Here is a 52888-nt window from a genome sequence, read left to right as displayed (position 1 = left end):
TTGTTGCCTCTGATTAATGCCCTTCTTCTCTGGTCTGTGAGTTTTGGTGGGTGGCCCTGTCTTGGCAGGTTTGTTGTGGTGCATTATTCTTTCAATTTTTTAATAATGGATTTAATGGTGCTCCGTGGGATGTTCAAAGTTTCAGATATTTTTTTGTAACCCAACCCTGATCTGTACTTCTCCACAACTTTGTCCCTGACCTGTTTGGCGATCTCCTTGGTCTTCATGGTGCCGCTTGCTTGGTGGTGCCCCTTGCTTAGCGATGTTGTAGACTTTGGGGCCTTTCAGAACAGGTGTTATATACTGAGATCTTGTGACACTTAGATTGCACACAGGTGGACTTTATTTAATTAATTATGTGACTTCTGAAGGTAATTGGTTTCACCAGATCTTATTTAGGGTCTTCATAGCAAAGGGGGTGAAAACATATGCACGCAAGCACTTTTTCGTTTTACATTTTTTTAGAATTTTTTGAAAAATGTTATTTTTTTCATTTCACTTCACCAATTTGGACTATTTTGTGTATCTCCATTACATGAAATCCAAATAAAAATCCATTTCAATTACAGGTTGTCATGCAAGAAAATAGGAACAACGCCAAGGGGGGTGAATACTTTTGCAAGGCACTGTACAAGCCTGTTTTTGCTTCATCATTGTGGGGTATTGTGTGTAGATTGAGGGGGAAAAAAACAATTTTATACTTTTTAGAAAAAGGCTGTAAGGTAACAAAATGTGGAAGAGTCAAGGGGTCTAAATACTTTCCGAATGCACTTTACATACTGTTTTACTCATTATGTATAATACTGTATTCTAGTCAATTCTAGTCAAGAATTGCAGCAAACTTGATTTAAAATGGCAACATTTTCTCTATACAACAAGGGAGGCTGCTAAAATGTTTTGCTTGCAAGCCACATGATGCGTTCTGTTTTTTTGTGGGCCCCCATCCCCATCAAAGTTGCCCATTCCTGATTTAGCTTTACACGACTCCCAATAAACATAGCATATAGGCATAAATAAAACAATGAGCTAGATGTTTCACCGGATCTATTAATCTAAAGCATCCGGTTGGCATTTCCACTCACCACCAACTATGGTGATGAGAGGAAGCCCAGTGGCCGGCAGTGGGAGAAGATGGAGTGATATTGATTTTGGCAGACATTCTACACATTTTCTCATCAAACATTTCATCTTAATACAGTTTTCTGTTCCCAAAACTATAATTGTTACAAACAGAGTGGACTAAGTTTGGTAGACTCAACCCTTTTCCAAAGAAAAAAATGGCTTTGTTTAGGAGGAGTGCAAGGGTGAATTGAGTTATTGCCCACGCACTTCACAGAGTAGGTGTTCCCTACAGGAAATATGTAAATACATGCTAAAACACCGCAAATATGACCTCGCTAGCTCGTGCTTGGCTCTGCCCACCTCCTTGCTTGTTCTGCCCACTATGATTAATTAGCTCCCATTGGAAACAACAGACTGGTCTATCCTGGGTTATAGAAATCTTTGATGTTGGTCAAATCAAATCAAATTAAATGTTATTTGTCACATGCTCCGAATACAACAGCTGAAGATCTTACCGTGAAATGCTTACTTACAAGCCCTTAACCAACAATGCAGTTCAAGAAATAGAGTTAAGAAAATATTTACCAAATAATCTCAAGTAAAAAAATAAATAGAAAAATAATAACACAATAAAATAACAATAACGAGGCTTTATACAGGGGGTGCAAGTACCGAGTGGATGTGCGGGGTACAGGTTAGTTGAGGTAATTTGTACATGTAGGTAGGGGTAAAGTGACTATGCATAGAAAATAAAAAGCGAGTAGCAGCAGTGTAAAAACAAAGGGGGAGGGTCAATGTAAGTAGTCCGGGTGGCCATTTGATTAATTGTTAATTGTCCAGCAGTCTTATGGTATGGGGGTAGAAGCTGTTAAGGATCCTATTTTGGACCTAGACTTGGCGCTCCGGTACTGCTTGCAGTGCGTTAGCAGAGAGAACAGTCTATGACTTGGGTGACTGGAGTCTTTGACAATTTTTTGGGCCTTCCTCTGACACCGCCTAGTGTATAGGTCCTGGATGGCAGGAAGCTTGGCTCCGGTGATGTGCAAAATGTCTGGACCCAGGTACAAGTTGTCATTAGTCACAGATCTAGTATCAGTAAATCTGACTTTATTTTAGTGTGGGACAATTTCCTCATTCTCTATTGATTGGTTGTTATTGGGTTAAATATGACATTTTGTGATTGAATATATGCAATACGATACGATATATTGTCAAAAAGAATATTAGATTTTTTTCTCACATCACTATTGTTGTGTTGTTGTCTTGCAGCACATACTCTCCCAGTGTCTGGGGCAATTTCCTCTTTCTCTACTGATTGGTTGTTATTGGTTTAAATATGACACTTTGTGATTCAATATACAGTATGCCTATCAAATATACAGTTTTTCAATTCAGTGTATAGATGTACAAGTTGCCTTGGGGAGAGACCATCTTTTCACCACAAACATTAAGAAAATCTCGAGACAACAAGACATGATAATACCCATTATTGCACTCATCGAAGATCACTAAGGCTCTTGTTTGATGTTTCATGGAAATTAAAATCACTTCTAATGATGTAGAACTTTGGCAATCAATAATTTTCTTGTGGCTGATCCATACTAGTATAGACTGGAGGAAAATAGTCTATAAGAAAGCTAAATTAAATTAAAATGTACATTAGGAGCACTGGCCTAACAGTGTCCAAATCCAACAAAACAACATAATTATTAATGGGGCAAGAATAACAATTATTGGCTACAATACCTTTGTCTTTATTGAAGGCTATGACTCTTAATGATAAAATAAATGTGTGTGTGTGTGATGTGCAACAGGTTACTTAAAGAGTGTTGAGGGGTAGAGAAGGTATTCATTTAAATGTAAATCAATTCCAGACAAGGAATGCTACATGCTTTGTGTTTTCTTCACTCTCATAAGAACTTTTTCTCCAAAGTTAAGAGTTAACTATTTTCACATACAAACAACCACCTTTGAGAGACAATGAAACACCCAAGCACGCACGCGCACACACACACACGCACACACACACACACACACACACACACACACACACACACACACACACACCAGTCAAGAAAGTTTAAAAAAGTCCCCTATCCCAGTATTTTCCAAGTAGTACCCTTCTCCCACACTCACAAGTATTTCCTCATTTGGGTTTTATGTCCAAAGCATTTTGCCTATAGCCCTCTTTGTTTGCTGAGACCACATATTGTGTCCATAATCAAATAAACACAGCTGCCAATAGCGCTGAGATGGCCACAATATACACACCCTGCCTTGTGGGACAAACACACATAAACTCACAACCATCCCTCACAGAAACCTCTTTTATAAGAGCCAAAACACTGGATAATCAAGATCATAAGTTCTTCTAAGAGGACTTCTAGAAATAGAAACAGAGGTATGTATGAGATAAATGTTGAAAGTGATTGAGAGTGAGTTGTTGATAAGTGGGTTATATGGGAAAGTTTCAAAGCTTAACCACGAGATTGAAAGTTAAAGATTGATTGAGAGCGTGAGTGAGTGAAACAAACACCAAGCACTAAGCTGCAACAACAGCAAGTGTGAGTATGTATGTGTGATCCAGAGCGGGTGTAAGTGTCATCACCACACACACCAATTCCAGGCAACCAGGCATAGTGGGTTTCGATCTTTTCTCTGTTCTTTCCTGCCTTCTTTACTTCCTTCTCTCCTTCCTCCTTTCCTTCCTTCCTTCCCTCCCTCCTTCCTTCACACCTCACGGCACAACACCTCTCCCCTTTTTTAGTTATATTGATATGTAGGCTACATGTTCCATTTTTAAATTGATGTAGTTCTGTCCTTGAGCTGTTCATGTCTATTGACATTCTGTATTAGGTCATGTTTCAGGTTTTGTGTTGACCCCAGGAAGCGTAGCTGGTGCTTTCGCAACACCTAATGGGGATCCTAACAAAATACTAAAAATACCTTCCTTCCATTAGCAGTTGAAACCTTATATTAGGAGGAGTTTTGTTATTCTTTAGAAGCACTATGACATCAAAGGTAGTTGGCAGGACAACCTCCCACTCCACAGTGAAAAATTACCATCACCCCAGGCTAGCTCAATCTTTTTGGACCAGCCTCCATCCTACTGCGAGTGTGTGTATGCATGCATGTGTGTTTGAATGCCAGAGAGAGAGAGAGAGAGAGAGAGAGAGAGAGAGAGAGACCAGTACTAGGCAGAAGGCATGAGAGTCAAGAGCATGCAGTTATACAGGAGCCACAACGGAGACTGAGACATCGGCTCCGACAAGCCTGTAACAAAGACCAGCAGGAGAAACAAACGACGTTGGGACGCATAGACTGTCTTCACACAGCTGCAGGTGTGTACACACTCCTCTTTCCTGTAGCTTATCTTGTCCTGATTGTCTTTTCTTCAACTACGTGAAACAGCAAATTCCAGTTACGGTATTGTTTAGAGGAGAGATAACAACACGTTTGTGGATCGTATCTGTCATCCTCAAGAGTAACATAGTTCTGAAAATGGGTTCTATTACCATTATGTAACTAATTTATTTAGAAGAAATGTCATTACAAAGGGCTTGTATTTTAATGGAAGCCTCCCAGAACTATTCACCACAATTAGTTGTTCATCTATTTTAATACACTCCCGCTGTTTATTAACGCTTTATTCGCTGTTGTTAAAGGTTTATTAACTGTTATCAATAGTTTATTAACTTACAAATGTGAGCCATTATTAGACAAACTTTGGGTAAGGAGAAAAGACTGAGTAAACATCCCCCCCTGGGTCTGCCTGTGACTGAAACAGACACACTTCAGTCACAGCAGAACATCCAGTGACCCACTGGCACTGGAGGACAGTCACCCCAAAGACTATCCTCTGCCAGCCTACTGCAGGACAGTCACCGCAAGTTTGACCTGTCTGGATGCAAACCGCCCCATCAATATAAATGAGCTATCGGTCTGGCTTTACCTGAGGGGGGAAATGTACTTTGGAAACTTTGTTTTGCTTTTTATAAGTCAATGAAAAATGTAATGCTCTGAATGTGGCTGACTTGATGAAGAGTAGCAGGCCTAGGGTGTTAGCAACAGAGACATACTATACAGCAGTAATAACACACTATTAGATTAATAATCCTGCTATATTGATCCTTTTCTGTAACCACTGTCACTTATCTAAATTGGGGTTTGGGACTAACTTTTAAGAAGGGTTAATCGCTGAAGCCTAATTATTGATAGTGATGATGAAAAGGGGTTTTGATAAAAGAGAGAAAGAGAGAGGGAGAGAGTGAGCATGGTTCATGTTCACGTCCCAAGTCTCTGACTTATTATGGCTTTAAAGTTCTAATATATCCCTTTCTTAATCTCTCCTCCAATTTTCCTCAAACCTATTCTCCATCTGTAAGTATGTTTTGGGGTGCTTTTGATTTGATTTGCCTGAAAACCTGACACAAAGGAAATTCATGGATTTCCAGTGCTGGACTGGTAATGATAAATAACACTTAATCAATAGTACAGACGTAAATAAAGAACATCTGATGTTGCCCTCTGCTTGACGTCAGACAGTAATACAATGGTTCTCTCTTTTGACAGTGAACAATTTTGCCACCACATTGGTTTTGGTTTAGGTAAATGCTACTGGACCCCTCCCATTAAGTATGGTTGGGATGGAACCCTTCAAATGCACCTCAGAACATTTCCGAGAAGACCGCAGGCAGAAATGATTGCGTGCCCCCACTACTTTTTCCATCCAAGACATATTGAGTCCTTGCTTCCTCAGTATGTTTGAATCCAGAGGATTTGTTTTTATGGGTAGCCTATTGATGTGAAGTAGGTCATATTTTGCACCTGTCAAAAGTGTTGGATGGATGAGGGTTCTATTTCAAATACCTGATGTTTCGATGTCTCACTATGGGATATGCTTGGGCGTGGCCACAAGCTCGAAGTAACCAATCAAACAGCATCTGTTGGAGAGAAGTAGTCACACGCTCACCTGGAATACATTTCAATTAACAGGTGTGCCTTCTTAAAAGTTAATCTGTGGGAATTGTTTTCCTTCTTTATGTGTTTGAGCCAATCAGTTGTGTTGTGAAAAGGCAGTGGTGGTATACAGAAGATAGCCTTATTTGGTAAAATAACAAGTCCATATTATGGCAAGAACAGATCAAATAATTAAAGAAACATGGCAGTCCGTCATTACTTTAAGACATGAAGGTCAGTGAATTTGAAAAATTTCAAGAACTTTGAAAGTGTCTTGGGCAGGCCAGTCACCAGTAAGGTGAATTCACTGTCATGTTCATAGAACCATTCCTAGACAATCCAAGCCTAGACAATCATACTTTTCAGACGGATACATTTGAGGGAGTGGGATACATACTCATCCTTCCTGGAGAGGAACAAACAGGGGATTGACCTGACCACCACTCCACATGGACCTGACCTGTCTGCCTCTCTTTGCCAATCTGCTCCTCTGGAACAGCATGGCACACCGTTCCGGGAGGCTCTGAGGTCAATAGCCAGCATGGACCACGGGGGGACAGGCCGCTCCGCCAACGGCCTCTATGCCAGCGACACAAGTTAGCATTCCCCCTCCATCTAGCCAAAGCACCTCTCCTTCGCCTTTCTGCCAATTAACAACAGCGTAAAATCGTTACTCTCATCCAGGGCTTGGACCAGGCCAGTCATCAACCATCAGCTCTCACTCATTTCAGGCTGCCACCAATTTAGGGTCTGGGACAGTAGGGGACAAGCCCAACAAGGCCACAGTTAGCTCATCAGCAGTCATGGTTGTATCCTTCACGCAACCAGATTAGGGAGCCAACATCATGGAACTGCTAATAGCCTCAGCCTATGGAATTCCAAGACCCAAACTGCCATACTTTGAGAGTGGAAAGGAGAGTTATTACATCCTCTTGGAAATGGCATTGGAGAGCCTACTGGGTATTCACAGTCATCTGTCAGAAAGTTACAAATAACAAGTACTGATGGATCACTGATGGATCACAAATCCAAAATGCACTCCGCAAAATCATACATGGCTGCTCTCCAGGCTCTGAAAGCGAGATATGGTGAGCCACGCCAGCTTGTCCAGAGTGTAATTGACAACATCCTGAACGTGCCTCCATGGCAGCATGATTGCAGGTGAAGATGAGGGCGAAGAGCATTGCTCACCAGGCCTCAATCTCAGCCACAGCCTCTGGTTAAGGAAGGAGTTTGAACGCAAGGAGGGTCATAAAAGGCTGAATTCCACTACCATGTACTTAAATAGTGAAGCCGGGGAGGAACCCGGAAGGGAGGAACCTGGGAAGAAGATCGCTCTCAAATTCCAGCACAATTGCCCCTATTGCAATAGTAAGGGGAACTTCCTGGGCTCATGACCCAAGGTACAAAATCTCACTCGACCCCAATTGAAGGCCTGGATAACTTCAGGTGAGCGATGCTACAAGTGTACCCGTAGACATAAATCGGAGAGCTGCACATTGCTGAAACCCTGCAACAGCTGTAAGAAGATCCATCTCACAGTATTGCATGAAGTAATTCCCCAAACACCGAAGGAGCAGAGTATGCTCATAGTAGGAGCAACAAAGGAGCTCTACTGTACCTCGACCAGCCAAGGGTCATGTTGAAGGTGGTAAAGGTCACTCTGCAAAGCGAAGGGAGGAGCATGGATACAATCAATGTTCTAGATGATGGGTCTGAACAAACAATCATTCTCCCAGCTGCTGCCTGGCAGCTGAACCTGAAGGGGACCCCCGAGACCATTAACCTCAGAACGGTGCGGCATAATATTATCCAAGTGAAGGGCTCTTGCTGTGACATTTTGCATTTCACCTTCAGGACATAGGGACATGGCCTACAATATCACAAATGCCTTCACGGCAGATGGCCTTCCTGCTGGATGAGTGTTCTGCAGAAGCAATATCCTCATCTCAGAGGACTGCTTCTTCACAACATGGCCAGGGTTGCGCCACTCATCCTGATCGGGTCAGACTACCCACACTTGTCAATCTACTTCTCTCCACCCAAGCTGTAGAGTCACAGTAACTCATATTAACCAGAAGCAGTCTAGCTCCATCTCCCTGTGCAGCTACTGACCTCCTTCGGAATATTCAGATGCTCTGAAAGATAGACACCTTCCCCAACCGGAAGCTAAAGGAGGTCACCCGCTCAAAATATGACTCCTCCTATGCATTAGACCTCCTGGAGAAGCACACCACCACTGCAATGGATGGTGTACAGAGGTACGCAACCCCACTACTATGGGTGCCCAACCATACCATCATCCTCTGTTAAACACAACACAGGCTGTACTCCCACTACTCCGTGGGACGGAGCGGTGAGTGGTGAAGAACCCTGAGCTTGCAGAAGTTTATAACTGGGAAATTCATGACCTTGTGAAGGCAGGATATGTCACAAAAGTGACAGCTCATGAAGAGGGAAACCCACTCAGCAAAGCCTGGTAGTATCTCCCTCACCATGTTATCCAGCAACACAGTGGGAAGTATTGACTTGTCTTCAACTGTTCTTTCCAAGGCGCTGGTCAAAGGATCAACATTAGGTCCTTCCGTACACGGTGTCCTCGCACTCCTCAGCCATCAAGTACTCCCATTTGGCACCAAATGCAGTCCTTGCTGGGCCATATATGCTCTGCACACGCCTGGGAGCACCCAGACAGTGACCCAGAAGTCTGGGATTCAGTGGAGAATGCCTTCTATGTGGATAACTGCTTACAGAGCCTCCCATCCACTGCTGAAACGAAAGCACTCCTCGACAAAGTCCAGAATCTCCTATCCAAAGGGGCTTTTGAGGTCTGACAGTGGGCTAGCAACACAGCAGAGGTATTCTGCACCTCCTGCCACAAGCCAGGTCAAATAGTAGTGAACTATGATTTTCGCAGTCTGGGGCTAACCTACAAGAGCCCACTCTAGGACTAAGATGGAGCTGCATACTAGATACCCTTGGGTACAAGCACCACCAAAGTCTTAGTCCAGGACCTGTGGCAGACCAAGAGGGATTGGGGTGACCCAATCCACCCAGCAGAGCTAGTGGAATGATGGATCTGTTGGGAAACAGATTTGCCAGAGTTCTCCAGATGCCAAAGTGTTATGTTTGCACCCTGTGCTGACCAACTTGGATCAAGCCGGGCACTTCATGTGTCAGAGTGGGCTTCTGGAGCAGTTCCATTCTTGGAGTGTTGGATGATGCTGGCCAAACCCATGTCTCCTTTGTCATAGCCAGGTCCAGGGTTGCACCCAAGTAGCAGTTGTCAATGCCTAGGTTGGAACTCAGCGCTGCCCTTTCCGGAGCCCAATTGGCCTCTACCTTGCAAGCTGGGCTCTTGCCAATTCAAGGGGTCATCTACTGGGCTGATTCGACCACGGTACTGACCTGGCTCAAGTCAGTCCTGCAGGTAAAAGGTGTTCATCAGAACTTGCATTGCGGAAATCCAAGATCTAACGGAAGTCAATGATTGGAGGTGTGTTGACAGAGAAAATAACCTTGCTGATGACATCACTCGTGGTAAAACTCCAGGAACCGGCTCAACCCCATCGCTGGAGCTTGGGACCACCATTCTTGTCCCAACTGGAGAACGAGTGGCCGACAGCCCCGGTGCCTGCGGCCCCTCCACAACCAACTGAAGTTCATGCTACAACATCTCCACGGAGCCAACAATAGCTCTCCCTGACGCAGCACAATCCCAAACACCTCAGATGTGGTGGCTTTCATACCCACCTACCTCACTGCAGAGACACTCCTCCTACAGCATGCACAAGCAGTCAGCTTCCCTGAGGAGCTAAAATCTCTGAAAGCAGATAAGGAAGTGGCTAAGGACAGCCGTCTTCTCTCTTCTGCCCCAGAGAATGACCAAATATTCGGAATGATCAGAGGGAGGCTGCACCAAGCAGAAGTCTTGGATCCCGATGCTATCCATACAATTATCCTTGACACCCTCTTAACAACCTCCTCATCAAGAGTTATGATAAGAAGCTTCTCCACCCAGGGCCAGTAAGAATCTATGGGGCGATGTGGCAGAAATACTGGATACTTGGAGGACGAGGAGCAATTCACAAGCACCAATACGCCTGCATGGCAGATTTGCCACTGCTCGCTTGCGCCTCCTCAAACCCCCCTTCTGTTCAACAGGAGTAGATTGTTTTGGGCCCATTACAATCAAGCTAGATCGTTGAGTGGAGAAGCACTGGGGCATTCTGTTTAAGTGCTTGAAAACTAGATGTATCCACCTGAAACTACTGGAGAGTTTGGATGCTGAAGTCTTCCTCATGGCCCTACGGCGGTTTAGCACCCGACAGGGGAAACCCTACAAGATCCTGGCTGACAGAGGCACAAACTTCAAGACAGGAGAGGCCAAGTTGGAGTAAACCTTCCAAGCAATGTAACCAACCCTCCAGGATCAACTGATGGAGCCAACAAATCTCCTTCAAATTCAACCCCCGAGAAGCTCTTTTTGGAGGAACACGGGAGCGAGAGATCAAATTGGTTAAGACGGCCTTACAAGCCGTCCTGGGTGACCAAACTGTCACTGAAACCGTCTTGCGGACCGTCCTGATAGAGGTTGAAGGAATACTGAACTACAAACGGTCGTGTTAGATCAGTGGAGATCCAGGTAAAGAACCAGACATATATCCAACCTGTTGTCCAAATAATTCCTCTCCCTGAGATGACAGAGGATGTGGAGGGATGAGCCTTTTGAGGAGTGTGGAATTTAACAGAATTCTGGGACGGCTGTGGAAAAGGCTCATGGAGTTGGTGAAATCTCCCTTTAATTCATAGTCACTTGCCCAGCTTGACCAGAGCGCTTTAATTAGGTCAGGTTGAAATGTATGACAGATCTCAACTCATTAAAAGGAGGAAATCTCCACTGCCTGACCTCGCTGCTTTCTCTCCCCCAACTCAATCTAATCCAGACATTGTGTGCATCCACAAATCAACATAAATCCACAGAATCTGTTATCTTTCATCTGAACTATCTGTTACTCTCGGGAGAGCGGGACATCAGTTATCGTTTATAGTTATTACCACGGAGCGCAGCTTGGAGCGCTTCAAACCTATTGTGTTATATCAATGGACAATGATCAAGGCCCTACAGATCATCACGGGACAATTATGCCACTGAAATATGGTTAAAATGTAACAAAATTACATGTAGATATGAAGACAAACCTGGAAGTATGAAATGTAATTATTATTTGCTAAATTGATAAATCCTGATATCAAACTGATTGTGATTACAGATTGAATCATTTATAACTGATTGATTTATTTGCATTGTCATTATCATGATTATATTTAGTGAGTTTTCAGGCCCCTCCGGTGACAACTTTAGCTACTTTTAGGCTGTCTTTTGGGGAATTTTGACACAGAGGCATTATGTGGTTTTGATGAAATTGACCAACTTTTCCAACTAAATTCTGATGCAAATGAGAGTGGAAGAAGCTGTCTGTGCAACGACACACAGACAGAGAAGCACAAGGGGAGGGGGGGTGTGAAGGGGGAGGGGTGAAGAAACTACTTCCGGACTGCAGCAGTGCTGGAGAAAGGCAACTGCAAACGTCATCTAGCGACTACTAGCGACAAGTAAAGGAGCCAATAGCAGATCTCACTGAAAAACAGTTGCGAACGCTAAGCCTGTCTTATCAGTCAGTTGAATGAGAGAGAGCGAACTGAACATTGAAGAGAGAAGCACTAGGTAAACTAATTATTTTAAACCTTATCCGGAAAGTGAGCGAGTTATAAAGCATAGGATATAAAACAAAGTTAAGCGAGAATAATGATATAATTCTTCTTGTTTATGACATTTTGATAGTTGAATGGATTTATGAAAGTATGTTAGCAAAAAAGCTAGAATTGTCTAATTTTAGCTCCAGTCAAGCTAGCCTGTAGTGGCAACAGAGGAACAGAGGACTCCAACAAATGTTAACACGGTCACACCCTGATCTGTTTCACCTGTCTTTTATAAACTCAGAGAGTGTAACAGGGGGAACATTGTAACCCGCCAGGCGCGACACGAAACTCAGAAATAAAGATATAATTCATTCCTTACCTTTTACGAGCTTCTTCTGTTGGCACTCCAATATGTCCCATAAACATAACAAATGGTCCTCTTGTTCGATTAATTCCGTCGTTATATATCCAAAATGTCCATTTATTTGACGCGTTTGATCCAGAAAATACCGGTTCCAACTCGCGCAACATGACTACAAAATATCTCATAAATTACCTGTAATCTTTGTCCAAACATTTCAAACAACTTTCCTAATACAACTTTAGGTATATTTTAACGTAAATAATCAATAACATTTCAGACGGGATAAACTGTGTTCAATACCGGAGGAAAACAAAGTGGAGCGAGCTTTTCAGGTCACGCATCTCTAACAAACAGTACACTACACTTGACCCTCGTTCTGGACAGCCCTACTCCCTCATAGATATCATCCTAACCAACTTCCCCTCTAAATACACCTCTGCTGTCTTCAACCAAGATCTCAGCGATCACTGCATTGCCTGCATCCGTAATGGGTCAGCGGTCAAACGACCTCCACTCATCACTGTAAAACGCTCCCTGAAACACTTCAGCGAGCAGGCCTTTCTAATCGACCTGGCCGGGGTCAGTAGAGGATGCCTGGATATTTTTTTTAAATGCCTTCCTAACCATCTTAAATAAACATGCCCCATTCAAGAAATTTAGAACCAGGAACAGATATAGTCCTTGGTTCTCCCCAGACCTGACTGCCCTTAACCAACACAAAAACATCCTATGGCGTTCTGCATTAGCATCGAACAGCCCCCGTGATATGCAGCTGTTCAGGGAAGCTAGAAACCATTATACACAGGCAGTTAGAAAAGCCAAGGCTAGCTTTTTCAAGCAGAAATTTGCTTCCTGCAACACTAACTCAAAAAAGTTCTGGGACACTGTAAAGTCCATGGAGAATAAGAACACCTCCTCCCAGCTGCCCACTGCACTGAAGATAGGAAACACTGTCACCACTGATAAATCCACCATAATTGAGAATTTCAATAAGCATTTTTCTACGGCTGGTCATGCTTTCCCCCTGGCTACTCCTACCCCGGTCAACAGCACTGCACCCCCAACAGCAACTCGCCCAAGCCTTCCCCATTTCTCCTTCTCCCAAATCCATTCAGCTGATGTTCTGAAAGAGCTGCAAAATCTGGACCCCTACAAATCAGCCGGGCTAGACAATCTGGACCCTTTCTAAAATTATCTGCCAAAATTGTTGCCACCCCTATTACTAGCCTGTTCAACCTCTCTTTCGTGTCGTCTGAGATTCCCAAAGATTGGAAAGCAGCTGCGGTCATCCCCCTCTTCAAAGGGGGGGACACACTTGACCCAAACTGCTACAGACCTATATCTATCCTACCATGCCTTTCTAAGGTCTTCGAAAGCCAAGTCAACAAACAGATTACCGACCATTTTGAATCTCACCATACCTTCTCTGCTATGCAATCTGGTTTCAGAGCTGGTCATGGGTGCACCTCAGCCACGCTCAAGGTCCTAAACGATATCTTAACCGCCATCGATAAGAAATATTACATTGCAGCCGTATTCATTGATCTGGCCAAGGCTTTCGACTCTGTCAATCACCACATCCTCATCGGCAGACTCGACAGCCTTGGTTTCTCAAATGATTGCCTCGCCTGGTTCACCAACTACTTCTCTGATAGAGTGCAGTGTGTCAAATCGGAGGGTCTGCTGTCCGGACCTCTGGCAGTCTCTATGGGGGTGCCACAGGGTTCAATCTTGGACCGACTCTCTTCTCTGTATACATCAATGAGGTCGCTCTTGCTGCTGGTGAGTCTCTGATCCACCTCTACGCAGACGACACCATTCTGTATACTTCCGGCCCTTCTTTGGACACTGTGTTAACAACCCTCCAGGCAAGCTTCAATGCCATACAACTCTCCTTCCGTGGCCTCCAAATGCTCTTAAATACAAGTAAAACTAAATGCATGCTCTTCAACCGATCGCTACCTGCACCTACCCGCCTGTCCAACATCACTACTCTGGACGGCTCTGACTTAGAATACGTGGACAACTACAAATACTTATGTGTCTGGTTAGACTGTAAACTCTCCTTCCAGACCCATATCAAACATCTCCAATCCAAAGTTAAATCTAGAATTGGCTTCCTATTTCGCAACAAAGCATCCTTCACTCATGCTGCCAAACATACCCTTGTAAAACTGACCATCCTACCAATCCTCGACTTTGGCGATGTCATTTACAAAATAGCCTCCAATACCCTACTCAACAAATTGGATGCAGTCTATCACAGTGCAATCCATTTTGTCACCAAAGCCCCATATACTACCCACCATTGCGACCTGTACGCTCTCATTGGCTGGCCCTCGCTTCATACTCGTCGCCAAACCCACTGGCTCCATGTCATCTACAAGACCCTGCTAGGTAAAGTCCCCCCTTATCTCAGCTCGCTGGTCACCATAGCATCTCCCACCTGTAGCACACGCTCCAGCAGGTATATCTCTCTAGTCACCCCCAAAACCAATTCTTTCTTTGGCTGCCTCTCCTTCCAGTTCTCTGCTGCCAATGACTGGAACGAACTACAAAAATCTCTGAAACTGGAAACACTTATCTCCCTCACTAGCTTTAAGCACCAACTGTCAGAGCAGCTCACAGATTACTGCACCTGTACATAGCCCACCTATAATTTAGCCCAAACAACTACCTCTTTCCCAACTGTATTTAATTTAATTATTTATTTTGCTCCTTTGCACCCCATTATTTTGATTTCTACTTTGCACATTCTTCCATTGCAAAACTACCATTCCAGTGTTTTACTTGCTATATTGTATTTACTTTGCCACCATGGCCTTTTTTGCCTTTACCTCCCTTCTCACCTCATTTGCTCACATTGTATATAGACTTGTTTATACTGTATTATTGACTGTATGTTTGTTTTACTCCATGTGTAACTCTGTGTCGTTGTATCTGTCGAACTGCTTTGCTTTATCTTGGCCAGGTCGCAATTGTAAATGAGAACTTGTTCTCAACTTGCCTACCTGGTTAAATGAAGGTAAAATAAAATAAATAAATAAACATTTCTCAAAGGAAAAACATCAACACATTTCTAAAGACTGTTGACATCTAGTGGAAGCGATAGGAACTGCAAGCAACTGCCTTAGAATTCTAGATTCCCATTCAAACCCATTGAAAAGAGAGTGACCTCCAATTCCCCCCCCCCCCTGGATGGTTTGTCCTCAGGGTTTCGCCTGCCAAATAAGTTCTGTTATACTCACAGACATCATTCAAACGATTTTAGAAACTTCAGAGTGTTTTTCTATCCAAATCTACTAATAATGTGCATATCCTAGCTTCTGGGCCTGAGTAGCAGGCAGTTTACTTTGGGCACACTTTTCATCCGGACGGGAAAATACCGCCCCCTAGCCTTAAGAAGTTTTAAGAGTGTCCACTAGGCCTACGCTTTTTAATTGCAGAGCGAGTAGTGAATGTTACATTATGTGAGTACCATACATTTTTGCATTTTTGGTCACTTAACCCGTAAAATGTTGTTACGCAGAACATCATGATAATACATTATAAACAACTACCATGCTTTCATGTTTACATGCTGTTAGTGTAAAACCATGGTATATTCCCTCCATCCATAGCAGTACAATAAAATAAATACCATTATACGATCATCATGGTTTTTGGTCACTGCCGTGGCAGGAAAATACCATGGTATTTACAGCAGTACCTTTACATGGTACATTTTTGTAAGGGTCTCCGCAAAGCTAGCTACCCCAAACTAGCTTTTTCACTTGTAAGGATAGAATTGCTTCACTCCCTGACGGTTGAGAGACACGATTTGTTCGTTGAGAGACAAGCGAAGCATATGCTTTTCTCTGGCTAGCAGTGTGGTTACTAGCTAGGCTATTTAACCTCAAGACGAATGCTAACTAGTTTACATGTACTATTTCTCTGAGCAATGGAGCCGGCTTACCCCTCACAAGGAGAACCAAGCGGGGTGCCTGCCCCTGCTCCCTCTACCGGAACACCCTTATCCGTGTGGGGCTACAATTTCAGACAAGGACACACTCTTTGTGTACCGCCTAGCTGGGGGTCCCACCCGAATGTGAAGGCTGCATAAAGCACTCACCGTGCTTACCCCTTCACCCTCAAAACAGGGCGATGAGGAGACCCCGCAATCGCAACCCACTTGGGCGGAGGTAGCGGCAGGTTACCCTGAGGATCTATGTCCTATACAGTGGGGAGAACAAGTATTTGATACACTGACGATTTTGCAGGTTTCCCTACTTATAAAGCATGTAGAGGTCTGTAATTTTTATCATAGGTACATTTCAACTGTGAGAGACGGAATCTAAAACAAAAATACAGAAAATCACATTGTATGATTTTTAAGTAATTAATTTGCATTTTATTGCATGACATAAGTATTTGATACATCAGAAAAGCAGAACTTAATATTTGGTACAGAAACCTTTGTTTGCAATTACAGAGATCATACGTTTCCTGTAGTTGTTGACCAGGTTTGCACACACTGCAGCAGGGATTTTGGCCCACTCCTCCATACAGACCTTCTCCAGATCCTTCAGGTTTCGGGGCTGTCGCTGGGCAATACGGACTTTCAGCTCCCTCCAAAGATTTTCTATTGGGTTCAGGTCTGGAGACTGGCTAGGCCACTCCAGGACCTTGAGATGCTTCTTACGGAGCCACTCCTTAGTTGCCCTGGCTGTGTGTTTCGGGTCATTGTCATGCTGGAAGACCCAGCCACGACCCATCTTCAATGCTCTTACTGAGGGAAGGAGGTTGTTGGCCAAGACCTCGCGATACATGGCCCCATCCACCCTCCCCTCAGTGCAGTCATCCTGACCCCTTTGCAGAAAATCATCCCCAAAGAATGATGTTTCCACCTCCATGCTTCACGGTTGGGATGGTGTTCTTGGGGATGTAATCATCCTTCTTCTTCCTCCAAACACTTCTTCCTCCAAACACGAGTTTAGACCAAAAAGCTCTATTTTTGTCTCATCAAACTACATGACCTTCTCCTATTCCTCCTCTGGATCATCCAGATGGTCATTGGCAAACTTCAGACGGGCCTGGACATGCGCTGGCTAGAGCAGGGGGACCTTGCGTGCGCTGTAGGATTTTAATCCATGACGGCGTAGTGTGTTACTAATGGTTTTCTTTGAGACTGTGGTCCCAGCTCTCTTCAGGTCATTGACCTGGAACTGCCGTGTAATTCTGGGCTGATCCCTCATCTTCCTCATGTTCATTGATGCCCCACGAGGTGGGATCTTGCATGGAGCCCCAGACCGAGGGTGATTGACCGTCATCTTGAACTTCTTCCATTGTTGCCTTCTCACCAAGCTGCTTGCCTATTGTCATGTAGCCCATCCCAGCCTTGTGCAGGTCTACAATATTATCCCTGATGTCCTTACACAGCTCTCTGGTCTTGGCCATTGTGGAGAGGTTGGAGTCTGTTTGATTGAGTGTGTGGACAGGCGTCTTTTATACAGGTAACGAGTTCAAACAGGTGCAGTTAACACAGGTAATGAGTGGAGAACAGGAGGGCTTCTTAAAGAAAAACTAACAGGTCTGTGAGAGCCGGAATTCTTACTGGTTGGTAGGTGATCAAATACTTATGTCATTTAATAAAATGCAAATTAATTACTTAAAAATCATACAATGTGATATTCTGGATTTTTGTTTTAGATTCTGTCTCTCACAGTTGAAGTGTACCTATGATAAAAATTACAGACCTCTACATGCTTTGTAAGTAGGAAAACCTGCAAAATCGGCAGTGTATCAAATACTTGTTCTCCCCACTGTATGTTTGACAGCGAATGAAGGAGAAGGGGACTTCCTCATTGACGAGTTTAAGAAGAAGAAGAAGAAGCCCAAGCCCTAGGCTCAAGGCTGTCTTTCTCCCTCATCAGAACTTCAGTACCTAATGACAAATATGGGCTAATCGATGTCTGTAAACGATCAGCGACCAGACTCAATATCGAGTAGCCTGCACCCATGGTGGGTGGCAGCGCCGAAAGGAACTGGTTCGACAGGAAGACACTCCCCTCTCTCACCATCCCGGGAAAGTAATTTCTCCTAGCTGTCCAAAGCCAAATGCAACTGGGACAAGCCCTTGTCCAGCAGTGTCCAAATGAGGCATTTTCTGGGCATGGACATGGCTATGAAGTCCTACATCAAGGTCTCCCTACAGCTGCAGTGTGTATCCGCCCTTCTGCCTCCCCCGACCAGCGCAAAGTTCTTCTTTGTGGAGAAGAAGGACAGAACCCTATGCATCGACTACCGGGGCCTCAATACCATCACAGTGAAGAACCGGTACCACTCATCCCCTCGGCCTTCAAGCCGCTCGAGGGGGCCACCGTTTTCTCCAAGTTGGACCTGTGGAACGCCTACCATCTGGTGCGGATACGGGAAGGGGACGAGTGGAAGACCGCCTTCAACATGGCCAGCGGCCACTATGAATACCTGGTCATCAAAATCAAATCAAATCAAATGTATTTATATAGCCCTTCGTACATCAGCTGATATCGCAAAGTGCTATACAGAAACCCAGCCTAAAACCCCAAACAGCAAGCAATGCAGGTGTAGAAGCACGGTGGCTAGTAAAACTCCCTAGAAAGGCCAAAACCTAGGAAGAAACCTAGAGAGGAACCAGGCTATGTGGGGTGGCCAGTCCTCTTCTGGCTGTGCCGGGTGGAGATTATATCAGAACATGGCCAAGATGTTCAAATGTTCATAAATGACCAGCATGGTCAAATAATAATAATCCCAGGCACAACAGTTGAAACTGGAGCAGCAGCACGGCCAGGTGGACTGGGGACAGCAAGGAGTCATCCTGCCAGGTAGTCCTGAGGCATGGTCATAGGGCTCAGGTCCTCAGAGAAAGAGAAAGAAAGAGAGAAAGAGAGAATTAGAGAGAGCGTACTTAAATTCACACAGGACACCGGATAGGACAGGAGAAGTACTCCAGATATAACAAACTGACCCTAGCCCCCGACACATAAACTACTGCAGCATACATACTGGAGGTTGAGACATGTCATGCCATTAGGACTTACCAACGGCCATGCTGTGTTCTAGGCCTTGGTTAATGACGTTCTCCGCGACATGTTGGACCGGTTCGTTTTTGTCTACATCAATGACATCCTCGTTTTCTCCCACTCAGCCCAAGAACACATGTCCGACAGGTCCTCCAGCGCCTCCTGGAGAACCAGCTTTTTGTGAAAGCGGAGAAATGCGAATTCCATCCCTCCACTGTCCCCTTCTTTGGTTACATCATTGCTGCAAGGAATGTACAGATGGAGCGGTGGTGGATTGGCCCCAGCCTATGTCCAGAGTGAAGCTGCAACGTTTCCTGGGATTTGCTAACTTTATCCGGAGTTACAGCACCATGGCTTCCCCCCAGTCGTCACTGACATCCCCCAAGGTTCCATTCACATGGTCCCCAGCTGCTGACCGGGTGTTCCGGGACCTCAAGCACCACTTCACCACTGCTCCCATGTTGGTTCATCCTGACACATCCCGTCAGTTCGTGGTGGAGGCCAATGCTTTGGATGTTGGAGTGGGGGCTGTCCTTTCCCAGCGTTCTGCCCTGGACCTCAAGTTACATCCATGCACCTTCTTCTCCCATCGTGAGCTTCTCGCGGTGAAAATGGTGTTGGAGGAGTGTAGACACTGGTTGGAGGGGGCGGTACATCTGTTCATTGTGTGGATGGATCACAATAACCTGGAATATCTCCGCACCGCCAAGCATCTCGATTCCAGTTAAGTTAGGTGGGCCCTGCTTTTCACCCGGTTTAACTTCTCCCTCTCCTACCGACCAGGATTCAAGAACGTCAAGCCGGATGCACTGTCACGCTGCTATAGCCCCGCGGCTACACTTTCAGATCCTGAGACCATCCTTCCCACCTCGTGTCTGGCGATGGAACTCAGCTGGGGAATAGGGAAGCAGGTCCGTGAGGCGAATCGTTCCCAGCCAAATCCCGGGGGGTCAGATAACAGGATGTTTGCGTGTGCCTGACACTGTCCACTCCTTGGTCTTGGAGTGGGCCCACTCCTCCAGGCTTGCCTGCCACCTGGGCTCTCATCGGACCCTGACTTTTGTGCGACAACGCTTTTGGGGGCCTGCCTAACATGGTCCCGGAAGTCTCCGCGTTCATCGCCACCTGCACAATCTGTGCACAGAACAAGACTCCTTGGCAAGCTCTGGCTGGTCTTCTTCAACCACTGCCTGTCCCTCACCATCCCTGGTCTAACACATCCCTGGACTTCGTCACGCGTCTTCCCTCATCTGATGGCAACACCTCCATCCTGACAGTAGTGGACCAGTTTTCCAAAGCCACCCACTTCATTCCTCTCCTCAACCTACCCTCTGCCAAAGAGACATCCCAGGTCATGGTGCAGCACTGTCTTCCGGATCCATGGACTCCCGGTGGACATGGTCTCCGACCGGGGCCCTCAGTTCTAGTCCCGGGTTCTGGAAGGCGTTCTGCATGCTCATTGGTCAGCCTGTCCTCCGGGTTCCACTAGCAGTCCAATGCCCAGTCGGAGCGAGACCTGGAGACAACTCTGCCATCAACTTGTGTGGGTTGAATAAGCCTGCAACACCCTCCCCTGTTCTGCCACTGGGCTCTCACCTTTCAAGTGTTCCCTGGGGTGTTAGCCCCTGCTCTTTCCAGAGCAAGAGGAAGAGGTCACCATATCCTCGGCCCAGATGTTTGTCCGCTGCTGTTGCCATACCTGGAAGAGAGCCCGGTCGGCTCTTCTCAAGACCACCATCAGGTATCGACAACAAGCGGACCGCAAATTTCTCCAAGATTATTAGCCTCTCTGCTGTTTGTCTTCTGTTGCCCCGTACCCTCCGTATTCATCAAATTTTTCATGTGTAGTATTAAACCTATGTCTCACAGCCCTTTGTCTCCTGCCTGCCCTGACCCCGAGCCGGCCTGCTGTTCTGCACTTTATTGACTCTGTCCTGGATTACGGACCTCTGCCTACCTTTGACCTGTCTTTTGCATGCACCCGGTTAGGGTCAATAAACATCTGTGATTCTAGCTGTCTGCATCTGGGTCTTATCCTGAGTTCTGATTTTTTTTAAATGGATTCCCAGAAAACATTAGTTATAAACCAGTCTCACACATCCAGCTCTTTCATTCGATACCAAATTCAGCCAGTGCCATATTTAGGCCAGCCAGGAGAAATAGGATGCGAGTAAAATGGGTCAGTCAGAAACAATCATTGGCCTCCAGCTGGCGCCCAAGAGATGCACAGGCATAATCTTATTATAGGTACACTTATGCACACACTTCTTTGAGATAACTTTTTTTATTTAGAATTGGGGCTTCATGTTTGCCTTCATCTAATTCCAAACAAAAACTTCCTACTTGATTTTCAGACTTTTATTATGAAAGAGTAGAGATTTTTTAACAGTATCCCTCCACTTAATTATAATAATACATAGGTCCTATATAGCCCTTTTCTATAACCCAAAGACACAATCTGGAAGCTTTTGGAGAAGCTTGAGAAAGCAGGGGAGATGTAGGAATATGAGAACCAGGGCTAACCAAACACACCCAGAGATATGATATAGCCTGGTCAGGGGCAGTAGCGTGAAGGAATATCCAAGAGTGAATGAACTTAAGTCAGAATTGGAGTTGTGATAACATATTTCTGCATGTCTGTTCTGCAGTGCACACACCACTGCTAAGAATTCAACCACGTATTGACTCGCTCTCCCCTGCCTATGTTTTAGGTGGACCAGTGACACAGACAGCCTTGTTGTAGAGGAGCAGAAGAAGAGAAAAGGAACCACTAGCTATGGGGCCCAGAGCTTGGTGCCTGTTTGTCCTGCTTGGGCTGTCCGTCTGGGGCAGCAGTGAGGGCCTCAGATCCCCCATCCTGACCCGGAGACGGAGGTATCTGGAGGACAAAGGAGAACCACCCAAAAAGTGCTCGTATACCTTCCTGGTCCCTGAGCAGAAGATCACAGGGCCAATCTGCACCAGCCGGGGCCTACACACGGACAAGGACCGAGTGACCCGCCTGGACGTAGCGGCGGTGAGGGACCTGCTTTCCAAACAGAGACGGGAGATGGATACCCTGAAGCTGGTGGTGAACATTGATGGGAACATGGTGAACGAGATGAAGTTGCTGAGGAAGGAGAGCAGGAACATGAACTCCAGGGTGACCCAGCTCTACATGCAGCTGCTGCACGAGATCATCAGGAAGAGAGACAACTCTCTGGAGCTGGCTCAGCTGGAGGGGCGCATTCTGAACGCCACAGCAGAGTCCCTACGCCTGGCCGCCCGCTACCGTGACCTAGAGGTCCGATACGCTGCGCTCTCCGCCGTGGTGAACAGCCAGTCAGTTCTGGTTGGTGCCCTAGAAGAGCGCTGTCTGCAGGTGTACGGCCGGCGGCAGGAGCAGTCTCCTCAGGGCCCACCACTGGTGCAGGTGGTGCCAGAGAACATACCGGTTAGCATCCCGAGATTTACCAACGAGATCCAGAGGGACCACGGCCGGGCATTTCCCAGAGACAGGGGCTCCCAAGCAGGGCCAGCACCCACAGGAAGCACCCTGGAGCTCCAGAAGGCTCCGCAGGGCAACTTCAGTGCAGAGGGTGAGGCAACTGATTATTAGATACACTATATAGTGCATTGGGTCAGTATTCAGACCCCTTGACTTCGTCCAAATTTTGTTACGTTACAGCCTTATTCTAAAATGGATTGAATTGTTTTTTTCCCCTCATCAATCTACACACAAAACCCCATAATGACAAAGTGAAAACAGGTTTTTAGACATTTTTGCAACTGTATACAAAATAAAAAACAGAAATACCTTATTTACATAGGTATTCAGACACTTTGCTATGATATTTGAAATTGAGCTCAGGTGCATCCTGTTTCCATTGATCATCCTTGAGATGTTTCTACAAGTTGATTGGAGTCTACCTGTGGTCAATTCAATTGATTGGACATGATTTGGAAAGACACAAATGGAAACCACTCCTCAGTAAAAGGCACATGACAGCCAACTTGGAGTTTACCAAAAGGCACCTAAAGTATTCTCAGACCATGAGAAACAAGATTCCCTGGCACCACCCCTACGGTGAAGCATGGGGGTGGCAGCACAGTGCTGTGGCAATGCTTTTCAGTGGCAGAGACTGGGAGACTAGTCAGGATCAAGGGGAAGATGAACAGAGCAAAGTACATAGAGATCTTAATGAAAACCTGCTCAGGACCTCAGAATGGGGCGATGGTTCACCTTCCAACAGGGCAACGCCCCTAAGCACACAGCCAAGGCAACGCAGGAGTCACTTCAGGACAAGTCTCTGTGCCAAGCTTGTAGCATCATACCCAAGAAGACTCAAGGCTGTAATACCTGCCAAATGTGCTTCAACAAAGTACTGAGTAAAGGGTCTGAATACTTATGTAAATGTGATATTTCAGTTTTTTATTTGTAATAAACTTGCAAAAATGTCTAAAAAACAGTTTTGGCTTCGTCATTATGTGTGTAGATTGATGAGGGGGAAAACTATTTAATCCATTTTAGAATAAGGCTGTAACGTAACAAAATGTGGAAAAAGTCAAGGGGTCTGAATACTTTTCCCGAATGCACCGTACATACAAAAGTATGTGGACACCCATTCAAATTTGTGATTTGCCTATTTCAGGCACACACATTGCTGACAGATATATAAAATCGAGCACACAGCCATGTAATCTCCATAGACAAAACTTTGTCATGTGGAATGGCTTAACTGAAGAGCTCAGTGACTTTCAACGTTCAACAATATCATAGGATCCCACCTTTCCAACAAGTCAGTTCATCAAATTTCTACCCTGCTACAGCTGCCCCGGTCAACTGTAAATTATGTTATTGTGAAGTGGAATAGTCTAGGCGCAACAATGGCTCAGCCGTGAAGTGGTAGGCCATACAAGCTCACAGAACGGGACCGCTGAGTGCTGAAGCGGTCTTCGGTTGCAACACTCATTGCCGAGTTGTAAACTGCCTCCGGAAGCAACGTCAGCACAAGAACTGTTTGACGGGAGCTTCATGAAATGGGTTTCCATGGCCAAACAGCTGCACACAAGCCTAAGACAACCCTGCGGAATGCCAAGTGTCAGCTGGAGTGGTGTAAAGCTCGCTGCCATTGGTCTCTGGAGCAGTAGAAACACGTTCTCCGGAATGATAAATCACGCTTCAACATCTGGCAGTCTGACAAACCGAATTGGGTTTGGCAGATGCCAGGAGAACATTAACTGCCCCAATGCATAGTGCCAACTGTAAAGTGTGGTGGAGGAGGAATAATGGTCTGGGGCTGTTTTTCATGGTTTGGGCTAGGCACCTTAGTTCCATTGAAAGGACATCTTAACGCTACAGCATACAATGACATTCTAGACGCTTCTGTGCTTCCAACTTGGTGAAAACAGCGTGGGGAAGGCCCTTCCCTGTTTCAGCATGACAATGCCCAAGTGCACAAAGCGAGGTCCATACAGAAATGGTTTGTCGAGATCGGTGTGGAAGAACTTGATTGACCTGCACAGAGCCCTGACCTCAACCCCATCGAACACCTTTGGGATGAATTGGAATGCCGACTGCCAGCCAGGCCTAAATGCCCAACATCAGTACCCAACCTCACTAATGCTCTTGTGGCTGAATGGAAGCAAGTCCCCTCAGCAACACCTAGTGGAAAGCCTTCCCAGAAGAGTGGAGGCTGTTATAGCAGCAAAAGGGGGACCAACTCCATATTATTTTATTTTAAAAAATTTTATTTCACCTTTATTTAACCAGGTAGGCTAGTTGAGAACAAGTTCTCATTTGCAACTGCGACCTGGCCAAGATAACGCATAGCAGTGTGAACAGACAACACAGAGTTACACATGGAGTAAACAATTAACAAGGCAATAACACAGTAGAAAAAAAGGGGAGTCTATATACATTGTGTGCAAAAGGCATGAGGAGGTAGGCGAATAATTACAATTTTGCAGATTAACACTGGAGTGATAAATGATCAAATGGTCATGTACAGGTAGAGATATTGGTGTGCAAAAGAGCAGAAAAGTAAATAAATATAAACAGTATGGGGATGAGGTAGGTAAAAATGGGTGGGCTATTTGCCCATTAATGCCCATTATTTTCGAATGAGATGTTCGACGAAAAGGTGTCCACATACTATTGGTCATGTAGTGTAGGTTGGTGGGTGAGGTGGTAGGTGAGGGGGTGGATGGGTGGTTAGTTGTTGTTTGTTTGGTAGCAAGGATAAAGCATAGACTTATTTCAAAATTAACCTCAAACCAATGTGTGTTCATTTTCTTCTTAGTCAGATTTTTTTATTATGTAACATTTGCATATTCAGCTAGAACTAGGTTTGGTGCTGCTCACCAGAAAGAACACAGACCTCGATGGAAAGAAAATAGGTCGTAGCATTCTAAGTTCAGAAGAAGGAAAAGAGAAAAAAAGAAACACAGAAAAGAAACATTTGACTCATCTACCGAAATTCCTGACACATTTAGATTGTCCCGACCCAAGAATAATAAAACGTGTGGGATTTGAAGGCAGCTGTGTATGAAAGGGAACCCTCTGCAGGATGGCTCCCTCTCATGCTAAGCATGGACAGAACCTAGGCTGGAATGACATGGTTTCCGCTGACCACAAAGTAACTGCACATCTGGCTTACTTCACCACCGCTTGCTGAGACTAATAGCGATCCTCACCTATAAACTAGGCAAAGATTCATCTCACATTAAACAAACACAATAGTTGAACTGTTCACATCTGCTCTAAGACAAATGTATAACAAATGAATGGTAGATCGAGATAAATCCTAATATTCAATGTGTTCTAAACAAATCACTGCTTTAACTGCCTACATCTGGTGTGTGATATTTTGTTATTTTGTGTTATTTCTTACATTCTTAGCCCAGAAAATGCTGTGTACACAAAAAAACGAAAAGACAAGAATAAAATAAAAATACAAGCATTTTGCTACACCCGCAATAACATCTGCTAAATATGTGTATGTGACCAAAACAATTTGATTTGATTAACAGTTTGTAACTGATAAATCTCTCCGTCTCTACCTTTGTCCCTTCATCTCTTTCCCCATCCCCCCATCTCTCCCTTCACCCCTCCATCTCTTCCTTCATGCCTCCATCTCTCCCTCCATCTCTCCCCCACCATCCCACCCTCCATGCTCCCCCAGGTCCTTTCAGGGACTGTCTCCAGGCCCAGGAGGCTGGCCATGGCACCAGCGGTATGTACCTGCTGAAACCTGGCGAAGCGGAGAGGCCCATGCAGGTGTGGTGTGAGCAGGGCCTGGACAACGGAGGCTGGACCGTCATCCAGAGCAGGAGGGATGGCTCTGTCAACTTCTTCAGGAACTGGGACGCCTACAAGGTGATGATGAAAAAGAGAAAAGACACTGAAAACGAATAAGCCAGAGACAACAACAGTGCCGTTATGTAACCTATCCAAAAGGAACTCGTCTGGTCTGGTGTCTCAGGATCCTTTCCAAGGCCTGGACCCCTTGTGTTTTCACTTATAATATAATGTATTTTGTGTGTGTCAGCGTATTATTGCTGAAGTGATTTAGTTTGAGATGGCCATTATGAAAGGTAAGAAGACCCAACAGGAAGGTATATTCCACCGCTCAATCTCCAATGTTTACTTTCCAAACTTCCACAGCTCTGCTAGGTATATCTTCTTTAATTACAGTGCACTAATTCAATCTGAAATGAACTCTCTGATTGTTGTTTGTCTTATATATTATCATGGCCAAAGAGATTAAAGCTGTTCACCTGAACAGACCAAAAAGTGATTTAGATGCATTTGTCTTCCAACGGTACTTTCTGACAAAAATTGATTTATAGTATCCTTTTTTTAGCGTTCCTCTTTTCCAACCACTCAGACTATACAAAACCAACAACTAACTTTTCATTTATCTTTCTTAGAATGGATTCGGCAACATAGATGGGGAGTACTGGCTGGGGCTGCTGGGGATCTACAATTTAGGGAAGCAGGGAGACTACAGACTTCTAGTGGAGCTGGAGGACTGGGTGGGGAAGAAGGTGTATGCTGATTACAGCAGCTTCCACCTGGAGCATGAGAACGAGGGCTACCGCCTGAGGTTGGGCACCTACCAGGGAAACGCTGGCGACTCACTCAGCAGCCACAACGGCAAGCAGTTCACCACACTGGACAGAGACAAGGATGCCTTCTCAGGTGGGTCAATCAATCAATTCATATACTGTTGGCTAAATGCATAAGATATACAGTAGGCCCTAAAGAAAGCATATGAGACAAACAAATGGGCTATTTACATGATCTCTATGCAGGTAACTGTGCACACTTCCTTAAGGGAGGCTGGTGGTACAACTCCTGTGGCCAGGCCAATCTGAATGGTGTTTGGTACACTGGCGGTGTCTACCGCAGCAAGTTCCAGGACGGAATTTTCTGGGCAGACTACGGCGGAGGATTCTACTCTATGAAGGGAGTGCGCATGATGATTAGACCTATAGACTGAGACTACAGAGGGAGAGACATGACCATCCTATCCCTCAACCAACACATGTACACTATTGCCTATCTCAGACCTACTCACTCACAGAGATTGAGTACAAACATTGTCTGACCTCATTGTGGGATGGTAAAGTATTAAAGTATACTACTAATGTCTGGGCCTTACTGTCAGCACTAGACTTAGAGCCAAGGAGTGCCAGACCTTTCAGTTACCATGGAGAGCAAAACAACTGGCCATATGGTATGGAATTGAAATCTGTGTATGTTGCTAGAGGTAAAAGCTTGCCTATTTTAGAGGTGTGTAAATATCCTTACATGTCATAATAACATCTTATGTAAGCATTCAATCTACTTTGTTTCAACTTCTCCATCTTGAAATGCTTTATCATTTGCATCCCTTGAGATGTTTTTTCATGTATTTGAAATAAACCAGGGAGAAGCTGTAAATGATCCTATAGAAAACATTGGGTTGTCGATTCACTGTCCATATTTGTGGATCATGCACCATTTATTGTGCTCTCACAGCTGACTTATGTACTGTAGCCTGTGTGAATGTTTTTCTCATTTTGCAGTTGATTAAATCTCAATACGAGCCAGAGACAAAACAAGAAAAAAAAGGAAAGGAATTACGGTTTGTTTTGTGTGGTTTTCAGAGACTTAAAAAATGCACACGAAGCAGAGAGTTAGTATGAAGTATCGGAACAGACAACGAGAAACACATGGCTGAAAGCCACAGGATAGAGTGAAGGGAAGAAGGGAGAGGGGGGGAGAGGGAAAGAGACAGGGAAAGAGACAGGGGAAGAGAGGGGGGGGACTGGGATGGATTCTGTCCACATTTTAAAGTGATCCTTTTTTTCTTCCTTTTAAATACAGAGACATTTCCATTCCTTCCGTACAAAAGTGCTTGGACTGTATGTTTAAAAAAATATATTTTACATTGAAAAAGTCACGACTCCCTGTGGTCCGTAATCACCGGTAGAACTGGCTAGATCTGGAGGGAAATTGACCCCAAAGGAGAGAACAGCGGGTTCCTCTGGCTGATGGGTCTGCAGCACACGGCACACTACAAAAAGACATACTGTATCACACATTAAAGTCAATGAGAAAGAGACATCCCATAAACTTCAACAAAACATATGATTATAATGAGCTTTGCTGGATATTTGTCACACATGGACACAAGATGAAGGGTAATATTCAAGTTTAAGTCACCAGACTTGAATGTAAACCAGTCAGAATGAACCAAACAGGCTCTTTGTGCTGTTTTATGGACATGTTTACAGATGTCCAAAAACTCAGAGCCAATTAAACATGCTGTTGTGGAATACTCAATCCAAAGATTAAGGCAGAGAATAATTGAAAGTATAATAGTGAATCTTTTAATGCAAGCAGCTGCTGGAAGGTAGATCCCTCTCTGACCTCAGTCAGGGAAGGAGATGGAAGGTAGATCCCTCTCTGATCTCAGTCAGGGAAGGAGCTGGAAGGTAGATCCCTCTCTGATCTCAGTCAGGGAAGGAGCTGGAAGGTAGATCCCTCTCTGATCTCAGTCAGAGAAGGAGCTGGAAGGTAGATCCCTCTCTGATCTCAGTCAGGGAAGGAGCTGGAAGGTAGATCCCTCTCTGATCTCAGTCAGGGAAGGAGCTGGAAGGTAGATCCCTCTGATCTCAGTCAGGGAAGGAGAAGGAAGGTAGATCCCTCTCTGATCTCAGTCAGGGAAGGAGCTGGAAGGTAGATCCCTCTGATCTCAGTCAGGGAAGGAGAAGGAAGGTAGATCCCTCTCTGATCTCAGTCGGGAAGGAGCTGGAAGGTAGATCCCTCTCTGATCTCAGTCGGGGAAGGAGCTGGAACGTAGAACCCTCTCTGATCTCAGTCAGGGAAGGAGCTGGAAGGTAGATCCCTCTCTGATCTCAGTCAGGGAAGGAGCTGGAACGTAGAAGCCTCTCTGATCTCAGTCAGGGAAGGAGCTGGAAGGTAGATCCCTCTCTGATCTCAGTCAGGGAAGGAGCTGGAAGGTAGATCCCTCTCTGATCTCAGTCAGGGAAGGAGCTTGAAGAATAACTGGTTACATGTTGTTGGTCAATTTCTTCAACAGATGATCAGATCTATATAATTATCAAACTTATATACAGTTGAAGTCGGAAGTTTACATAAACTTAAACTTAAACTTAAATTCTCCAACCTAAGTGTAAGTTAAACAATTTAAAGGCAATGCTACCAAATACTAATTGAGTGTATGTAAACTTCTGACCCATTGGGAATGTGATGAAAGAAATAAAAGCTGAAATAAATTATTCTCTCTACTAGTATTCTGACATTTCACATTCTTAAAATAAAGTGTTGATCCTAACTGACCTAAGACAGGGAATTTTTTACTAGGATTAAATGTCAGGAATTGTTTAAATGTATTTGGCTAAGGTGTATGTAAACTTCCAACTTCAACTGTATATTGGTAGTAGAATGGAAACACAGACTCTTTGTTTCAGTATTAAACATCTCCTTTAGTAATACAGAGTACTATATGATAGCTCTCCCCAGGTTCTGCAAAGTGTCTGAGACATCCTGTAACTCATATAGCCTCCCCAGTCCTACTTGCGTGAGTTTCCCTGGCAACAACATTTTAATACATCTAACCTCCCCCTGACAGCAGCAACCATCTTGTCAGCAATTAAAAGCTCAGATGTGGGTTTGACCGAAACTTGACCTTTCATCACAAGTATGGGGTCATAACAAGGTGAACGAGTCTAAGCATCTTCTGACAGGAGGCTGTTTTTATCAGGCATGCGGCAGCCTTGTGTTCTCAGGAAACCAGTCGTATTCTCAGAACCCCAGATAGCCAACGGCGGGGCCCAGGCAGGAGGAATATGAACGTAGGTGGTTTCCACCTTCTGATAGTGTCTGAAGGGCACAACACTCAAAACAGGTGTTTACACACACACACACACACACACACACACACACACACACACACACACACACACACACACACACACACACACACACACACACACACACACACACACACACACACACACACACACACAGAGGTCTCCTAAAGAGGAGACCTTAAAGTTTATCATAAAACAATTTATTAACCCTTTAAGGTATGAGGCCTTGGTTTAACCCCTTCAATGTCCCTTATATAGTGGGAGGTGATAATACAATCATATTGTTTACACAAAAGTTATTTTATACAAGCAACAGTTCCAGAACACAATGGCCTTGTGTTAGGGTGCAGAGAAAACAGGAGTCTATGAAATGCATAATATCACAGTCCATCACAGAGCAGAACATAACCCTTGAGAAGTTAAAACAGCTCACCCCAATTCTGCCACAACAATGCTTACTCACAAACTATTACAACAATGTTTTACATTTACTAGACACTCTTATCCAGAGTGACTTACAGGAACAATTAGGAGTAAGTGCCTGGCTCAAGGGCACATTGACAGAATTGTCAGCTCAGGGATTCGAACCAGCAACTTTTGGGTTACTGGCCCAACACTCTTAACCACTAGATTACCCGCCGCCCCTTATATTCTACATCCATTTTTGAAAATGAATGATATACCCATTGATTCTTGAAGAACATGTCTTATAAATGCCTCATGAGGTTAAGACAACAAGGGAATGGACGACTAAGAGAGGTCATCCAAGGTTAATCTCTTTATGTGAGAACAGTTCAGTTCTATATGTATTTCAGCAGATTGAGCATTACCGTGATCTACATTCTGAGACCTTCTCTCCCTCAACTGATTTGCATGGGTTGCTTGAGTCTCTGTGTGTGCCTTGTGCAGTGGTATGGTTCAGTGGGGAAGAGAGAAAGAGATTTCCACTGGAGGCCTGAGGTACTGTGCCTTTTTTTACAGGCTCTAATATTTGCATTGGATGGCGCTGGGGCCTCTCCTAAAGGTGTGTGTGTGTGTGTGTATGAATGAGGCTGGCGGAGAGAGATGGACCGACCACATTGAGCTCTTTCTGCAGCTGTTAACATGTTCAGATTCCACAGCTTTACACTGTACTGTACACTTTCTTTGTGTGTGTGTGTGTGTGCTCACGTCCACCGTTTGTAAAACACATCCACCCTGAGTCTTCCCGTCACTCTGTCTGCACCATAAACCCTCAAACTTTACATAGCCAGTTAGCCACACATGCCACCCTCTGCCCGAGAGCCACTGCTGTCAGGAGCCTGAAGGGAAAAGGTGAGATCCTTGGCCCTGTGAGGAGACCACACTCAGGGACTGGCTACAGCCAGGCTCTGGAGATGACTGGTGTTCTTCTGTGAAACCATCAGCGCTTTCAGGGGTGAAAAGAGTCTTTGACCACCATGACAGTGCTAAGCTCAAAGGTTTTCAGGAAATAATTGTGGAACCTTCAACCAACAGGTTCCCGGGGACAGTTGGGAATCTCCATAGAGATCCATTTATCCATCCCGGCCCAGTGGTTCTCAAAAATTGTCACAGGCAGCACACCACAAACAGCTAATGATATTGAGCTGGGATGCAAAACCATACCGATTGACAGAAAATATCCCTGTATAAAAATATAACCAATTAGCTAACAGAGCTCATTTGTGTATGGAGTCTGGACTGAGCAACTCCTCCACTAAGACACACAGATTTTAGATTCATAGTCATCCAGTTAGAGCCGGGAAGTTTCATTTAAAGGCAGCTGCCTGGAGGAGTTTGCCACTCACTCAAATAACTTTAAAACGTGGTATGATATTTCAGTGAGACGTGAAACACAGGAGCCTTTGCCAAGGCTCAATTAAATTGATTTTAACAGCACACAAGAGCAAATCCAAGCACTGAAAACATATCCAAAGACAACAAATAAAAGAGAGCCTTGAGCCATGAAAAGAGCGTTACTCGTCTCTTCAAGCCAAGTTTTCAAGCCAAGCCAAGCTGCCGTTTAGAAGGTATTTAGTCTATTAGACGTCTATTAGCTGTCCTTCAAGGCATATCAGTTGTCAGCAAGAGCTTTCCACAGTCCCTATACTTAAACAGATATATTATGTTTGCGCCCTCAACATCCAGAGCATGGCATGCATTTATAGATGAAACAACACATTTTCATATATTTTTTACAAAATGTTATTCCCCAAACCATGAAAACCGGAGAACATCAATAGTATAAACAGACGTTTGATCTTGATTCAGTTGGGCAGACAGCTTTGTCACTTGGCAGTGGCCTATGTGTCTGCTTGCCCCTAATGTGACTCCTTACTGTGTGACATAATAAGAATCATATTTGGGGCAAGATGCCTGTATGTCTGTCTGGCCCCTGGTAATAGAGCCAATACTGCCCTCCTGCTTATTGCTCAGCTGTTTTTATGGCCTAGTTAAGTCCAAACAGCTGAAGTAATGGTCATGAAGAATGTATAAACAGTCGGCTACCGATAATATTTTCCCTGAAGCCAGTGGCCCCTCCTTGTGGCAAAACTAGTTACTTGACTTCTTCAAAAACATTACATAGGCCTAAATCAGATAGGCTACTGAGCAAATGTCACTAGATCCCAATGAATAAATAATTCTGCATTCTATTATCGAATGCAAATTTTGGCAAGTCAATTAGGACATCTACTTTGTGCATGACACAAGTCATTTTCCAACAATTGTTTACAGACATATTATTTCACTTATAAATCACTGTATCACAATTCCAGTGGGTCAGAAGTTTACATACACGAAGTTGACTGTGCCTTTACACAGCTTGGAAAATTCCAGAAAATGATGTCATGGCTTTAAAAGCTTCTGATAGACTAATTGACATCATTTGAGTCAATTGGAGGTGTACCTGTGGATGTATTTCAAAACCTACCTTCAAACTCAGTGCATCTTTTCTTGACATCATGGGAAAATCTAAAGAAATCAGCTAAGACCTCAGAAAAAATATTGTACAAGTCTGGTTCATCCACAAGTCTGGATCATGCCTGGGAGCAATTTCCAAACACCTGAATGTACCACATTTATCGGTACAAACAATAGTATGCAAGTATAAACACTATGGGACCACGCAGCCGTCATACCGCTCAGGAAGGAGACGCGTTCTGTCTCCTAGAGATTAATGTACTTTGGTGCAAAAAGTGCAACTCAATCCTAGAACAACAGCAAGATAAAGCAAAGCAGTGTGACACAGACACCAACACAGAGTTACACATGGAAGAAGCCACTGCTTCTTCCATGTGCTGGAGGATACAGGTACAAAAGTATCTATATCCACAGTAAAACAAGTCCTATATCGACATAACCTGAAAGGCCGCTCAGCAAGGAAGAAGCCACTGCTCCAAGGCCAGCATCCCGGAGTCACCTCTTCACTATTGACGTTGAGACTGGTGTTTTGCGGGAACTATTTAGGGAAACTGCCAGTTGAGAACTTACGAGGCGTCTGTTTCTCAAACTAGACACTAATACATGTCCTCTTGCTCAGTTGTGCACCGGGGCCTCCCACTCCTCTTTCTATTCTGGTTAGAGACAGTTTGTGCTGTTCTATGAAGGGAATAGTACACAGCGTTGTATGAGATCTTCAGTTTCTTGGCAATTTCTCGCATGGAATAGCCTTAATTTCTCAGAACAAGAATAGACAGTAGAGTTTCAGAAGAAAGTGCTTTGTTTCTGGCCATTTTGAGCCTGTAATCAAACCCACAAATGCTGATGCTCCAGATACTCAACTAGTCTGAAGAAGGCCAGTTGTATTGCTTTTTTAATCAGAACAACAGTTTTCAGCTGTGCTAACATAATTGCAAAAGGGTTTTCTAATGATCAATTAGCCTTTAAAAAAAAATATATATATATTTTTTCACCTTTATTTAACCAGGTAGTCTAGTTGAGAACAAGTTCTCATTTGCAACTGCGACCTGGCCAAGATAAAGCATAGCAGTGTGAACAGACAACACAGAGTTACACATGGAGTAAACAATTAACAAGTCAATAACACAGTAGAAAAAAAGAGAGTCTATATACATTGTGTGCAAAAGGCATGAGGAGGTAGGCGAATAATTACAATTTTGCAGATTAACACTGGGGTGATAAATGATCAGATGGTCATGTACAGGTAGAGATATTGGTGTGCAAAAGAGCAGAAAAGTAAATAAATATAAACAGTATGGGGATGAGGTAGGTAAAAATGGGTGGGCTATTTACCGATAGACTATGTACAGCTGCAGCGATCGGTTAGCTGCTCAGATAGCAGATGTTTGAAGTTGGTGAGGGAGATAAAAGTCTCCAACTTCAGCGATTTTGCAATTCGTTCCAGTCACAGGCAGCAGAGAACTGGAACAAAAGGCGGCCAAATGAGGTGTTGGCTTTAGGGATGTTCAGTGAGATACACTAACATTGATGAACTTGGATTAGCTAACACGACGTGCCATTGGAACACAGGAGTGATGGTTGCTGACAATGGACCTCTGTACGCCAATGTAGATATTTCATTAAAAAAATAAAAAAATCAGCTGTTTCCAGCTAAATCAAATCAAATCAAATCAAATGTATTTGTCACATACACACGGTTAGCAGATGTTAATGAGAGTGTAGCGAAATGCTTGTGCTTCTAGTTCCGCCAATGTAGTAATAACCAACGAGTAATCTAACTAACAATTCCAAAACTACTACCTTATACACACAAGTGTAAAGGGATAAAGAATATGTACATAAAGATATATGAATGAGTGATGGTACAGAGCGGCATAGGCAAGATGCAGTAGATGGTATCGAGTACAGTATATACATATGAGATGTAGGGTAATGTAGGGTATGTAAACAAAGTGGCATAGTTTAAAGTGGCTAGTGATACATGTATTACATAAAGATGGAGTAGATGATGTAGAGTACAGTATATATGTATACATATGAGATTAATAATGTAGGGTATGTAAACATTATATTAAGTAGCATTGTTTAAGGTGGCTGGTGATATATTTTACATCAATTCCCTTCAATTCCCATTATTAAAGTGGCTGGAGTTAAGTCAGTGTGTTGGCAGCAGCCACTCAATGTTAGTGGTGGCTGTATAACAGTCTGATGGCCTTGAGATAGAAGCTGTTTTTCAGTCTCTCGGTCCCAGCTTTTATGCACCTGTACTGACCTCGCCTTCTGGATGATAGCGGGGTGAACAGGCAGTGGCTCGGGTGTTTGTTGTCCTTGATGATCTTTATGGCCTCCCTGTGACATCGGGTGGTGTAGGTGTCCTGGAGGGCAGGTAGTTTGCCCCCGGTGATGCGTTGTGCAGACCTCACTACCCTCTGGAGAGCCTTACGGTTGTGGGCGGAGCAGTTGCCGTACCAGGCGGTGATACAGCCCGACAGGATGCTCTCGATTGTACATCTGTAGAAGTTTGTGAGTGCTTTTGGTGACAAGCCAAATTTCTTCAGCCTCCTGAGGTTATAGAGGCGATGCTGCGCCTTCTTCACGATGCTGTCTGTGTGGGTGGACCAATTCAGTTTGTCTGTGATGTGTACGCCGAGGAACTTAAAACTTACTACCCTCTCCACTACTGTCCCATCGATGTGGATAGGGGGGTGTTCCCTCTGCTCCTGAAGACCACAATCATCTCCTTAGTTTTGTTGACGTTGAGTGTGAGGTTATTTTCCTGACACCACATTCCGAGGGCTCTCACCTCCTCCCTGTAGGCCGTCTCGTTGTTGTTGGTAATCAAGCCTACCACTGTAGTGTCGTCCGCAAACTTGATGATTGAGTTGGAGGCGTGCGTGGCCACGCAGTCGTGGGTGAACAGGGAGTACAGGAGAGGGCTCAGAACGCACCCTTGTGGGGCCCCAGTGTTGAGGATCAGCGGGGTGGAGATGTTGATACCTGCCCTCACCACCTGGGGGCGGCCCGTCAGGAAGTCCAGTACCCAGTTGCACAGGGCGGGGTCGAGACCCAGGGTCTCGAGCTTGATGATGAGTTTGGAGGGTACTATGGTGTTAAATGCTGAGCTGTAGTCGATGAACAGCATTCTCACATAGGTATTCCTCTTGTCCAGATGGGTTAGGGCAGTGTGCAGTGTGGTTGAGATTGCATCGTCTGTGGACCTATTTGGACGGTAAGCAAATTGGAGTGGGTCTAGGGTGTCAGGTAGGGTGGAGGGGATATGGTCCTTGACTAGTCTCTCAAAGCACTTCATGATGACGGAATTGAGTGCTACGGGGCGGTAGTCGTTTAGCTCAGTTACCTTAGCTTTCTTGGGAACAGGGACAATGGTGGCCCTCTTGAAGCATGTGGGAACAGCAGACTGGTATAAGGATTGATTGAATATGTCCGTAAACACACCAGCCAGCTGGTCTGTGCATGGTCTGAGGGCGCGGCTGGGGATGCTGTCTGGGCCTGCAGCCTTGCGAGCTACAATAGTCATTTACAACATTAACAATTTTCTTCACTTTATTTCTGATCAATTGGATGTTATTTTAATGGGAAAGAAATATGCTTATCTTTAAAAAACAAAGACATTTCTAAGTGATCCAAACTTTTGAACGGGAGTGTAGCTGTACCATAACATTTGCATTTCTAAGTAAACCTCCAAATGTACTCTACTATTCCACCCACTAACCCCTCCCCCTTCTGAACAATTAGACACCCTACAACTCACACCTACACACTTGTGTATCAATCTGATTGTGTTGTGCAGTAAGCAGGCTCAGGTTTACAACTGTGGCTCCTTCCACCTTCAAAGAATAGGCAAGCGGACCGACCATGGAGAATAGTAAGACACCATTATTTATATAACTACGCTATATTGTTTGTCCTCGTGTGTCTGCATGTTTTTCAGTATAAAGTTCTCTGCAGCCACTCAGTGTGGACACTATGTGAGGCCACACACATATTCCTGTTAAACACTGTCTCTTTAACTACCATATTTTCTCAATAACAGTCTCACTCCTTCACTTCTTCCCTCTCCCCCTTCTCCCTAAATCCTCTAGGTTATATCAGCTGTGTCAGTGAACCGCTTCTGAACTGCCTGAAACGGAGTGCACAGCATGATCAGAGGTGAGAGGTCACTTGGTCGGGTCAACAGGAAGTATTATTAAAGAGATGCTTTACATTGAAATGGAGATGTAGTAGTCCCAGAGTTAATGATCCAAAGGTCAGTTTTGTATTTCACCCCCTGATGACTATGATGACTGACATTGGGTTAGAATTAAAAAGACAAGGTTTAATCATGCAATCTCTCATCTGCAAGTATGTTTTGAAGTACAGATTTCCACTGGTCTAATGTCCATTGCTTGTGTTTCTTGGCCCAAGCAAGTCTCCTTGTTATTGGTGTCCTTTAGTAGTGGTTTCTTTGTAGCAATTAGACCATGAAGGCTTCATTCACAGTCTCCTCTGAACAGTTGATGTTGTGATGTGTCTGTTACTTGAACTCTGCGAAGCCTTTATTTGGGCTGCAATTTCTGAGGCTGGTAACTATTGAACTTATCCTCTGCAGCAGAGGTAACTCTGGGTCTTCCATTCCTGAGAGCCAGTTTCATAATATGGACTTGGTCTTTTACCAAATAGCAGTATCTTCTGTATACCACCCCTACCTTGTCAAAACACAACTGATTGGCTCAAACACATTAAGAAGGAAATACATTCCACAAATTAACTTTTAAGTTGGCACACCTGTTAATTGAAATGCATTCCAGGTGACTACCTCATGAAGCTGGTTGAGAGAATGCCAAGAGTGCAAAGCTGTCATCAGGGCAAAGAGTGGCTACTTTGAAGAATCTCAAATATAAAATATATTTTGCTTTAACACTTTTTGGTTACTACATGATTCCATATGTGTTATTTCATAGTTTTGATGCTTTCATTATTCTACAATGTAGAAAATAGTAAAAATGAAGAAAAACCATTGAATGAGAAGGTGTGTCCAAACTTTTGACTGGTACTGTATATTATGAATATGCATTTTAACTTTTCTAAAATGATTACAGATCCAGCCAAAGAATTATTCAACTTTGATGGAGATCGCTTGGTGGGTTTGCAGTTCTGAAGTTTACACAGTGTTGTGTACAGTATGTACTTGCTGAATAAACCTTGAAAGAGAAGAGCACTGTGTCCTTTGTCAATGAGCCATATGAGAGTTGCTACACTAGCGCAGGCTTCGGGTCTGACCCAAGTTGATAGTGTTTCAAGTTCATTGCAGACAGGCCATGTACAGCCAATGTGATTTATATAATATTTACTTATGCAATGTTTTTATTTGTTGGCTTTATTAAGGCTATTTACATAGTTGGCAATGGCAATCGAAGTTACTTTTTAGGTTTGTTTAATTTTCATTTAGATTTGCATAGAATTTTGATTAACCACATGACACCGATTTTGAGATCTGAAGACATTATTATAAATTAAATTAAATTGTTTCACAAACATTTGCATATGAAAACCATAACTGGCACACAGATCGGTAGAAATGGTAAGTTAAATTGGCATTCCACATGAGAAAGGTTGCCGACTCCACGTGTAGCCTGTTACCATCAACTTCAGGAGAGTAATGGCAGAATCTGCGAAAGCCAGCAGGAGTGGGAGGAAAATTGTTGGGTTAGGTTTTTTTCTTCTGGTTTTCTAGATCTCTGGCGCCCTCATGAGGCATCAAACCATGAATTTAAAGCATCAGACAAGCTCAATGCATGTAGTTGATTTTATTAGAACACATAGGGTGTGTTTATAAATGGAAAAATACATGTTTAAAACTCTAACTATAATATTTATAATGCATGTATTATATATTTATAACACTTGGATAATTCACTTTCAATAAAGCTTTTCACATTCTCTACTGGTTGAAATTAAGTCTCATTTGTTGGCCTTTATGGAAGAGAATACACATATCCTGTGTCCTCAGATCAGTGCAGATGGAGGAAATGAGATGGTGAGATGAACCTGTGTTAGAGTATTTACATGATGCAAAGGAGGTGTAGTGTGTGTACAGTTTTAAAAGAATTCTGGTCCTGAATTACAAATCAGCCTTTAACTAGTTGAATAATGTGTTCTCATCTACTGATGTCCCAAGACATCAGTAGATTGGTAAACAATGTTGAAGTGTAAAATTGTAATACATACATGCAGACACAGTATAATTTAAAGACTGGAGTATGATACTCCTGCAATTGGATATGACTGAAAAAGAATGTCTAACAGTCATTCATACCTGAACCGTACCTTTATTTGACAAGGTAGAGTACTGTACATGATCAGTGAATATATTCAATGTACAGGCTACAATGTGGGAAACTCATGCTTGGTAATAACTAATATATATATATATATAAAGTGCCTTGCGAAAGTATTCGGCCCCCTTGAACTTTGCGACCTTTTGCCACATTTCAGGCTTCAAACATAAAGATATAAAACTGTATTTTTTTGTGGAGAATCAACAACAAGTGGGACACAATCATGAAGTGGAACGACATTTATTGGATATTTCAAACTTTTTTAACAAATCAAAAACTAAAAAATTGGGCGTGCAAAATTATTCAGCCCCTTTACTTTCAGTGCAGCAAACTCTCTCCAGAAGTTCAGTGAGGATCTCTGAATGATCCAATGTACACGTTTTGTATCATCAATAAAGGAAAAGGTTTATTCCAAATACTTTAAAATACAGAGTGGCAAATTCAGGCTGCCTGAGCATAAAATGCTCATGTCCCTGCTGTAATGAAATGACAGATACCAAGTGTACAATCATGTCAAATGTGGTTGCATCAGCTGCAATGTCATGCACTGCAGAACCAAAGCCAGCTGTGTGTCTGACTGCAGGCTGAGGAGTTCTGTCTCGTGGCCCTGTCGGAGCTTTGTCTGGCCCAGGTGTGTCTCAGCCTGGACTCCTTCTGCAGCATGCAACCAGATGTGTCCCGGAGGCTCAGCTGGGCCCCACCGCTCCCACAGGAAATGGTTGATCAGATACTGCACAAGATGGATGCCCAGGGTGAGTAGGAGGGAGGGCACCAGAGAACATTCAACAGACACACACAAATGGAATTAAATAAATGTAATAGTTAACCAAACATTCTATGGGTTTAAAAAAGCTCATTTCTATTCTATAGGTTGCTTTTAGGTCATTTTTAGAAATAGGCCTTGCTGCTTAAAGCTAGGTCTGCATCCTGGTCATCGATGTTCTCATCCACATTTCAGCTTTACCTTACAACGACCGAATGGTCTGCCACTTCCGCAGTTGTTAACAACTCTGTCTGCGCCGAGGGTGTATCCGCTCCAACCCCCTCTTTGAGGAGGCCTTCTGCCTGGTCCTCTGCCCTCACCGGCTGCAGGAGCTGTACGCTTCCTGGGTCCCTGGGGGCCTCATTGGTGCCCACATCCTATCAGGCCTGGCCTCCAACCCGGAGTGCAGAGTCAGCCTGCAGAGGCTCACTCTGAGTGGGCACCAGATGGGCTGGGAGTCCCTGGAGGTTTAGGAAGGGGCCCAGGTGGGCTTTAGCTCTCTGCTGGGCCTGAGGACACTAAACCTGGCATACACAGACCTCACAGACCCCTTTCTGGAGGACCTCTGTACTCTCCCACAGCTAGAGGGCCTGGACATCTCCAGCACCCTCGTCACTGAGCTGAGTACCCTGCTGTGGTGCCGGGTTACACTGAGATGCCTGACTGCACGAGATGAGGCAGCTGGACATTTCCCTTGCCAGGGTGATCTCCATCCTCAACCAGCTCCAAATATATTGAAAATTAATTACAGAAATATCTAATTTACATAATTATTCACACAGCTGAGTCTAACATGTGACCAACTTGACAGAGCTTGAAGAATTTTTTAAATAATAATGTACAAATATTGTGCAATCCAGGTGTGCACAGCTCTTAAAGACTTGCCCAGAAAGACTCACAGCTATTACAGCTGTGAATCTTTCTGGGTAAGTCTTTAAGAGCTTTGCACATAAATCTTCAAGCTCTGTCAAGTTGGTTGATCATTGCTCGACAGCCATTTTCAATTTAAGTCAAAACTGTAACTAAGCCACTAAGGAACATTCAATGTCGTCTTGGTAAGCAACTCCAGTGTATCTTGGCCTTGTGTTTTAGGTTACTGTCCTGCTGAAAGGTGAATTTGTCTCCCAGTGTCTGTTGGATAGCAGACTGAATTAGGGTTTCCTTTAGGATTTGGCCTTTGATTAGCTTTATTCAATTCATTTTTATCCACCCAAAAAACTCCCTTGTCCTTGAAATCCCTGAGCGGTTTCCTACCTCTCTGGCAACTGAATTAGGATGGATGCCTGTATCTTTGTAATGAATGGGTGTATTGATACACCATCCAAAGTGTAATGAATAACTTCACCATGCTCAAAGGGATATTCAATGTCTACTTTTTAAAGTTTTACCCGTCTACCAATAGATGCCCTTCTTTGCGACCTCCCTGGTCTTTGTGGTTGAATTTGTTCACTGCTTGACTGAGGGACCTGACAGATACATGTATGTGTGGGGTACTAAATTAAAAAAAATAATGTTAAGCACTATTATTGCAGACATTGTCCCTCTAATCACTCTGACATCAATGCAAATGTAATCGAAAATCTAATCAAACACTTCATGAAAGCCCATGAGCTCATGTTGCGCAACATTTCTATAGGCTATGCAATTGCACGAGAAAACAGATGTGTCTATCTTCACTTGTAGCCTATGAGAAAGACCTGATCACATGATGGAGAGCCATGTGAGCGAGAGGTGATTCGGAGCACTCAGCACTCAGGAAGAATAGCACAAAGGCCACTAGCTGCAAAAGGCATGGATTTTTTTAGGGTGCATTTACAGTCACACAAGGGGGATGTCGCCCTGAAATTCTAGGCATTATCAAGTGCTTGTCCAATTGTGAACGAGAGACTGATGAAGTGTGTACAGCCTGCGCAAAAAAACAAAGCAGAGCTCATGCCTTTCAAGCGACTTTTTCTCAAATCATCATTAGAGTCGCATCTTGCCATACAATGTATTAAAAATCTAAACATATAGACCAACATTTGTAGAACAACTAAAGTTACATTGATAACTCTAAATTAAGCATATAGGAGTACCTATTTCTTTGTTAACTGCTCAACACAGAATAGCAGCATGTGTTCACTCCCTCAAATTGTTTGGAGAAAATATCCTATTTTATTCAGCTTTGTTCTACTGTATTCTTCATACTATAAAATAATGCCACAGAATTCTAAGCATATCTTGTCTGCTAAATGAACTAGTGTAGCCCACAGCCATATGACATAGCCAGATCAGGGCCTAACATAAGGACAACTCAGAGTATGCTATTCTGTTCTTCTGAAACAGCAAACATTTTCTTAATATCATGTTTCTTTCGACCTGTCTAAAATAAATCATGGCTTTATTGTGAAGGTTTAGGCTATATTACATGGATTTATTAGACTTTTTAAAATGTAGGTCTGCATCAGTGGCTTGTAGGCTATGTGTGAAAGTTAGGAGATGCTAAATGTATTTATGTTATTTAACAGTCAATTACCGTGAGACCAACAGCTATTTGCTTGACAATCAACCAGCTGACGAAATTTTGTGACCACTACAGCCCTACCCTCTGCTTTTATGACACAACAAGTTGTCCACATTCCTTTATAATTCTCTTGATAACATTATACAAAATAACGTTATGGACAATAGGCCTACTGTGTTTTGTGCATTTATAAAGAAAAGGGTAGGCTACCAGTAGCCTATGTGACTCTGATTTGATCTAAAGAAAAACTATTGAAATAATTATAATATCTAGAATTGATTTGTTAAGGGACAGATACAATTAAAACATTCTAAAACAACACATTTCTGTAGCATAGCATTGAAGTTCCCCAAGAACACAGTGGCCTCCATCATTCTTAAACGGAAGAAGTTTGGAACCACAAAGAACTCTTCCTAGAGCTGGCCGCCCAGCCAAACTGAGCAATCGGGGGAGAAGGGCCTTGGTCAGGGAGGTGACCAAGAACCCGATGGTCACTATGACAGAGCTCCGAAGTTCCTCTGTGGAGATGGGAGAACCTTCCAGAAGGACAACTGTCTCTGCAGCACTCCACCAATCAGGCCTTTATGCCAGAGTGGCTGGACAGAAGCCACTCCTCAGTTAATGTGCTGTGAAATCTGTTTTGAAATTATTGTATATATATATATATATATATATATATATATTTATACTCCGGACTCCGACATTTCTCGTCCTAATATTTATAGATTTCTTAATTCCATCATTTTTATTTTAGATCTGTGTGTATTGTTGTGAATTGTTAGATATTGCTGCACCGATGGAGCTAGGAACACAAGCATTTTACGACACCCGCAATAACATCTGCTAAATACAGTATGTGTATGCGATCAATAAAATTTTCTGTTTGAAAATCTGTTCTCTACGAGTAGATCATAGACTGTATGTAACGTTGAGAATCACGCACATGCGCAGAAGCTTCAGGACCTTTAGCTGTCAGAAAGAGGGTCCAGAAAAGTCTGATTCGCAGCCACTTCATTTGTTGAAACGGTTTGTCTCTCTGCAGCTGTCCACAGAGCAGACCACACAGCTGGGGGCTGATATCTTTATTATGAAGGTAGGATGTCCATATCCCTCCATTTTCTTATCACTCTCTCTCTCTCTCTCTCTTCATTCCTCCTTACACTCTACACTCTATTCTTCTGTCCCTCTCTATCACTCCTTCCCTAACCTCACCTCTATCTCTCTTCATCTCTCCCTCTCACCCTCCTCTCCCTCTCACGTCTCTTCTATCTCTCCTCCCCTCTCTCTCTCTCTCTCTCTCTCTCTCTCTCCCCCACACCTCATCTCTCTATTCCTCTCTCCCCCGTCACCTCCCTCTCAACCCTATCCTCTCCTCCCTCACCTCACCTCACCTCTCTCCCCCCAAACAAAAGCTGCTGGGTATAATGCAGCAGAAGGCAATGGCAGGAGTAGTAGACTTCACTCTGAAGTTTGCCCTGAGTGCTCTGTGGAACCTGACTCATGAGACACCCACTGCCCTGAGAAACTTCCTCCAGTGTCAGGGCCTGCAGCTGTACAAGGACGTGCTGGAGGTAGGAGAAGAAACACACACACACTTATAGTTTATGCCTGTCCATACCATAACCCCACCGCCATCATGGGGCACTCTCTTTACAATGTTGACATCAGCAATCCACTCGCCCACACGATGCCATACACATGGTATGCGGTTGTGAGGCCAGTTGGACGTACTGACAATTCTCTGAAATGACGTTGGAAGCGGCTTATGGTAGAGAAATTAGCATTCAAATCTCTGGCATGAGCTCTGGTGGACATTCCTGCAGTCAGCATACCAATTCCATGCTCCCTCAAAATTTGAGACATCTGTGGCATTGTATTGTGTTTACAAAACTGCACATTTTAGAGTGACCTTTTATTGTCCCCAGCACAAGGTACACCTGTGTAATGGTCATGCTGTTTAATCAGCTTCTTGATATGCCACACCTATCAGGTGGATGGATTATCTTGGCAAAGGAGAAATGCTCACTAACAGGGATGTAAACACATTTGTGTTTATTTCAGCTCATGAAACATGGGACAAACACTTTTACATGTTGCGTTTATATTTTTGTTCAGTGTAGTTGAACCATTCAATGAATATTCTATACAGCGGAAACTTCTAAGTCTTCTGCTGGGTCTTTCTGTTTCAACATGTTGTAGATGTGTGTGCTTTGTTTGAGCCAGTAAATATAAACCTGGGCAATATTCAATTGAACATGTGTACACAACCACAACCACAGCCCGCACACGTCTTATTCTGAAAACTGGAAACATTTATCGATTGATGATGCATGGTGTTCTGTGGTCTGAGGAGGCGTTCTCTTACTAGTTAATTGTGTGTATATTATTGAGGTGTTTTATGTTTTATAAATCAAGGGTGATTCTATTTGACCTCATGTGTGCAGTACTGCCGTATACTCCAGGAGGAGGGGGCAGTGGACCTCCTGAAGACCTTGACCTCTGACCTTGACACCCACAGCGACGTCAGAGGGATGGCAGAGAGCATCCTGGGTATGTTGGAGCGCCAACAGACCACAAGCGACCCATAAAAACACACCCAGGACAGGGGCATCATGGGAGGTCATGATGGATCTGTGACCCTTGACTCCTTAGTCACAGGTGGGAGGAGGATTATACAAAAATTAAATAAATGTTGTATTAGGAAATGGTGTGTTTAAATATAAAGGATTTTCATTTATATTAGTTTTGTTGGTGGGACTTAGGTTAATAAATAAATACATATTTCAAAATATATTTCATTATTGCACAGAAATAAAATAAAAAATCATGTCAGACTCATCAATACCTAGCTGTAGAAATCACACAGGGCACAGACGTCAATTCAATGTCTATTCCACGTTGGTTCAACGTAATTTCATTGAAATGACATGGAAACAACATTGATTCAACCAGTGTGTGCCCAGTGGGATTCCAGAAATAAGTGACCTAGATAACTGCATAGTTGCTGCTGCTAAAAAGAAAAGGAGATATAGTTTTAGCAGAGGCAATGAAAACCATTTTCAAAGAGACTAGGATAATGAGCATTCCTAATTCAAAAGGAATGCAACAACAAACATTCTACTGTGTGTTTGGGGATTAAATCCAAACATCATCACCAGAGGGCTCTGAGGTGCTGCGTCTATACCAGTCTCCACTCAGAATTGAATTTATTTAACCTTTATTTAAGTAGGCAAGTCAGTTAAGAACAAATTCTTATTTACAATGACAGCCTACCCCAGTCAAACCCAATTGTGCACCACCTTATGGGACTCCCAATCACAGCCGGTTGTGATACAGCCTTGAATTGAACCAGGGTCTGTAGTGACACATCTAGCACTGAGATGCAGTGCCTTAGACCACTGCCCCACTCAGGAGCCTTACTTTTCATTTGTTATATGGAACTTTGACAAGCTAAGCAGGTAATTTTTTATATCCCAGTTCATACTTGCATTATATATAAGCTAAATTACTTTCTTACCTCATTAAGCCACAAAATCCTTACCTTGAATATATTAATGTACTGTCCCACATACACACTCTTCCTTCAATTAGGAAAGGCATCTAATCTATATTGTAAATGTATTCCGGCTTTTCATAGCCCAACCTGCAAGAGAGACTACCGTTTATTCCAAGATGGTCTATTAATAATTCCTTGAGTAAGAAGTAGATTAAAATAGATCACATTAATATTGGAGAAGTCTCGCTGGGTTCAGAACTAAAAGTTTAAATTCCCTTGATGCCGCTTAGTGAAAAAAAAGGATCAGAATATACAGTACATAGAAATGTGACCTTCTGGAGTAGTGTAGTATAGAATTAACGTGCCAAGAGGTCATCGGGGACCTTGGTGTGACAGTCTTGTGGGGTCAAAGGTCATGTTCCCAGGGAGGGAGGGAGAAAAACAGAAGGACGGTATAAAGAGGAGCACAGTAAGTGAGGGAACTTACTGATAGATGTGGGAGCAAGATACACAAGGACATATTGTGAGAGAGCAAGAGAGAGAGACATAAAAAGAAAGGAGGGAAAGTGACAGGTGAAAAAGCGGTATCAGTGGCCACGAGCCAGAAAAATCACAAAAAGAGAACGGAATAAAGAGAGAGAGAACGATAAAGGAGAGAGACAGATTGGAGATAAACTGGGTCAGACAGAACAGACAAAGTGCGGTAAAAGAATTGAAAGACTACGCAAGTATGTTTCAGGCCCTCGACCAGCCATAGCACACAGAAATACCACAGAGCAATTTGCAGATTGCCTGTCTGTTCGAGGCTGCAATATCAATGTGCTGCTCGCTCCTCTGTGGGAGCTTAGCATCTCGTTATCTCCCTCTCCCAGACAAGACTATTGGATTAACATAATTGTGGATCAGTCTGGACACCCAGAATACTCTATCCAATATTCCATAATACATTGACAGAGAGGGATAGAGAGTGTGTATATGTGTGTTTGTGTGCATGTGCATGTGTATGTGTATACCCTGGGTCAAAGATGTGTGTAAGTTATTTTGGTGTGAATGAAGCTGCCAGTGTCCCTCTACAGAGGACAGTCAGAGAGACAGATACAGTGGGAGTAACAGAAAGAAGACAGAGGACACACAAGACAAAGCAGGACGCCTCTCCGGGCTGTTCTGTGATGCACAAAGGACACCACAACTCCTCTTGGATCCAATGACCTTTTATTGCTTTGGAAGGGTACAGAGTTGGCAAGCCCTCTCAGGCTGTTGTGAAGTTAAACCACACAGAGGAGCCAACCGCTGCCCTGCCAAGTACAGGCAGGGGCTGATGGTCCATCCTACTACACAAATCAATCAATCATACTGTACATCAGTCATTCATTTAATTTTATTCATCAACCTGTGCTTCTCAGATTCCCATTGTTTTGTGCTGTCAGAATAAATAGGTTAGTTAGCAACGACAAAAACAACTTCAGAAAGGTACAAAACAGGTACAGAACACTCAATATATACCGTCGTATGTTTACAATTGTAAAAATAAAAAAAAACACTAGAGATGTTCACTTAATATAAGCTACAGTAGTTTTCTTATGTCTAGACCCCAGTTTATGGTAAATCTATAGTAAAATGTGACTTAATTCTATCCAAGGACTTGGTACGATGAAATGATTGTATAGTAAGTACCCAATACTTAGTTGGGTAGTCTGTATGGGTGTCTGTGTGTGTGTGTGTGTTTGGTGGTGGTAAGGCAGTGTAAAGGTGACTCTTGGACCTTGCTGGCCCCATATAAGAACACAAACACGTGGGTCATACCACCTGTCATACCGTCGCAGCCCATGTGACTAGCTAGCTCAGAGAGACAGCTGTGACTGTGTCTAACTAACCCAGGTCCGCCTGCTCCTTCCTGGATCACATGCTGCCCAACTCCTCACCCACCCAATCAATGAAGCCACAACCACGACCCATGTTTTAAGTGAGAGCAATATTCAGAGCCAACATAAACTTACCTCAAAGCTATCTTGGAAGAGTCACAAATACCCTGTCCAATGAATGGTAAAGATAGTATGTAGCTGGATTGGGGTCGGAGAGTGTGTGTGTGTGTGTGTGTTTGCGTGCGTGTTGTAGGGAAAGTGGTTAAAAAGGGAGCGGGGTCGTTGAGTAGTTCATTAAGACAGGGACAGACAAGTGGTCATTCCTTGACATTCCTGCTGGGTCGCCGTGGAGACATGAGTTAGGGTTAGAGAAAGGTATCCTGTTGCAGCACCCTTCCCTACCCTTCCCCTCCCCAGAGCACCTCGTGCCTGCGCGCCCTATTGCCTAACCAGATACCTTACCAGAATGTGATGTACTCATACTGTGGTGAGTATCTGGGATATACTGACTGGTATGTGGTTTAAAGGTCATACACAGACCTTAGACTGAACATGCATAGTGACTGTATATCACATACACTGTACTGTAGGGACCATGCAGATAGGTACTGTAGTCACATACTATGGCTGTTGTATGACATGCAAGTATAATAGCAACCAGCAACCTGTGGTTGAAAATGTGCATTGAGACATCCAAGCATAGCAGGGTACAGTACGTATTGTATGTACATGTGCAACCTCCAACCTAGACAGGCTGACGCTATATTCTTTAGTCTGTTGGCACACAGACCCTGTGTGGGTGATTATGAAATGAAGGCCAGGCGCCACAGGCTAAAATGTCATTTTTTGGTATTGGTCCCTTTAATATTTTCAAAAAGTATCATATATTACCGTCATCAAAATGTCACGAATTGTAACCGCTTTAAAAATGGACATACATCCATAATTTCAGGGCTCACTACATTGAATCACACATCATTTAAATGCCCATTTTATAGAGAATGTTACAAACTGGACTATATTGGGACATTGACACATTTTGTGTTGTTTTGGCTCTGTAGTCCAGCACTTTGGATTTGAAATGATACAATGAATACGAGGCTAACGTATTCTCATACCCTCATGACAGGTAGCCTAGTGGTTAGAGAGTTGGACTTGCAAGGTTGCAAGATCGAATCCCCGAGCTGACAAGGTAAAAATCTGTCGTTCTGCCCCTGAACAACGCGGTTAATCCACTGTTCCTAGGCCGTCATTGAAAGTAAGAATTTGATCTTAACTTGCCTAGTTAAATAAAGGTTAAAAAAAATCCATATCAGGTGAACTGTTTTGAAATTACAGCCTTTTCTGTATATAGTCCCCCAATTTGAGGGGACAAAAAGTATTGGGATGAGTTCACTTATATGTGTATTAAAGTTGTCAAAAGTGTAGTATTTGGTCACATATTCCTAGCACGCAATGATTACGTCAAGCATGTGACTCTACAAACTTGTTGGGTGTTTCTGCTGTTTGTTTTGGTTGTGTTTCAGATCATTTTCTGCCCAATAGAAAATAATGGTAAATAACTAATTATGTCAGATTATATGTCTAAGGCCAGGCACCACACTCAATAAGTGTATTTTCCCCTTAATCATATCACAATCAACTTTTTTTATATATATATATATATATATATATATATATATATATATATATATATATATATATATACATATATACATATATGTATATATATATAAATAAAGGTATTCAATTTGTGTCCACATTCAACTGGTAAAAGTTGATTGTGATATGATTAAGGGGGGAAAATACACTTATTGAGGTGTGGTGCCTGGCCTTAGACACATAAAGCTAGGCAGACAATGTTTCACCCCCTCCCCCCCAAAAGAAACACACAAACACGCACAAACAAACAAGCACGCTTGCGCATACATTCATGAGTATCGTATTCTAGGGGTACAGCAGTACTATGTTCATTCCGCCAACATACACTACATGGCCAAATGTATGTGCTCGTCAAACATCTCATTCCAAAAGCATGGGCCTTAATATGGAGTTGGTTCCCCCTTGGCTGGGAAGGCTTTCCACTAGATGTTGGAACATTGCAGCGGAGACTAGCTTCCATTCAGCCACAAGAGCATTAGTGAGGTCGGGCACTGATGTTGGGCCATTAAGACTGGCTCGCAGTCGGCATTCCAATTCATCCCAAAGGTGTTTGATGGGGGTTGAGGTCAGGGCTCTGTGCAGGTCAATCAAGTTCTTCCACACCGATCTCAAGAAACCATTTCTGTATGGACCTCGATTTGTGCATGGGGGCATTGTCATGCTGAAACAGGAAAGGACCTTCCCCAAACTGTTGCCACAAAGTTGTAAGCACAGAATCGTCCAGAATGTCATTGTATGGTGTCGTGTTAACATTTCCCTTCACTGGAACTAAGGGGCCTAGCCCGAACCATGGAAAACAGCCCCAGATTATTATTTCTCCTCCACCAAACCTTACGGTTGGCACTATGCATTCGGGCAGGTAACGTTCCCCTGGCATCCACCAAACCCAGATTTGTCTGTCAGACTGCAGATGGTGAAGTGTGATTCATCACTCCGGAGAAGGCATTTCCACTGCTTCAGAGTCCAATGGTGGCGAAGTTCACACCACTAAGATCACCATGCACAACGATTGGCACTGCGCACAGTGATCTTAGGCTTGTTTGCGGCTTTTCGGCCATGGAAACCCATTTCATGAAGCTCCCAACGAACAGTTCTTGTGCTGACGTTGCTTCCAGAGGCACTTTGGAACTCGGTAGTGAGTGCTGCAACCGAGGACAGACGATTTTTACGTTCTACGCGTTTCAGGACTTGGCGGTCCTGTTCTGTAAACTGGCGTGCCACTTCAAGCTGAGCCGTTGTTGCTCCTAGACATTTCCACTTCACAATAACAGCACTTACATTTGACTTGGGCAGCTCGAGCCGGACAGACATTTGACAAACTGACTTGTTGGAAAGGTGGCATCCTATGATGGTGCCACGTTTGAAAGTCACTGAGCTCTTCAGTATGGGACATTCTACTGCCAATGCTTGTCTATGGAGATTGCATGGCTGTGTGCTCGGTTGTATACACCTGTCAGCAATGGGTGTGGCTGATCTAGCCGAATCCACTCATTTGAAGGGGTGTTCACATACTTTTGGCCAGTGTATCTCCTGGTTCAGACTTGCCTGGTGCTGACTAGAAACAGAGTGTCATAGTGTCACTATAAAAGTAATTTAACTGTAATAACAGATCTGCTTTGATCAGGACACCAGCCCAACACTCAACGCTACCTCTCCTATTCCCAGAGAACATGCTCCCAGTCGGTTAGATACATCAGAACAGAAGTTATGACATAAACACTGGCTGTACATTAATGTAGTGCATTAACCTTGGGGGCACCTTGGACCCTAGTCTATCTCTGTAACACCCATGTGCATCACATCCTAGTGTGTGTGTGTGGTAGGGGTGACAAACTGACTTAGGTGCACCTCAAGTTTGTCTCATATTGGCTTCTCTGTCAGTCATATAACTTTATTCCCTCTCACACCACCTCTCCAGCTGATCAATCCTTTGTGTAGTGGATATGTCCTCTGACAGCCCCTCAGAACCAGTGTAATCCAGCCGCAGCCTTTCCTTAGGGCAGCTGTTGTTGTTGGGGTGAATGGGGCGACTCACCTAAGTTTATAACAGTCAAGAGTCAGGATCACCGTCAGAGTGCAGCCGGAAGACCGACAGGACAGATAGGGAGTGCAGTGAGTGTTGATCCATGTGATCTGAATTTAGCTTTAAAAAGACGCCAGTGAATGATAGATGGTCAGTAGTATTCTGAGGGGTACGGATTAGATTAAAGCAACTGTGCCAAAGTAGGCCTAGTACTGTGCTTCATAATAATCATTCTGATTCACAGTAGTGTTTTGTGCTATTGCTGTAGAAATAGTTCTGTACTTCAATAAGGCTTTTGGTGCAGTCAGTGCATGTGGAGACAGCTAGGGTGGATGGGACTCTGTGCATTGTACTAACCAGGGACAGCAGGGACACTGGAAATCAATTATCACTTTCCGTGTTGACCTGGCCCCACTGAGAGGCCAGCCAGAAAAGCAACAGCATGCTGGGTTAAAGCCAAGTCCATCAGCAGACAGGGCTCTACTTGGGTAATAGTAAAGGGTCAAACTCCCAACACACACACACACACACACACTCTCACACAGGACCAGAGAGGAACAGGGGCCTCATTTATCAGTCGTGAGTTAATGTCTCACTAAATAAATCAAAAGCATACAACACTGTATTTTTGTGTTCTCGTGAACGAGCGTTACAACCCTGTCTGGAAAACGCCCTCCATTCACCTTTTATGATAACACAAATGCCTTTGCTGTATGATTTGGAGATGTTGGAACTGAGCCACAATAGTTCCTAAAACTAAGCGCAACGGAAATGTAATCACATTTCTGTAGAGGTGTGGGCAGAATGTATTCATCTTTTGCAGTGAC

General features: G+C 43.8%; 1 protein-coding gene across 1 annotated transcript; it reads left to right on the top strand.

Moving 5' to 3' along the window:
- The first annotated feature begins 4266 nt into the window (after positions 1–4266).
- On the top strand, positions 4267–28071 carry LOC112226751 (angiopoietin-related protein 1). The gene is made up of 5 exons (XM_024391271.2): positions 4267–4403; positions 21840–22706; positions 26292–26485; positions 27040–27310; positions 27424–28071. Exons 2-5 carry the CDS (start codon positions 21905–21907, stop codon positions 27609–27611), a joined length of 1455 nt encoding a protein of 484 aa, XP_024247039.1. The 5' UTR covers positions 4267–4403; positions 21840–21904; the 3' UTR covers positions 27612–28071.
- The last annotated feature ends 24817 nt before the right edge of the window (positions 28072–52888 follow it).

Source organism: Oncorhynchus tshawytscha, linkage group LG28 (assembly GCF_018296145.1).
Source record: "Oncorhynchus tshawytscha isolate Ot180627B linkage group LG28, Otsh_v2.0, whole genome shotgun sequence".
Lineage (NCBI taxonomy): Eukaryota > Metazoa > Chordata > Actinopteri > Salmoniformes > Salmonidae > Oncorhynchus > Oncorhynchus tshawytscha.
This window is presented reverse-complemented; position numbering and strand designations above follow the sequence as displayed.

Bases quoted from the DNA above. Each gene is read 5' to 3' on its own strand.
- LOC112226751 (XM_024391271.2), top strand. From the start codon at position 21,905: ATGGGGCCCAGAGCTTGGTGCCTGTTTGTCCTGCTTGGGCTGTCCGTC. The intron at 22,707-26,291 runs GTGAGGCAACTG...ATGCTCCCCCAG, and splicing joins GGGCAACTTCAGTGCAGAGG to GTCCTTTCAGGGACTGTCTC. The intron at 27,311-27,423 runs GTGGGTCAATCA...ATCTCTATGCAG, and splicing joins AGACAAGGATGCCTTCTCAG to GTAACTGTGCACACTTCCTT.